Source organism: Hyperolius riggenbachi, chromosome 9 (assembly GCF_040937935.1).
Source record: "Hyperolius riggenbachi isolate aHypRig1 chromosome 9, aHypRig1.pri, whole genome shotgun sequence".
NCBI lineage: Eukaryota > Metazoa > Chordata > Amphibia > Anura > Hyperoliidae > Hyperolius > Hyperolius riggenbachi.
In genome coordinates this window covers 232,222,998-232,295,086 of record NC_090654.1, presented here as the reverse complement: position 1 = coordinate 232,295,086, position 72,089 = coordinate 232,222,998, and the positions used below count along the sequence as shown (strand labels likewise).

At 46.3% G+C, this 72,089-nt stretch overlaps 1 pseudogene; it reads right to left on the bottom strand.

The window, feature by feature from the left end:
- Window positions 1–18,822: 18,822 nt before the first annotated feature.
- LOC137533603 (uncharacterized) lies at window positions 18,823–66,028 on the bottom strand (annotated as a pseudogene).
- Between the last annotated feature and the right edge of the window lie 6,061 nt (window positions 66,029–72,089).

Sequence of the window (72,089 nt, the reverse complement as noted above, 5' to 3'; positions counted from 1 at the left end):
ACTGCAAGGTTTCCAGTATGTTGTAGTAAACTACGCCGGCACTATTTGGCCAGTCACAACGCTTTGTGCTGTAAGGTGATTGGAGAACTGTCCCCTATGATATTTCCTGCTGGAACCCCTAAAGAAAACTAGCACCAAATGGGGGACTGATCTAGGGCTGTTATGGGAACATTATTAACCACTTCCCTACCCTAGGGGTTTCCCCCTTAACCTCCTGAGCGTTACACTGCTCAGGTGGTTTTGCAGATTGAGTCCCCCACAAAGATTCTAAAAGATTTAATGTCCCCACAAGCTTTAGCTAGCACTAGGCTAGCTAGCATAAGTAGCTGGCACCCTCCGATCGCTGCCGATCCCGCACAATTATACTTTACCCAGCCTGGATCCAGCGATCAGTGCAGCCTCCCCGCACAGCTCCGGTCTCTCCATGGGGAGGATCGTACGTGACGTCACCGACGTCATGATATCATGCGCAGACCCGATCCTCCCCGTAGAGAGACCGGAGCTGTGCGGGGAGGCTGCGCTGATCGCTGGATCCAGGTGGGGTAATGTATCAAGTGACTGGATCGGGGTATTGGTGGCAATCGGAGGGTGCCAGCTACTTATTCTAGCTAGCCTAGTGCTAGCTAAAGCTTTTGGGGACATTAAATCTTTTAGAATCTTTGTGGGGGACTTGTAATTCTAGGCAGCGGTATGCCCGACACAGTGTCGGGCGTAACCGCTCAGGAGGTTAAAAACCAGAGCAGTTTTCAACATTTCACACTCCTCTCATTCATTAGCCAATAACTTTATCGCTACTTATCACATATAAATGATCTATACCTTGGTTTTTTTCGCCACCAATCAGGCTTTCTTTGCGTGGTACTTTTTGCTAAGAATTCTTTTATTTTGTATAGATTTTAAAGGTAATAAGGGGAAGAAATGAAAAAAAATTATTTCTCAGCTTTCAGCCATTATAGTTTGAAAATAAGTGCCACTGTAGATTATAACCACACATTTGATTTGCCCGTTTGTCCTGGCTATTACAGTGTTTAAAGTATGATCCTAGTACAATGTATGGCGACAATATATTACTTGGAAATAAAGGTGCATTTTTTTCCATTATGTCTTTAGTTTTTCCCTTAGTTAATGTGGCACTTTTTTAATCCTCCCCCGCCCCCTAGTTAGCCAGATGTGCCCCTCTATATCCCCCCTTCCCCAACAGATTTGCCTCTGTACCCCTCCCCAGCCCCAGATGTGCGTCTGTAAACCCCCCCCCTTTCCCCCCCAGTTAGCCAAACCTGCCTGTTTATCCCCTCACCCCATACCCCCCCCCCCCCCCCCCCATAGTTAGCCAGATGTGCTTGGTTTTTTTTTATTACCCCCCCCCCCCCCCCTTTCCCCATGAATAGCAGAATGTGTGCCCCTGTATCCCTCCTCCATTGATAGCAATTTGTGTGCCCCTTAATTCAAATGCCCCCCCCCCCCCCCCCCATGGATAGCCAGTTGTTAGTCCCTTTAAGACACCCTTCTCACCCCCAAATCCCAGGTGTGTCACTAACCCCCCCCCCCCCTGCAGAGTAGGGCGCAGGGAAGCGTTAAAGGTAACAAACTCTCACCTGACCTTATTCCACTGGCGATCGCGATCTCCTCCCTGCACTACCGCTGTCATCCTTAGTATGCTGAATGGATTGGGTCCCGGCTTGATGAGCCACTTGCAATGGCGTGAATAATACTGTATGCAGGATGTGAAGTGGTTAAAAGCTACATTGATTGTACATTCCTTTTTTTGGTACTTTTAAACTGCAGTATATAGAATCTGTGTGTTTCCATGTGTTCGCCACAGATACATTCAGATGGGCAACTGACAGGCAATGATTTCACCACCTGTCAGCTGCTCTCATGCATCGGCCGGGAGCTGGTTAGTGCTCGATACCTGCGCATATTCAAATGCGGCAGGGATCAGACTCAACATGATGTATTCCCACGCCATCCTGTGACATCGTTGTGTGTCAGGGCTTGACACGCGTGGTGTTACCACCGCTACAATTCAGCTGCATTTAAATTACCACTGAAATCGCACCTCCTGCCTGAAAGAGGCCTAAATCGCTAAATACTGAGCATCTGCCACATTTTTAAATCCATACATACCTGGAGCTTCCTCCAGCCCTCTTCGGCCTGATCACCTCTTTGGTGCCGTCCTCTGCCTCCTGGATTCTTCGCTATAGCTCCTGGTAACTTTGGGAGTCGGGGTTTACTGCGCATGCGTGGCCAAGCTGCACTCCAGTTGCCAGGAGCGTTCTGCGTTTGTGCAGTGCTACTGCGCAGGCGCAGAACACTCCTGGTTGTGGGAACTCAATAAGGGAGCGCGTTAGGCCACCCTGCGCTGATTGGCCAAAGTTACTGGGAGGATTGCGTAGATTCCGGTAGGCGGAAAATGGCGCAAAGGGAGCGATCAGGCCGAAGGGGGCTGGAGGAAGCCCTAAGTGTAAATTTTTACTTTCAATTCATTTCAGGTACATTTTTAACAGGTGATACAAAGTGAACTAAGGACACCAAAACTCTTAGATACAGTGATATGTAAATGTAATTTTACAGCATCAGCACCATTGACCAGTGAGTATCGAGAACTAGGGAAGGTCAATAATCCGAATCCTAACATTTGTATTGTGCTTTTCCCCTGTTGGACTTAAGAGCTGCAGCCACTGGGACGCGCTCAAGAGGCCACCCTGTAGTGTTAGGGAGTCTTGCCTTCAACTCTTTACTGAATAGGTACTGACCCTAGCCAGGATTTGAACCCTGGTCTCCCATGTCAAAGGCAGTGCCCTTAACCAGTACACTGTCCAGCCACTGCAATGCAAATAATTCTGACTTGATGCAGGATTATGCAAATTATGTATGCAAATATACGTGGCTTGAAAATGGGCCAATTAAGTTAAGTCTTGATGGTCCATTTTCAAGCTGCATAAATGTGCATGTAAAATTTACATAACCCTGGATCAAGTTGGAATTATTTGCACCTTATTGACCATCCCTACTGAGTACATTAAATGGCGCCTAATTTAACTACTTGATGCACGCCGTGCAGTATATTCACAGCCCTGCTGTAACGATCGGTGTAACACAGAGAGGGTCTGATTACCGGTGATCTGCAGTATCACCGAGAATACAGATATATCTCTAACCTCTGGACACCTGGGTGAGAAGTGAGTGTCTGATGTAACACTTTGAGGACTGTACCTCAGGAATAGGTACAGAAGCAGTAAGGAGTACTGCACAGGAGAAAGTTCCTTCCGATAGCCTAGACTCTCCCGGGGGAGGAGCTAGGCAGGACGTGGGAAGGACAGAGCATGAGTGACACCAGTGAGGGGGTGTCACTAACAGTTCTGGGAACTGCCTCTAACAGTAAGGCCAGTTCTCGAGGTCGGGCAAGCCAGGTCGTTAACACACAGACAGATAAGGTACAGATTCAGGAGACAGATACGGAATCCAATGAACAGGCAGGGTCTGGCAACGGAGTATCAGAATAGCAAGGTACAGAATCAGGAGACAGATGCAGAGTCCAGGAACGAGCAGAGTTTGGCAACAGGATATCAGAAATGGCAAGGTACAGAATCAGAGTTCAGAGGAATAGGCAGGCAGAAGGTCATAACAAATAATACAGTTCAATATTCCTAATGCTAAGGTGTGAGCTCCTTGATCATCAACACCTTTGGAAACTATGCTAGAACACAGATACTGGCAAGGTCTGAGTGCTACCACGTAGTGATCGCAACGCCAGACACCAGAGAAATGACCAGCACCCAGTATATATACTATAGCGCTCTCCAGCGCCACCCCTAAGTGCTGGACCAATGGAAGGTGGTGAAAATGTCAGCTGACCAGCTTGGTCAGCTGACCCTTCTCTGGCTGTCATATAAACTTTGCCTCTCAGCGCGCGCATCCCTCTGAACCTGTGTGGACTAGCAGTCCCAGCCACACCAGACATGTTTTGTAATGTATCCGCTGATTCAGGCGCGGGAGCCGCCGCACCGCTCTCCAAGCAAGCGGTGGCCTCCCCGCGTCCAACCACAGTGTCAGCAGCATTGCTATGCGTGTTATCCGCCGCATCCAACGCGGACTCCACCGCTCTGCCCATGCGGCGGTTTCTTCGCGTTGTGCCGCCATGTTGGACGCGGAAACAGCCGCCTCACTCAGAGCACTTGCGGCGGCTTTTTCTCATTTCCTCACACCTGCAAAGACGGGATGCACCAGGGCCGTGAATAGCCGTGCAGCCGACGCTCGCTCCCATTCGCCTGCGCGCACCGCCGTTACCACCGCTTAGAGGGGATAAATCTTAAGTCCCCGATTCAACGAGACGCCGGCATTCATTGTATCTTCCTGTTGTTACACTGCTATGTATTACTTCCGATTCACATGCTTACCTACGTGAATCGGAAATAATGACTGAGGACATCTTGTGGCCAAATAGTATATTACACCAAAATTCATTTTTGTTTAATTATAAAAGTCAGTGTGGGGATTTTTTATTAACTATTTCCCTCCCACACTTAGTACCCAAACGTGTGTGTGTGTGTGTGTGTGTGTGTGTGTGTGTGTGTGTGTGTGTGTGTGTGTGTGTGTGTGTGTGTGTGTGTGTGTGTGTGTGTGTAAAAAATGTATGTCAAGGTGGTATATTGCTATTCATTTTTAATTTATGGGCCTGGAATTAGTGATGGACGCAAAACTGAAAAAATGCACCTTTAATTCCAAATAAAATATTGACGCCATACATTGTACTAGGGAAATTTTTTTAAACGTTGCAATAACCGGGACGAACGGGCAAATGTGTGGCTTTTATCCACAGTAGAATGTTTTATTTTAACACTATAATGGCCAAAAACTGAAAAATAGTGCATTTTTTTCAAGTTTTTTTCTTATTATTCATGTTTAAATGCATTTAGGATAAAATCTTGGCATACTGTACCTCCCAAAGAAAGCCTAATTGGTGGCGAGAAAAACAAGATATAGATCATTACGCTGTGATTAGTAGTAATTAAGTTATTGATGAAAGAAAGGGAGGAGCGCTGACAGGTGAAAATTGCTCTGGTCCACAAGGGGGAAAAACCCTCAGTCATCAAGTGGTTAAAGAGACTCTGAACTCACCAAAAAAAATAGGTTTTTACTTTAAAAACTTCTTTAACATAATTGCCCCACCTGAATCGCTGCATACCCACGGCTGAAAACTCGATTAATGATCCCAAAATCCCTGGGGCTGATTTCAGGGCTCCTTCCATGTAGAGGCAGAGCTTTGGGCTGTAGCTCTGCCTTTACTTGCGTCAATCTGTGTGGATCCTCCGCCTCTCCCTGCCCCTCTGTCTGCTTTCACTGAGAGGGGCGGGGAAAGGTGGCGATCAGCGCAGATTGACGCGCATGGAGGCAGAGCTACAGCCCAAAACTCTGCCTCCCCTGGGCAGGAAAGTCATGGATTTTTTTCCCCGGGAGTTAGGGGTGATTCATTTTTTCATCCGCGGGGATGTGGCGTTTTAGGTGGGGCAATTATGTTAAAGAGGTTTTTAAAGTAAAAACCTCATTTATTGGAGGCTTCAGAGTCTCTTTAAACATCATGTATATCCATATCTCCAAACCCAGACAAGCAGCCTGTTGCTCCTACCTAGGAAATGGCCCAGGAGTAGGTCTGACCAGGGCTGTGGAGTCGGAGTTGGGGTTGGGGCAATTTTGGGCACCCGGAGTCGGAGTTGGAGTCGTTGATTTCATAAACTGAGGAGTCGGAGTCGGATGATTTTTGTACAAGTGTTAAGTATTAGACTAAGGAGTCGGAGCCATTTTGGGTACCCGGAGTCGGAGTTGGAGTCGTGGTTTCAGAAACTGAGGAGTCGGAGTTGGAAGATTTTTGTTCCGACTCCACAGCCCTGGGTCTGACCAGTGAAAGTGCAAATGTACAACAGTGAGCCTGCCTCCGTCATTACACAGTGAAGAAAGGATGGAATTAAGCAGGCATGAACCTTGCAGCAAGATTCAGATCACAACCACTTTTGTTACTTCATGTTTTATACTCATTCGTATTCCCTTTGTGTCGCGGTACTCTCCTTCGACGCTCCCACTCTGCAGCTATTCGAAGTGGCCATTAGTCTCTAGACTGGCCACACTACCCACAGTATGACGATACTGATTGTTGTGGTGCACATGTGCCAATCATTCAAAAATCAGTGACAAACTTCCTGTCCAGCAGGGAGCGCGTCACTGAGTGGGGACCAAAGCTATGCAAATCGCTTTGTCGGTGGACTCTGCTGCAGGGTGATTTACAGTAAATACTAAATGGTGCAGTGCGATTGTCCTGCGGCAGGCTCCTCTGCCACTGAACAGTCGCACCGCGACAGAGATCTGAAAATACAATAATGTCTTAGTAATCAGTGTTACATGTTTATGTGCAATAAAGCTTCTGCAACTAGGACGCTGGTACACAGATACAAGCTGCAACTGAGAGCCTACAGAAGACAAGGAGAACACTGGTGTCTGAAGAAGGTCTTTGAAGCACAGCTAAACCAATTAATCTACTAAATCAAGTCTAACCTGTTAAATAATTCTCTATATTGTTGAATAAAATACTTTTATTACAGTGTCTGGTAGCGAAATCTTATTTGAAGCAGAGATCTGCTGCAGTGACAGCTGCCTCCGCCTGACTAGGTCACATTCTGGCTCCTATTCTCTTTATGTTAAAGCATGCCCGAAGTGAGTGGAATATAGAGGCTGACATATTTATTTCCTTTTAAACAATGCATATTGCCTGGCTGTCCTGCTGATCCTCTGCCACCAATGCTTTTAGCCACAGACCCTGAACAAGCATGCAGATCAGTCTCTCAATTTGCCACATGCTTGTTTCAGGTATGTGATTCAGACGCCTGAAAGATCCGCAGGATATCAGGCTAGTGATATTGTTTACAAGGAAATAAATATGGCAGCTACAATGTGCTTTCACTTCAGGTGGGGGGGGGGAGTGATGATGATGTTATCAGACTCATGACGATTCTATGGGGTAGCTCTCTCCATGCAGTCCGATCTTGTACTATTTCTGCCAGTTACCTTAAAGGAATACTGTAGGGGGGGTCGGGGGAAAATGAGTTAAACTTACCCGGGGCTTCTAATGGTCCCCTGCAGACACCCTGTGCCCACGCTGCCACTCACCGATTCTCTGGCCCCGCCTCCGGTTAACTTCTGGAATTTCAGACTTTAAAGTCTGAAAACCACTGCACCTGCGTTGCCGTGTCCTCGCTCCCGCTGATGTCACCAAGAGCGTACTGCGCAGGCACAGACCATACTGGGCCTGCGCAGTACGCTCCTGATGACTGCAGCGGGAGTGAGGACATGGCAACGCAGGCATAGTAGTTTTCAGACTTTAAAGTCTGAAATTCCAGAAGTTAACCGGAGGCGGGGCCGGAGCATTGGTGAGTAGCTTCACGGGCACATGATGTCTGTGGGGGACCATTAGAAGCCCTATGTAAGTTCAACTCACTTTCCCCGACCCCCCCCCCCCCCCCTACAGTATTCCTTTAAAGGGAACCTAAACTGAGAGGGATATGGATGTTTTCTTTTAAGCGATACCAGTTGCCTGACCCTCCTGCTGATCAATTTGCTGTAGTAGTATCTGGCTCTCACACCTGAAACAGGCATGCAGCTAATCCAGTTCGACTTCAGTCAGAGCACCCGATCTGCATGCTTGTTGAGGGGCTGTGGCTAAAAGTATTAGAAACACAGTATTAGCAGGAGAGTCAGGCAACTGGTATTATTTTAAAAGGAAAAACCCATATCCATTATTAGTTTAGGTTCCCTTTAAGCTCAATCCTGTGTCAGCTTTGATGTCGTCAAGCCAACGCGTGACCAACACTGGGTTAAAGAAAAAAAGTAAATAATAAGGCTGTAGCCACACTGGGTGCTTTCTGGGTGCCTTTTTTTTGACTATCAGAGCTTTCGGACAGCTTTTAAAAATACGCTCCCATTCACTTGCAGTAAAAAAAATTTTGAAAAGCGCTCGGAAAGCTCTCACAGTGTGGCTACAGCCTAAAGCTGCATAATGCTTCTAGTATTGCGGTCTGTGTCCTCCTTTTTCTCCACATTGCATCCAGATGCTTTGCAAAGTTCCTGGACCAGGCCCCGATCCTCCCATGGGTTGGCATCCTCAACCCAGAAAGAGAATTCTGCCATAGCCACCCGCACAGTTTGCATTGCTGCTCAGGCATTCAGGATGTCATGGAGGCCGCCCGGAGCAAGGACTAAGCGGCAGAGAGCTTCCGACCTGTGCGAGCAACAATGTGAACTGCGCAGGTGGCTATGGCAGAATTCTCTTTCATGGGAGGGTCAGGGCCCAGTCCGGGCACTTTGCAAAGCATTTGGATGCAATGCGGGGGAAAGGGATGCAGGCCTCATCCTAGAAGGATTATGCAGCCTTACAGGTATTTACTGTTTTTTTTTTTTATTTTAACCCTGGTCACCTGGTATATACTTTAAGATGTATGCGCATTTTCATTCTGCCTTTTTTCACGTAAACCCAATCAGGTTCAAGAGAAAAAACAAGAGTTATAAACCTTTACCACAAAAGAATATACACTTCCTAATAAAGCTAGGACCGATGTCCTCTTGGTCTCAGTGAATTGGGCACCTGTGTGCCATGGCGACTGCAGTTCTTGTCACCAATTGCTGTGTGAACAGAGAGGCATGTGTTGGTCACTACTGCCATAAAGTAAATTCTAGCTGTGCAGCTTACTGTTAACAATTTAATGATGCAAGCACATCATTATACAGTGCTTGAAGATAATAATTTGTATACACAGGACATGCAAAGTATGGATCAGATGTTTTATTGCAAAAGAGAAACTCTTTAACCTCCCTGGCAGTATGATTCTTTCTGGATTTTTAGGCCCCTTTCTCACCAGGACGTTGCGTTTTAGGGGAAGTTATGGTCGCATAACGTGCCCTTAACGCAACGCATGGTGGTGTTGGAGGTGGACACCAGAGTGAGCCACGTTGTGCGGCTGTTGGTGCACCTTTTTTGTCTCATACCTTGCGGGGACCACGTGATCGGAACACTCCGCATCACGTGGTCCTGCCAGCCAATCAGGGGCAGCTCCAGGAAGAAAACGGCAGAAGTGATGGGAAGTCCGGCTCTTTTCAATTAATCGATTCATTGAAAAGAGCCAGACTTCCGATCTCTACCGTTCAGAATCGATTCAGAGCAGCAGGACTGAACCTAGTGATGGGAAGTCCGGCTCTTTTCAATGAATCGATTTAATGAATCGAGCCCAAATTCCCATCACTACACGGCAGTGCAGTGAAAATTAATTAATTAGCCATGTGGCTAACAATAGCGGACTCTCCCCTCCTCCTCAAAATAAAAAAAACAATACTGAGCATGTGCAAACAGTCTAACGCGGCTAAAGCCGTGTAGAACGCACAGCATGCTGCACTTTTAACGCAACGTGGGCACTGTGAAGAGCACATTGATTTTTCATTACTGTGAGTTGGGCTGCATTACAGGCTGCTCTAACGTGCTCCTGTAACATCTTACTGTGAAAGCAGCCTTAGGGTCTAAAAGTGGTACAACTTTTTTACTAGCTTTTAGTTCCTTAAATTCATATTGAAGAGAGATCTGCAGCAGCCCCTGCATCTTCCCAGGATCTAGTGCTGCAATTCTTCCTCCTGTCCACCAGGTGGCACTCTACTTCTATGGTGAGATTGTAGTCTGTTGTCATGTGACAAACGGTGACCTCACCTAAGAGATCAAGAGCCTCAGGACCGGAAGAGTTATAACCTCGCAGCACTGCATGCATATACCTCCCATGGTTACCCCGAGCTAGGCTCTGGATTACCGCTTACTGCAACCTTTGACATGTTTATTTCCTTTTAAAGAATACCAGAGGTCTGGTATCCTACTAACCTTTAATGCATCCATAAGTGTCGGAGTCACCCACCTGAAACAAGCATGCAGCAAATCCAGGCTGACCTCGGTCAAACATCCAATCTTCATGCTTGTTCAGGGTCTATGGCTAAGGCCATGTTTCCACAAGGATTATACATTTTGCATGAGTTTTTCTCTAGGCCAATTTTTGAGTCCTTTTATGCAAATTGTTGCATGCATCAAGCGTAATTGACAAGCATTACACAGGAGACTGCAGAGTGGTGTGCAAATCTGCAGCAAGCTATTTTTGTTCTCAGATTGGAACTGACAAGACAAATAACATTTATATTGCTCTTTTCTCCTGGCAAGCTCAAACTACCAGAGCTGCAGCCACGAGGGCGCGCTCAGTAGGCAGTAGCAGTGTTAGGGAGTCTTGCCCAAGGTCTCCTACTAAATAGGTGCAGGCTTACTGAACAGGAAGAGCCGAGATTCAAAATTGGTCTCCTGCGTCAGAGGCAGAGCCCTGAACCAGTACACTATCCAGCGAGAAAAAACGCATTCAGTGGAAACTATTCCATTAAAATTGCATTCCTTTTGGTACTAATTTTTGTATTTTCGCTATGCAAAATTCGCACTCAATGGAAATGGGCCATTGGTGTACTAAAGGAGGCAGAGGATCAGCAGGGCAGCCGTGCAATTTCCATTGTTTTAAAGGGGCACTATGGCGAAAAATTGTAAAATGTAAAATATGTGCAAACCTATACAAATAAGAAGTACGTTTTTTTCCAGAGTAAAATGAGCCATAAATTACTTTTCTCCTATGTTGCTGTCACTTACTGTAGGTAGTTGAAATCTAACAGAAGCGACAGGTTTTGGACTAGTCCATCTCTTCATGGGGGATTCTCAGGCATTTATTTATTTTCAAAAGCACTTAGTGAATGGCAGTTGCTCTGTCCAACTGCCAAAAAACTGTGTAGCGAGCAGGGAAGCTGGCCAGCATCATTGTTTAAATCCTTTTTAGGGAATATCTTTATAAAGAATAAAAGCCTTGCGGAGAATCCCCTGTGAAGAGATGGACTAGTCCAAAGCCTGTCACTTCTGTCAGATTTCTACTGCCTACTGTAAGTGACAGCAACATAGGAGAAAAGTAATTTATGGCTCCTTTTATTCTGGAAAAAATGTACTTCTTAGTTGTGTATGTTTGCACATATTTAAAATTTTACAATTTTTCGCCATAGTGCCCCTTTAAGCTTCTTTCACATTATCTAAATTGCATTGTAATGCCATGCAATCGGAACGTGGCTGAAAAATCACATCACACGGTACTTTTGCAGTAGGACCACACAGTGAGGCATACAGTACAATGAAAATGCACTGAATGCTCTGCGTTAATTCAACAGTACCCTACACACAGCAATCAATGTGATAGCCCCATAGGAATATGATTATGTTGTCCATTGCGACACAACAGAGACAGGGCCTAATCCAATTTACTTTTTCTCCCATGAGCGGAATGACCACATGGAAGTAAGCAAGTTCAGTGACTCGACTACTCAACTGTCTGTTTGAATTGCATGATCTTCACAGGCCTGGATAAGACCGAGGAAGAGAAAGTGTACCGGAAGTGAAAAGTCAAATGTACGGAATAGGGTAAGCAGAACCTGGACTTCGGTTCTTGTGTAAAGATGGTCAATGACCATGATGCAAATACTTCTGGCAAATTTGAATGCCAATATATGCAGAATGGAACTGGGCCAATTAAATGCACTTCTTCATTTTGGTTTAGTTTGACCCGATTTCAAGCTGCATACAGTCTGCATGCAAGCCAGCATTATTTGCATGTCCTTGACCATATCTATTTAGCCGTCATCTTAAAGGACAGCTGAAGGGAGAGTGATATGGAGGCTGACATGTATTTCCTTGTAAGCAATACCAGTTGCCTGGCATTCCTGCTGATCCTCTGCCTCTAATACTTTCAGCCATAGACCCTGAACAAGCATGCAGCAGATCAGGTGTTTCTGACATTATTAGCACCATGCTTGTTTCTGGTGTGATTCAAACACTACTGCAGCCAAATACAGTAGCAGGGCTGCCAGGCAACTGGTATTGCTTAAAAGGATATAAATATGGCAGCATCCATGCTCTTCTCACTTCAGTTGTCATTTAACATTAGATCCAGTGCAGTTTGAAGTCAGTTTGTCACAGGTATTCACAAACCTGAACTGAAACTTATGAGATAATCATGTGAAGTATTGATTTAAAATGGAACTAAATTCAGAACTTCCTCTCTGCTCTAAAAGATCAGCCATAGCAAGATAACCTTTAGGGGAAAATGTCTTCATTACAATTTGTAGAAATCCTACAAAAAAAAACCCTGATGTGTTCACTTCTTGCACATTCCTGGGAGCACAGAAAAGGTTAAGCTTCAGTGTTTAGTTATTGTCACAGAGCTATGGCACAGCTCACATTCACATTTGCTAATAATTGCTAGACAGGCTGGTCTAACTAAAAAACCCCACACATACATTTCTTAGCAATTATATGTGTTTTGTATTATGTGCTGTGCATGAGTTCAGGTCTGCTTTAAGATCAAAAAATAAATTCTAAACAGCAGCCATGACGGGCTGATCTAAAATCTGCTTCAATTTTTTGCAAAACAAACAGAAGAACCATTTGAACGTTCAATACTAAAACTTTACTGGCCAGATAAAGTGCTTTGCCTTCTATTTACTTTTAAGGACTTCAGGCTAAAATTGGCTCTCTGACTGCCTTATTTGCATAGATAACAGCTCTTGGAACAGGAAAAAAGGGCGCTGCCATAAGCACCCATTATAGCCGTGATTTGTGGCAAAGAAGGGAAATTGTGTGCACATAGGTGCCTGATTAAAAAAACGTGTGCGCTGAGGCTTTCTGATATGCAAATTGCGGCATTACACATCACATGCTCACATTTCCTTTCTTTGCTGCAAATTGAGTCTTTGTGGTGGAGGAGGGGGGTTAAGTGTTAAGCACCACTTGGGAGGGTTAAGGGTAAGGGCTTGTTTCCACAGCAATGCAGAGCCGTGTATCACTCCCGGGGGCGGAGCTTGCAATCCCATTCATTATACTGAATGGGATAGCAGGTGCAATCGCCCTGAAATGCAGGCAACCATGCACTGCGATTCAAAAGTAAAGCATGAGTGCAGTCTATGCGATCGCATTTTCATAAGCACGCCTGAAAGCGTGCTATATAGAAACGAGCCCTTAGGCACAGGTAGAGGAAGGGTTAAGATGGCCACACACCATACAATTTTTGAAGCATCTTTTCAATTCAAGAATTGCAATCAATTTTTCTGACTGATTGTAACATTTTAAAAAATCTGAATTATGTACCACATATGTTAGGTTATGTTTTCCCCACTTATGATAAAAATGATTGAAAACTCTGAAAAATTTGCTTGGGTCTGTACATCACAAAATCGTTAATCTTCCACGCACCATACAATTTTCATATCAATTGATCAGAAAAATCCAACACTACCGATCTTTTTTTATTGAATAAAAATGGAAAATTCGTTCAGATTTTGCAAATGAATAAAAAAAACCTTTCGATTTTTTTAGTACAACTAATTGTATTTATCGAATTGGTGTAAAATTGGATCTTTTAATTGTATGGTGTGTGGCCACCTTTAGGCATATAGGAAGGTCAAGAGAACCCGAGGTGGATCTTTTGGGGGCAGATAGGACACAGAGGCATGTCCTCTGCCTAATGACATGGCTCCAGTGTTGCCAACCTCAGAAATACATTTTTACTGACAAAGTATAAAAAATTTACTGACAGAACACTTTTTTTTACTGACATCTAATATTACTGAAATTAAATGAAAGATATCACACATGCACCCCACATGCAATACACCGGCAACCACGTGGGCTGTGAATGAGGAAGAAGAGTGCAGTGGCGGACACCGGACAGGTGAAGTATTAACCTCCTTAGCGGTAACCCCGTGTGTGACACGGGGTAAGCCGCCGGAGGGTGCCGCTCAGGCCCTGCTGGGCCGATTTTTATAATTTTTTTTTGCTGGACGCAGCTAGCACTTTGCTAGCTGCGCCAGCACCCCGATCGCCGCCGCCGAGCGCCCGATCGCCGCTATCCGGTGCGGCGCGCGGCCCCCCCCCCCCCAGACCCCTGCGCTGCCTGGCCAATCAGTGCCAGGCAGCGACAAGGGGTGGATCGGGTCTCCCAATGACGTCCCGACGTCGGTGACGTCATCCCGCCCCGTCGCCATTCTTTGAACGGGATTTCCTGATCGCCTATCGCCGAAGGCGATCGGGGGGGATGCCGCTGAGCAGCGGCTATCATGTAGCGAGCCCTGGGCTCGCTACATGATTTAAAAAAATAAAAAAAAAACTGCTGCGCTGCCCCCTGGCGGTATTTTTCATACCGCCAAGGGGGTTAATGCACTGCATCTATGGAAGGGGGGGAGCGAGGGACACTTTGATACATTTACATTTGGGGGATGCAACCGGGGGTTTCCATCATGTTTGTTCTCCATTATCACAGCCCTTGCCGTTGCATGCACCCGATCGAGCATGCTAACCTGAGATTTTCCAGCATGTCCGATTGATACATGCGATCGATACATGCAACCAATTTTGGTCCGAAATTGGTTTGATTGTATAGGCATGCTCTTGGTGGCACCAATTTTTATAATATCAGTAATAATTGTCTTATCTGACGGTCGACTGGCCACCAAGTCTACAGATGTATGGGCACCTTTAGCTAGAGCAGTGTACATTCCAGAGTGATGCGTGAACTGATAAGCAGTAAGTGCTGTGATCTTTTGGGAGAGAGAGGTTTTTTTACTGGCACCACAAAGTTTTTTATTGACTTTACTGACAGCCCAGATTTGTTGACTTTTTTACTGACTGTCAGTAAATTTACTGACGGTTGGCAACACTGCATGGCTCTGTGTACCCCCAACGGCCGTACTCTGCCCCCCCACCGTCGCACTATAGCCCCCCGAGTTTAGTGATAAGATGTGTTGCTAAATCGGAGGTAAACACAGGGAGAGGAATTCCCTGTTCAAAATACCTGCAAGGGGCGTTCCTGCACTGCCATTGGGCAGCTCTCTCTCCCTGGCCGCGCCTCCTGCCGGTCACCCGTCTCCCTGCACACTATGAGAGACACACAATCTCTCAGTGCAGCGTCATGACCCAGAGGTCACGAAAGTGAAAGTGGGCCATTGCAGCCCACGGGAGCAGCGGTTTTTGCGGCTAGCTGATCTGCTCAGCCCCACGGATCAAGTAACCTACTTTTTTTTTTTTTTCATTTTTTGATCCCATCTCGGGCTCTCTTGAAGCGTTAGGCATCAGTAAAGTTATGTGTGAGAGTAGGGTTAGGTTAAAGCAGAACTGTAGTGAGAGGTATATGGAGGCTGCCATATTTATTTCCTTTTAAGCAATACCAGTTGCCTGGCAGCCTTGCTGATCTATGTGGCTGAATCGCACCAGAAACAAGCATGCAGCTAATCTTGTCATATCTGTCAAAATTGTCAGAAAAACCTGATTTGCTGCATGCTAAAGTATTAGAGGCAGAGGATCAGCAGGATAGCCAGGCAACTGGTATTGCTTAAATGGAAATAAATATGGCAGCCTCCATACACCTCTCTCTACAGTTCTCCTTTAAAAGGAACCTGAACTGAGTAAAATGATTTAAAATAAACACATGATGTAGCTGCAAATGAATATTACATACTTACCTCACTGTCAGTTCCTCTCAGAAGCTCACCATTTTCTTCGTACAGTGATCCCTTCCAGTTCTGACAATATTTTGTCAAAAACTGAAATATACCAGCTGCTGTCAGTTACAACTGAATGTGCAAGGTAATATCCATGTTTCCCTATGGCTCAAGTGGGCCATATTACAGTTTAACAGTGTGCTGACCAGGAAGCTGTTATGGGGTAATGGCCATTTTCAAGATGGAGGACAGAATTCCATTGACCACAGTGGGCAAACAGGACTCAGGAGAGGAGATAACCACTGATGATTAGACTACACAGGAGGCAAATATGACGTGGGCATGTTTATTTTGACTATTAATTTTCAGTTCAGGTTCTCTTTAAAGAGAATCTGTATTGTTAAAATCGCACAAAGGTAAACATACCAGTGCGTTAGGGGACATCTCCTATTACCCTCTGTCACAATTTCGCCACTCCTCGCCGCATTAAAAGTGGTTAAAAACAGTTTTAAAAAGTTTGTTTATAAACAAACAAAATGGCCACCAAAACAGGAAGTAGGTTGATGTACAGTATGTCCACACATAGAAAATACATTCATACACTAGCAGGCTGTATACACCCTTCCTTTTGAATCTCAAGAGATCATTTGTGTGTTTCTTTCCCCCTGCAGCTATCTTCCACTGAAGTGTCAGGCTGTTTCTTCCTGCAGAGTGCAGACAGCTCTGCCTGTATGTAATTCCTCAGTATGTGAAAGCCCAGCCAGCTCAGAGGAGGATTTATCCAGCTTGTAAAAGATAAGAGAGAAGCTGCCCTAATCTAAATAATACACAGGCAGTGTGCAGAGAGGGGCCTGGAGGGGGGAGATGCATCACAGAACCACAACACTGAAGAACTTGGCAGCCTTCCAGACACAGGCCGACAAGTCTGACAAGAGAGAGATAAGTTGATTTATTACAGAGATGGTGATAGTAGAAAGTGCTGCAGTAAGCCAGAACACATTAGAATAGCTTTTGGAACTTGTAGGATGATAAAAAACAGGATGCAATTTTTGTTACGGAGTCTCTTTAAGGCATAGAAAAATACTGGTAAAGGTTACTGATATTTTATTAGAATTGAGTATTTGAATATCTGTAATTTTACAGATATTCTACTAGCGGCAATCCCACGCACCCTTTTTCCAGGTGCCTTTTTTACATGAATGCAACAGTTCTAGTTTAAGGCTACTTGCACACCAAGACGTTGCGTTAGGTGCTACGTTAAGGTCGCATAACGTGCACCTAACACAACGTATGGTGCTGCAAGTGAGGACGGTAGAGTGAGCCGCGTCAGGCGGCTCGATTCCTATAATGTCTCCCAGAGTGGCGCTGATTGGCCAGCGGGACCACGTGATGCGGAGCGAGACACTCCGCATCACGTGGTCCCGCCGGCCAATCAGCGGCCGCCAGTGCAGTGAATATTAAGTAGCCATGTGCGCGGCTACTGTAGCTGGCTCTCCCCGCCTCCTCTCCGCCCCCCACTGCGCATGTGCAAACAGTCTAACGCGGCTATAGCCGCTCCAACGCGGTAGCATGCTGCACTTTCCGGAGAACGTGCAGCGTTACATGTAACGCAACGTGGGCTGTGTGAACAGCCCACTTGTGTTACATTGCTGTGCGTTGGGGGAGCGTTACAGGCGCACTAAAGTGCGCCTGTAACGTCTTAGTGTGTAAGCAGCCTTAAGAGAATCGGAAGTAAAAATAAACTTATGAGATAATGATTTGTATGTGTAGTACAGCTAAGAAATAGAACATTAGTGGCACAGATAGGAGTCTCATATTGTTTCCAGTGCAGGAAGAGTTAAGAAACCAGTTATCTATGCAAAAGAGCTCCTCTGAGCTCTCCAACTAATTTAGTCAGAGAGCAATGCTATTTTCTGAAGCACTTATCTCAAGCTGTCTTTAACTGGTTCTTGTTTGTTTAAGGTTTTTCTACCAGGAAGTTCAAAGGATCATTAGCTCTGCTCTGTTTCATCATTTAAAATACAGAGTGTAATTTGTAAACTGCAAATATTAGAGAATGATGCAATGTTATAGAAAAACAGCTATACAGTATAACTAGTAATAAAGAAAAGAGTCTCATTTTTATTTTCAATGTTCTACTAATTATCCGTACTACACGTACAATTCTTATACGTTTTTTGTTGTTTTTTTTTTTGCCTTAGTGTCACTTTAACATTTGCTGTACAGGAAAACAGATAAACACTTCTAACAATTTCTTAGTAGGACTAGTACTAAATGTACTTCTGTTTATCTTATTATGTCATATGTCACGTCAGGTGTCCTTTAAAGAGAACCCGAGGTGGACTTGAAGAATATTATCTGCATACAGAGGCTGGACCTGCCTATACAGCCCAGCCTCTGTTGCTATCCCAAACCCCCCTAAGGTCCCCCTGCACTCTGCAATCCCTCATAAATCACAGCCACGCTGCTGACAAACAGCTTGTCAGAGCTGGCTGTGTTTATCTTTATAGTGTCAGTCTGCTGCTCTCCCCACCTCCTGCAGAACTCCGGTCCCCGCCTGCATCCCTTCCCTCCCTGCTGATTGGAGGGAAGGGACGGGGGCAGGGACCGGAGCAATGCAGGAGGCGGGGGAGCAGCTGAGACTGACACTACAGATGTAAACACAGCCTCACAGCACGGCTGTGATTTATGAGGGATTGCAGAGTGCAGGGGGACCTTAGTGGGGTTTGGGATAGCAATAGAGGCTGGGCTGTGTAGGCAGATCCAGCCTCTGTATGCAGATAACATTCTTTAAACACACCTCAGGTTCTCTTTAAGTCTGAGTAAAGGTTGAAGACAGTGACATATGACTCCATGCACAATAGCCCTAACCCTGGATCCAATACAGGGTTGCTTCAATTATATACCATATGGGGACGTGGTAATGGTAATATTTACGTACATCATTATAGTCAAAATATATAGCATCAACTAACAGGTTTTTTGGGCTACTTACAATATAGTGGAATTCAAAGATGTACAAAAGTAAAAAAAAAAAAAAGATAGGCACTTAACAACAGAAGAATTATCCCAGCATATACAGTTTGTAAGAATGCATTACTCAGAGGTATAATGTAAAAAAGTACAATTTCATTGAGAAGAAACAAGAAAGAGGATCAGTGAAAAAAGACAGGAGATTCTGTAACAACGGATTTAAGTCTTGTCAGACAATTATTGCTTGGAAAAAGAATCCAATATGTTCATAGCTAAATTTTATTCGTAAATTTCAAAGACTAAAGGCTAAGAAGAAAAATATTGAAGGTATCATTTTCTTCTCTTTGCAAAATACCATCACTCAAAAAGCTTGTAAAATAAATAAGAACTTTGAAAAATCAGCATTTTTTTTTTTTTTAATAAATAATATTTCCCAGGCGGTGTGAAGTGGTGCGGAATGTGTTAGGAAGCAACAGAGATCCTCAGCATTTATTTTAGATTGCAATTCACCAGCAGCAGTACTTCATGCTATCAATGGGCCGCTCGAGAATTAAGCCGATTCTGTTGGAGGTCATCTTTCTGAAGGCCAGGATAGTCTCGCTGGTCAGGTGCAGGTTGTTTGAAATATCCAAAACGCGCAAAGAGTACAAGTTGGCCAAGACAACCAGAGCTTCCTCGCTCAATCTGGTGTTACTGAAAGGGAAGAGACGTTTGTAAGAAAATCTGCTTTCATTAAAAACAAAACAAATTGTCAAAGTCATATTTTGATCCACGTCAAGTATTTGGAATTTAATACCTGCGTTTCCCTGAAAATAAAAGTGTTTTATATTCATTGTTGCTCTAAATGTTGTGCTAGGGCTTATTTTCAGGGGATGTCTTAGATTTTTATGAACACACAAGTTCCTGTGCTATTTGTCCTCCTGCCTTCCCCACTGCGCCACATCTTCCTCTGCTGGATCCACCTATTGTGTGCCTCTGCCCCCTTTGTACCTTTTAGTGTCCTCCTGGTGTCCCCCTCTGTATCCGTGTCCTCCTATATCCCCTAAACTAAAGTGTCCCATGTAACCCTATGGCCTCCTAGTGTCCCCTGTGTCCTCCTCTTACCCCTAGCTCCATATCGCGCTGCCCCCCATGTCCTGCAATATCCCCCTTCCCGATCTTCAGCCTATGGGGAAGAAGTACGGCAACTTGTGTCTCTATTGGAGCTGATGATCACGTAGGCTGGACCATGGCTCTGTTAATGGGCTGATCACTGCACTCGCTGAGTAGCAGTAAGTGCAGTGATTGGCCCAATGCGGGAGCCTTGGTCCTGCTTGTGAGACCATTGGCTCCAGACAGACAAGTTGCCATGCTTTTCCCCTTACTGCAGCTAGGGCTTACTTTCGGGGTAGGGCTTATATTTTGAGCATGCTCGGAATTCCTAGAGCTTACTTTCAGGGGATGTCTTAATTTCAGGGTAAGAGGGTATAAGTAGGAAGCATCTTTCCATCTCAATTAACTATAGTAAAACACAAAAGAACAAACAGGGACACCGGGAGCCCTTTTGGTGTATTATCATAAGATAATTCAACAGAATAGTAAGTGCGGCGCTCTACACCTGTCAGTTTAAAGTGTCTAAGACACTAATAACTATACCACAAGTCCCAGAAAATTGTCCATAAATCACATTTGAATTTTGAAAGTTCTCCGCTCCCCTTCAGCAGTGACAAGCAATTAGCATATCAATAGGTATCGCTCTCACCAAATCCATAGGCTGATTAATTACAGTCAGCAAGCTCGCATTATACAGTAGATATGGCCCACGTGTCCAGCTTCTTCCTCCTGGTTATGCTCAGATAGGAAAAAACAGCAAATAGCATAATATTGTTGGGACCATATTGAGAAAATCCTCCACCAAGAATAACAGCACCAATCTGTGCCAGGAAGCTACAAGGTCACCACCACTCCGTGCATCCACACATAGTAAGACTGAAGGCTTACCAGAGGGAATGGCTGACCACTACAGTTCAGCAGAAACGCATCTTGTCCAATCCTTCAGTAATTAATTCACAGCCTTCTCCCTTAATAAAGCTCAAAGGAGAAGTGACATAGCGTAACTCCGTTTATTTAAAACATTTAAAACGAGTAGTAGCACACTCACAATCAGTTATAAGAACATGCGCATATATGTATATAAAAACTTCAGGACGTCCTCACCACCGCCGCTTAGCGCGTCTCCACTCTTGCCACGAGGCCACGCCCTACCGGTTTCGTCATATGACTCATCAGGGGCTCGCCTACGTGGCTGCGTGGAGACGCTTTTAAGCTTCCGCATATGTCAAACTTCCGCATATGCAACATATCTATTGGTGACGGCGGCCATTTTTAGAGCAGCTCAGATTGATACGCATTAGCCTGATCTGACAATGCAGGCATGGCTGTGTGCGCATCTCCCCGCATCTTCATAGCTGCACATTGTAGACACAATACCATGAGTACAATTAAAACATACATCTAACGGTAAAAAAACAGAACAATGGGAATATTGCACATACTTAGAACATTAATACATTTCATAAAAAGCGCCGCAGCGTGACTTCCTCTAAGCCTCTTCGTATCTCATATTACATAAAGTGTACATTGTCAGGACCATATAAATCTATCCTGTCCCCCTGGATGCCCACCTATCCAAAACCATAATGGCACCTAACATATAGTGCTTCTGTAAATGTATGCACATATAGTGTAATTTCATCAGCACCCACAATTAGATCACCCCCCCATCACCCCTCACATAGATATCATGACAAATATATATGGGCTAGTCCCAGCACCCCAGTAGAGACCACCCGTATCACCCAACCTTAACACATGCGATCCCCCCTGTATCTGTGACACCCAGGGTCCTTACCCATTGATATTAGCTGGAATCCCTGTGTGTGACAGAAACAGAAACCTATAAGCCCCCTCATACATCCTAACATTTTAACTTGCCCTTCTTGGTGAGCTGTGATAAATTCATTAAACCACTCCTCCCAATTTTTTCCCCCGAACATTATATACATTGGATTGCCGCAATATAATGATACATTGACGAACCGAAACTCAACAATAAAACTGACATATGTGGCTTAAAAGGATTTTTTCCCTGTATGAAATGTAATCCCTGCATCGAGGCTAAGGCATGTAAAATGTTGTCAAATGTATCTCACAGCACTGGCGAGCAGTTCCCTATTAGGGAATTTATCACTTGCGCCAGTACACATGTGATTTATCTCATTTGGTGCCCGTGTGGCCTTCAATACATCGGACGTACAAAAAGGATGCTAAAATCAAGGGTTAATGAACATGTTAATAATATAAAAAAAGGGATTTCAAAATCATAGTCTGTCAAAACATTTCAAGGAGAAGCACAACTGTGATGCTTCACTTATGCAGTTTTCGGCACTGCAAAAGCTGACCACCAAATGGAGAGGTTGTAACAAAATAAGGGAGATTTCAAAATTAGAAACAAAGTGGATTTACCAGATGGGAACAATGAAACCAAGGGGGTTAACGTGGACCTGGATCTGAATTACTTCATTTCGGATGATTAGGTAGGGGGAGTAAGATTTGATATTTTTTCACTAATTAGGAGGGTTCTGGGTGTATTGGGAACTGTTGGGGCTAAATTTGAATGTATCATTATATTGCGGCAATCCAATGTATATAATGTTCGGGGGGAAAAAATGGGAGGAGTGGTTTAATGAATTTATCACAGCTCACCAAGAAGGGCAAGTTAAAATGTTAGGATGTATGAGGGGGCTTATAGGTTTCTGTTTCTGTCACACACAGGGATTCCAGCTAATATCAATGGGTAAGGACCCTGGGTGTCACAGATACAGGGGGGATCGCATGTGTTAAGGTTGGGTGATACGGGTGGTCTCTACTGGGGTGCTGGGACTAGCCCATATATATTTGTCATGATATCTATGTGAGGGGTGATGGGGGGGTGATCTAATTGTGGGTGCTGATGAAATTACACTATATGTGCATACATTTACAGAGGCACTATATGTTAGGTGCCATTATGGTTTTGGATAGGTGGGCATCCAGGGGGACAGGATAGATTTATATGGTCCTGACAATGTACACTTTATGTAATATGAGATACGAAGAGGCTTAGAGGAAGTCACGCTGCGGCGCTTTTTATGAAATGTATTAATGTTCTAAGTATGTGCAATATTCCCATTGTTCTGTTTTTTTACCGTTAGATGTATGTTTTAATTGTACTCATGGTATTGTGTCTACAATGTGCAGCTATGAAGATGCGGGGAGATGCGCACACAGCCATGCCTGCATTGTCAGATCAGGCTAATGCGTATCAATCTGAGCTGCTCTAAAAATGGCCGCCGTCACCAATAGATATGTTGCATATGCGGAAGTTTGACATATGCGGAAGCTTAAAAGCGTCTCCACGCAGCCACGTAGGCGAGCCCCTGATGAGTCATATGACGAAACCGGTAGGGCGTGGCCTCGTGGCAAGAGTGGAGACGCGCTGAGCGGCGGTGGTGAGGACGTCCTGAAGTTTTTATATACATATATGCGCATGTTCTTATAACTGATTGTGAGTGTGCTACTACTCGTTTTAAATGTTTTAAATAAACGGAGTTACGCTATGTCACTTCTCCTTTGAGCTTTATTAAGGGAGAAGGCTGTGAATTAATTACTGAAGGATTGGACAAGATGCGTTTCTGCTGAACTGTAGTGGTCAGCCATTCCCTCTGGTAAGCCTTCAGTCTTACTATGTGTGGATGCACGGAGTGGTGGTGACCTTGTAGCTTCCTGGCACAGATTGGTGCTGTTATTCTTGGTGGAGGATTTTCTCAATATGGTCCCAACAATATTATGCTATTTGCTGTTTTTTCCTATCTGAGCATAACCAGGAGGAAGAAGCTGGACACGTGGGCCATATCTACTGTATAATGCGAGCTTGCTGACTGTAATTAATCAGCCTATGGATTTGGTGAGAGCGATACCTTTTGATATGCTAATTGCTTGTCACTGCTGAAGGGGAGCGGAGAACTTTCAAAATTCAAATGTGATTTATGGACAATTTTCTGCGACTTGTGGTATAGTTATTAGTGTCTTAGACACTTTAAACTGACAGGTGTAGAGCGCCGCACTTACTATTCTGTTGCATTATTTAGGGTGGTCATACCCACCCAATTGTACGGCGATCCACGTGTCAGTGTGTAGGAGTATATTTTATACTGAATTCTGTCTAATTTATGAAAGGAGCGCACATACCACAGTTACTTATTGCAATTGTACAGTATTGGTGGTGGTGCTGCATACTTATTGGAGATGGATATGTTTAATATAAGGAGTAGGGGCCAGATTGATTTAGATAAGATTTTTGATAAACAGCTTAATACTGAGCATCAAAGTTTAGATACACTTTTCAGACAATTGCAAAACTTAATGATTAAAGAATCAAATGCTTGGTGGGATCTGGCGAGCCTGAATAAACATGCAAAGGAGGGCATTATACCGAGACGTTTCAGGTGGGACATATTGCCCACTGATGGAGAGGAAAGTGAAGAAAATGATAGGGAGCTTGGAGAGTTCCTAAATCAGTGTGGAATAAATCTCCTTAAGATTCTGGGGAGGAGGAAACAGGATAGATTGGAGAGATTGGGGAAAGAGATTGATGGGATTAAAAATAAGATGGAAGAGTTTAAGGATCAGGAAGAATTCACTGAAAATGCAAGTGTGTTAACTAAATGTGTCCAAAAAAATGAGAAAGAGATGAGTGAAATAAAAATCAGACGCTTTCAGAATGAGTGGCAGGAATACAAAGGCAAAGTAGCATACAAATGGCAGGTGGAACAGGCTAAGAGGATAAAAACAGAGGAGTTGGCCAAGCAGGCAGGTGCCAGCGGAGAACATGGGAATAACCAAGATCAAACTCCACTTGGTGAGATCACCCGAGCACAACCTACCCAAGGGGGATTAAGCGTAGTCAGAGCTGAGGAGGGGAGGTATAGACAGGAGATTAGGCCTTATGCAGGTGATCACTATCAAGCCCAACAGCCACCAAGAGGCTCGCACTATCCCAATAGGAAATCACAGGAGGAGGGTTGGCAACAACCTAGATATACTAAGAACAGGAATTTGCAAAGGAAAAATGGGGATGGAGGTTATGCCCCAGCACCCCATATTCGATATGAACCAAGGAAATATAATGAGAATTTTGGCCAACAACATCCAATAAGAGATCCGAGACAGGACTCTCTGCCTACGTTCAATCGTTATGAACCCTTGGACAGACAAGCAGCTGAGACCATTCACCATCATTTTTTGGGGGGAGGGTCACCCAGAGTAGACTGGGAAGAAATGGAGCACAATCACAGGTTTTTCAGGAAAAGAGGACTAGACGAGGACGAAGAGGAGGGAGAAGTAGTAAAAAGAAGGAGATAGAGAAGGGAAAGGGGATATTTAATATTAGTGGGGTTCCGTTATCCCAAAATGAATTGCACATTCTTGATAAAGGGTTGAAGTATGCCCCGAAGCAGGGCCTGGACAAATTTGGAGTATGCATTGACGTGAACAAATACGTTAGGAAATTGAATATTAAAAAGTATTTCCTTTCAAAAGAAGGACCCACAACCAGGGCTAATAATTTTGATAGCACAAAGGGGTTTGTACACACTACTTTGAGGAACAGGTCCACGTTTAACCCACCTGATGTATCCAAGGAAAGCACGGTGCAGGTATTTAAATCGATGGTCCTTAAAGACCTTGAAAAAATCCATACAATCAAAAATGGGGGGGAAATGAAGACAATTGGGGAGCTGAGCCGGAGAAAAGAAGTATTGATTAGGCCAGCTGACAAAGGGGGAGGAGTGGTAGTCATGCATGTAGACCAGTATCGGAGAGAAATGAAGCGGATTTTGGCGGATTCACAAACGTATGAAAAATTGAGAGGTGACCCTACAAGGCAATATATGAGTGAACTAAGGATCCTTTTAAAAGAAGGCCTTGATAGGGGAATTCTCAATGATGCAGAGTTTAAATACCTGCTATTAGATGCACGAAGGATCCCTGTAATGTATATAAATCCTAAAATACACAAAGATTTGGTGAATCCCCCTGGCAGACCCATTATCAGTGGCATCGAATCCCTCAATCAGAGGATTGGGGAATATATAGATACATTCCTACAACCCGTTGTTAAGAAATTAACGCTGCTATTAAAAGATACCAAACAGCTCTTGCAAGAATTGGGTGGCGTAGAGGTGGATGACAGACATTTTTTGGTAACGGCAGACGTCAGTGCATTATATACCATCATACCACATGACGAAGCTATTCGAACGGTAAGACAGGGCCTAAACATCTACACTGACCTGGATGCCGAACAAATTAAGTTCATTCTACAACTACTCCAGTTCTCGTTAACCCACAATTATTTCTGGTACGGAGATCAATTTTATTTACAAGTTCTAGGCTGTGCCATGGGTGCAAAATATGCACCAAGTGTGGCAAATATTTTTATGGATGATTGGGAGATGCAGGTTCTGGCACAGTCCGAAAGCAATAATGTAACCTCCTGGAAAAGATACATTGATGACTTAGTATGGGTCTGGAAGGGCACAGAGGAAGAATTAAAAACATATGTGGAATGGTTGAATTCCAACAGCAAAGGGATCAAACTGACAGCTGTTTGGAGTCAAGAATCCATTGAGTTTCTAGATGTGGTCATCTTTAAAAATGACCAAGGGGTGGGTACGAGAACTTTCTTTAAACAAACGGACTGCAACGCATATATACCCATTAAGAGTTGTCACCATCGAAACTGGCTTAATAGTATTCCTAGGAGCCAGTTCACAAGACTCGGAAGGAATTGCTCTGATTTGAAAGATTATGATGAACAGGCCGAAATGCTGTTGGGTAGATTCCTGGAAAAGGGCTATCAGGAGACCCCTCTAAGAAAGGAAATGGCAGCCATCAAACATCGGGATAGGAATGAGATGCTTATAGATAAAATTAAACCAATACAGGATGGAAAGTTTGACTATGCTATTATGTTGGACTACAATTCCCAGCATAAAGAGATTGAACGGATAATAAAAAGATACTGGGGTCTACTGTTAAACGACCCAGTGTTAAAAGTTCAGTTACCCAGGTGCCCTAAATTCTTTTATAGGAGGGCTAGAAATTTACAGAGATCACTGGTCAAAACATGCATTGACGAACCGAAACTCAACAATAAAACTGACATATGTGGCTTAAAAGGATTTTTTCCCTGTAAGAAATGTAATCCCTGCATCGAGGCTAAGGCATGTAAAATGTTGTCAAATGTATCTCACAGCACTGGCGAGCAGTTCCCTATTAGGGAATTTATCACTTGCGCCAGTACACATGTGATTTATCTCATTTGGTGCCCGTGTGGCCTTCAATACATCGGACGTACAAAAAGGATGCTAAAATCAAGGGTTAATGAACATGTTAATAATATAAAAAAGGGATTTCAAAATCATAGTCTGTCAAAACATTTCAAGGAGAAGCACAACTGTGATGCTTCACTTATGCAGTTTTCGGCACTGCAAAAGCTGACCACCAAATGGAGAGGTTGTAACAAAATAAGGGAGATTTCAAAATTAGAAACAAAGTGGATTTACCAGATGGGAACAATGAAACCAAGGGGGTTAACGTGGACCTGGATCTGAATTGCTTCATTTCGGATGATTAGGTAGGGGGAGTGAGAGGTGATAGTTATTTGATATTTTTTCACTAATTAGGAGGGTTCTGGGTGTATTGGGAACTGTTGGGGCTAAATTTGAATGTATCATTATATTGCGGCAATCCAATGTATATAATGTTCTGGGAAAAAAATGGGAGGAGTGGTTTAATGAATTTATCACAGCTCACCAATAAGGGCAAGTTAAAATGTTAGGATGTATGAGGGGGCTTATAGGTTTCTGTTTCTGTCACACACAGGGATTCCAGCTAATATCAATGGGTAAGGACCCTGGGTGTCACAGATACAGGGGGGATCGCATGTGTTAAGGTTGGGTGATACGGGTGGTCTCTACTGGGGTGCTGGGACTAGCCCATATATATTTGTCATGATATCTATGTGAGGGGTGATGGGGGGGGTGATCTAATTGTGGGTGCTGATGAAATTACACTATATGTGCATACATTTACAGAAGCACTATATGTTAGGTGCCATTATGGTTTTGGATAGGTGGGCATCCAGGGGGACAGGATAGATTTATATGGTCCTGACAATGTACACTTTATGTAATATGAGATACGAAGAGGCTTAGAGGAAGTCACGCTGCGGCGCTTTTTATGAAATGTATTAATGTTCTAAGTATGTGCAATATTCCCATTGTTCTGTTTTTTTACCGTTAGATGTATGTTTTAATTGTACTCATGTTATTGTGTCTACAATGTGCAGCTATGAAGATGCGGGGAGATGCGCACACAGCCATGCCTGCATTGTCAGATCAGGCTAATGCGTATCAATCTGAGCTGCTCTAAAAATGGCCGCCGTCACCAATAGATATGTTGCATATGCGGAAGTTTGACATATGCGGAAGCTTAAAAGCGTCTCCACGCAGCCACGTAGGCGAGCCCCTGATGAGTCATATGACGAAACCGGTAGGGCGTGGCCTCGTGGCAAGAGTGGAGACGCGCTGAGCGGCGGTGGTGAGGACGTCCTGAAGTTTTTATATACATATATGCGCATGTTCTTATAACTGATTGTGAGTGTGCTACTACTCGTTTTAAATGTTTTAAATAAACGGAGTTACGCTATGTCACTTCTCCTTTGAGCTTTATTAAGGGAGAAGGCTGTGAATTAATTACTGAAGGATTGGACAAGATGCGTTTCTGCTGAACTGTAGTGGTCAGCCATTCCCTCTGGTAAGCCTTCAGTCTTACTATGTGTGGATGCACGGAGTGGTGGTGACCTTGTAGCTTCCTGGCACAGATTGGTGCTGTTATTCTTGGTGGAGGATTTTCTCAATATGGTCCCAACAATATTATGCTATTTGCTGTTTTTTCCTATCTGAGCATAACCAGGAGGAAGAAGCTGGACACGTGGGCCATATCTACTGTATAATGTGAGCTTGCTGACTGTAATTAATCAGCCTATGGATTTGGTGAGAGCGATACCTTTTGATATGCTAATTGCTTGTCACTGCTGAAGGGGAGCGGAGAACTTTCAAAATTCAAATGTGATTTATGGACAATTTTCTGGGACTTGTGGTATAGTTATTAGTGTCTTAGACACTTTAAACTGACAGGTGTAGAGCGCCGCACTTACTATTCTGTTGCATTATTTAGGGTGGTCATACCCACCCAATTGTACGGCGATCCACGTGTCAGTGTGTAGGAGTATATTTTATACTGAATTCTGTCTAATTTATGAAAGGAGCGCACATACCACAGTTACTTATCATAAGATAATTAACCGAACGTAAGCGTATATAATACTCACAAGTCTGGGTTGCTATATGAGGCAACCACTCTGCTAGGCATGTGGGGAAATCCCGTCCCCACTTGGTCTTTCTAGGGATAGGTCACAGCTTCTTTGAAAACATCCTTCATTTCAAGGATGTCATGAAGACCCTACCTCTTTGGGTGGCGTAACAAGTTATAGAAATGTAGGAGGCGCATGGCTTATCTCAACACCATAGAAAATTCCCCAATCAAGACCCCAATACAGTGGATGTCTGTCCTATAGAACACATACCTCCCGACGTGGCTAACCGTAAAGATAGATTAAAAGCAAGAGAAATGTTCTGGGTCTTTAAACTCAGGACCCTCCAGCCAGAAGGCCTGAACATTTGCCTAGAGCATAACCCATGATGAGTCCCTTTCTACCATCGCCCACTCCGTGTCATCCTTTTACCCAGTCCTTTTTCCTCTCCCATCCTTGCCTTTACCTATGTTCTCCTCCCCCCCCCCCCCACACCTATCCCCTTCCCTGCCCCCTACCCTCCCTGCCTATCCCTTTTTCCCCACCTCAGCAAATCCTTTCTTACCCCTATATAGTTTTTGAATAACAGAAGGCCAACATATGTCTATATGAAGGGGATTCCAATACCGAAGCCCAAATTTTATAATGAGGGATTCATACAATATAAATTAGTATAAAATGTATGTATAATCTTTAACTACTCTGTCGTATACTTTGTTTTTAACTATTCTGCATTTTTTTAAATCTAGTTTTATACCTTATGTACATTTTTACAAATCAAGAACATATGTATTTAATCTAAACTTTATACGCTTATGCATCTTTGAAACTTTGAATTTTGTTTTACTAGGTCCCATAATCCTATGATTCATTAATCGCTACCCCATAGAAGTGGGAATAAAAGGCCCCCCACATCTCCCTTTTTTTGCACCTACAATCCCCTTTAACATATAGAATACTACGCTCTACATGCCCCTCCCCCTCTTATCCAGCATTCAGGCCTTTAATCCTCTCCCTACAATCAGTACCTGAAGGCTTGACTCCTACCATACTAAGACCGGCCCCCTTTTAACTGCCAGCAACTATTTCCACTAGTCACTAGGACGCATAGATTTAATCCATTCTTTATCATATACCGTACTTTCCCTAAAATTCCCCTTAACATATAACATCCATTTTTAATTTCTGCCAATTATGCCCCATTAGCGTTATTACCACTTCTTCCTACTATCATACAAAGAACAGCCCTTCCTCTTAGCATCTGGTTGCCCTGACTACAGGTCACATGGCACACAATCACGTGACCACATCGATCTCCCTAACTTAGGGCATACAAAGGTATTCCTCCCTCCGCTTACAGCGTCTCATCACCATGGATACCAGTCACATGACTTAAGGTCTCGTGACTTCCTCTCCTCGCGTTCCCGCTCTTGGAACGCATCGGGCGCATCACACGCGTCACCTCTCCCCCCATATTACGTCACTTCCGCCCTACTGGCTAGCCACCTAACCTAGGTTCATTTACATATTGCTACAGCAACCTATCCTACGTTCACTCCCCATGCCTCCTCCTTCCACCCTGCCCTCTGACGACGCAGCGCACAGTGCTTCTGAGCGCTGACGCCACTCTCCCACCTTTCCTCCATTCGTTTGACTGCAAAAAACTATATTAGACCTTCCCACCTAACGGCAGGTAATGGCGCCCAGTCTTTTCCTCCCTTGCACGCCTTCTACAGTATTCTAAATAGCCTACCCTCTGTGCCTCACTTATATGGGACACTGATACAGCAATACCATGCTTATATGGGATATGTATATGGATTTTTCAATACTACCATCTGTCTACAAATACCTCTGCTATCAATGCTGTTTTTTTATTGATTATTCTAAATGGTTTTTAATATACCTTGTGGCATTTTATAACTATGTAGTTCTGGATGCACTTTTACTGCTGTCAATACCTATATAGATCTGAAGAGACCCTATTACTATTCTTACCTAATCTATGTAAATTACTTGGCAATATGCTATAAACATATCTGGGTGTCTGTTTCATTTAAAAATTACCTAATATAGAATATGTAATGAATACAAACTACTAGGTTTTTACTATGTAGGTTCTATACAGTGCAGTGGTACATATACTGTATTTCTTTTATACATTTTTATACATTCTTATTGTATGTGAGTTCTGAGCGTCCATATTTGTTTATTTTTAAAGCGTATCCTAAGGGCGCCTCCTAAATCTCTATATCTCAATTAGGAGACTCAATTCAAAATTCAGAAAAACTAGACATGCGCTACTTTTGCAACTGTGGCAACTGTACGTTAGTGTCCTTATTGCCCAGAAATGCATCTCTCTGCAAACTGAACCAGTGGACAGAGCACACCAGCACTAACGAATGTTTAACCACTGTATTTGTGTATATGTGCAGTGTCAAGTCCTTCCCGATGTCTAATCCTAGTCATTAGTTCTATCCTCTACCAACCCCTAACATTAAAGGAAACCTGAAGTGAGAAATATGGAGGCTGCCATAGTTATTTCCCCTTAAACAATGCCAGTTGCCTGGAAGCCATAGACCCTGAAGAATCATGCAGATCAGGTGCTCTGACTGAAGTCTGACTGGATTAGCTACATGCTTATTTCAGGTGTGTGGTTCAGACACTACTGCAGCCGAAGAGTTCAGCAGGACTGCCAGGCAACTAGTATCGTTTAAAAGGAAATAATTTGGCAGCCTCATTATACCTCTCACTTTAGGTGTCCTTTAACTTTCCAAATCTAGCACTTGTCCTTAATTAATTCAAGTGTCATTGGGCCTGATGCACGAAAGCATGGTAATATTGACACTGCACTGCAATATTATCCTTACTACTGACACTGCAGTGTACCGCAAGTTATGCTATTAGAGCGACCTGCAGTACTGAACTACTGAGACTGTTGTTGGGTAATGTACAATACCAAGAAGTGTAATCGTTAGTATGCCAGCTTAAAGAGAGTCTGAAGCGAGAATAAATCTCGCTTCAGAGCTTATATTCAGCAGAGGCATGTGTGCCCCTGCTAAAACGCCGATATCCCGCGGCTAAACGGGAGTCCGTTACCTCCCAAATCCCCTCGTGGAGTCCCGGGGATCTCTTCCTGGTGAGGCAGGGCTAATGGCCGCAGCCCTACCTCCATGCGCGTCTTATCAGCGCGCATCTCCGCCTCTCCCCCGCCCCTCTCAGTCTTCCTTCGCTGAGAGGGGCGGGGGAAAGGCCGCGATGCGCCGCTGATAGACGGCGCTGAGAGGCAGGGCTGCAGCCGTTAGCCCTGCCTCAACAGCAGCAAAATCTACGACCAAGTTGGTCGCGGATTTTGCAGGGGGGATTTGTGAGGTAAGGGACCCCTGTTTAGCCGCGGGATAGCGGCGTTTTAGCAGGGGCACACATGCCCCTGCTGAATATAAGCTCTGAAGCGAGATTTATTCTCGCTTCAGTGTCTCTTTAAAAAGAACCCGAGGCGGCATCACAAGATTAAAAAAAAAAAAAAATACTACTTGGTCCACGCCACCTCCCGGATGCATCTGTGCCACTCTCCATGGCTCCACTCATCCTCCGCAGCCTCTGATCACTGGCAGACGAATCCAAGATGGCTGCAACCCGGAAGTACTTCCTTGGGTCATGGCTTAGCTCCCGATTGGAGGAGGCGGAGGAGTGAGGTGGGGGAGCAATGCGGGGGAAACAATTTGATTGAAGGTTGGCAGGGCAAAGGAGGATAGCGACCATTAGTTTGTCGCTAGTCTGTAGCTAGTTTGGGGGAGGGGAACACATTTCAGTCGGATGACCAGAGCCGCTAGCGGGACCAAGTAGGAGCCGAAGAGGATGTCGGGGAACCTTGCGGGCTATGGGGGGCTGGTGGAAGCCCCAGGTAAGTCCAGATTTCAAGTTTTTTTTTTATTTTTACTGCTCAAGTCCCTTTAGGAAACTCCAATTATCTATGCATAAGAGCCTTTCTGAGCCACCAGTTGCTGTTTTCTGGAGCACTTATACATCAAAGAAATAAAGACAGATTTAGATAAGATTTTTACTGCAGGGAAGTTGAAAGGGTCAGTAGCTCTGCATGTGTTATAGTTTAAAATACAGAGCGTGGCTTGTAAGTGCAAATATGACAGAATTATGCAATGTAATATAATATATATATACTTCTTGCCACTCTTCCATAAAGGCCAACTTTGTGCAGTGCATGACTAATAGTTGTCCTATGGACAGATCCCCCCACCTGAGCTGTAGATCTCTGCAGCTCGTCCAGAGTCACCATGGGCCTCTTGACTGCATTTCTGATCAGCGCTCTCCTTGTTCGGCCTGTGAGTTTAGGTGGATGGCCTTGTCTTGGTAGGTTTACAGTTGTGTCATACTCCTTCCATTTCTGAATGATCACTTGAACAGTGCTCCGTGGGATGTTCAAGGCTTTGGAAATCTTTTTGTAGCCTAAGCCTGCTTTAAATGTCTCAAAAACTTTATCCCTGACCTGTCTGGTGTGTCCCAGCCACATCAGCACGGCTCTGCGGTGCCTCTGCAAGGGGGACCTGCGCGCTAACCGCCGCGTCCAACGCGGCGGTTTTTCCACGCTCTGCCATGCCTTGCACGGGGACAGCCGCCTCAGACTGAGTGGAGGCGGCTGCCTCCCCGTGCTCTGCCCCGCTGTGCGCGGAAAGAGCCGCCTCCGCCTGGCTCATGGCGGCGGCTCTTCCGCGCATCTTCACAGTACCCCCCCCCCCGAGGAGTGGACTCCGGACAGCTCCTTCCAGGCTTTTCTGGATGTAAGGCATGAAACTCCTTCCTTAACTTGTCTGCATGCATGCGACTCCCCGGTACCCATTGTCTCTCCTCAATGCCATACCCTTTCCAATGCACCAGATACTGTACCGAGTTTTGTACTATGCGTGAGTCCAAAATCTTCTCTATTTCGAACTCAGTTTGACTATCCACTATGATCGGAGGAGGAGGAGTAGGACCCACATGGACTGCTGGTTTGAGCAGGGATACATGAAAGGACCTTACCCCACGCATGCTGGCGGGAAGGTCAACGGTATAAGTAACACTGTTGATCTTTTTCGCTACCGGGAACGGACCGACAAACCTGGGGCCCAATTTGTCTGAAGGTTGTTTTAGAGTCAAGTGACGTGTGGAAACCCAAACTAAGTCTCCCGGTTGGAATTTCCACTCCAAAGAGCGTCTCTTGTCCGCTTGACCCTTCTGACTTCGGAACGCCTTTTCCAAACCATCTCTTACCCTCCACCAAATGTCTTTAAAGGACCTTTGCCAGGCCTCCAGAGCTGGAAACGGAGTGGCGGCTACTGGCAATGGTGAGAATTTGGGCATTCTTCCAGACACTACCTGGAACGGAGAGAACCCGGTGGAAGAGCTTTTTAGATTATTTTGTGCAAATTCTGCGAAAGGCAAAAATTTTACCCAGTTATTCTGCGCTTCTGCGACGTAGCACCTCAAAAATTGTTCCAAAGACTGATTGATTCTCTCCGTTTGACCAATGGTCTGTGGGTGGTAGCCCGATAAAAATGACAGCTTCATGCCCATTTGGTGGCAGAATGCCCTCCAGAATTTAGAAACGAATTGGACTCCCCGATCCGACACTATGTTCTCCGGAATGCCGTGCAGCCGGAACACATGTGTGATAAACAAGTCGGCCAATTCCTGGGCCGAGGGGAGTCCTTTCAAGGGCACAAAATGGGCCATTTTACTGAAGCGGTCGACCACCACCCAAATGACCGACATGCCCTCTGACCTGGGAAGCTCACCCACAAAATCCATGGACAAATGGGTCCATGGCTCACTCAGGGTGGGTAAAGGCTGCAAGGTACCCACAGGTGCCAGCTGGGAGGGTTTATTTTTTGCACACACTGCACACTCCCTAACGAACTCCTTGCAGTCTGCTGCTAAAGAAGGCCACCAAGCACACCTGGATACAAGATCTTGTGTTCTAGACGCGCCAGGGTGTCCCGCATTTTTGTGAGAATGAAACATTTGCAAAATGCGGAGACGAAAGGGCAAAGGCACAAACATAACCCCTTCAGGTTTCCCTTCGGGGACATCCTGCTGAAAGGGGCTCAGGGTCTCTGTCCAGTCTTCCCAAGTCTCTGTCACAGCTAACACCAGTCTCTGTGGGATAATGAACTCTGGGGCATTGGGCTGGGCTGTCTCCGGCTCAAAGCATCTGGACAGAGCATCTGCCTTAATGTTCTTGCTGCCCGGGGTGTACGTAATAATGAACCTGAACCTCGAAAAGAATAATGACCATCGAGCCTGACGGGGACTTAACCTCTTAGCCCCCTCGATGTATTCCAGGTTTTTGTGATCAGTGTATACTGTAATCGTATGTTCAGCTCCTTCCAGCCAGTGACGCCACTCCTCAAAGGCGAGTTTAATGGCGAGGAGCTCTCTGTTGCCTATATCGTAGTTTCTCTCTGCCGGAGAGAACCTACGAGAGAAATAGGCACAGGGATGTAATCTTCCCTGCAACCCTGATCGCTGAGACAGCACAGCCCCTACCCCGACCTCTGAGGCGTCCACCTCAACAATAAAGGGGTAAGAAGTGTCAACGTGCCTCAGGATGGGTGCCGAGCAAAACAAGTTTTTCAGAGTGGAAAATGCTTGCAGGGCTTCTGGGGTCCAGTGGTTAGTATCTGCCCCTTTTTTCGTGAGATTGGTGAGGGGTGAAATAACCGTGGAGTACCCCTTTATGAACCTTCGATAATAATTAGCAAAGCCCAGGAATCTCTGCAGAGATTTTAACCCCACGGGTTGGGGCCACTCTAACACAGCAGAGACCTTGGCAGGGTCCATTGACAGGCCCGAGGTGGAAATGATGTACCCCAAAAAAGCGACGGATGTCACCTCGAATATACATTTCTCCATATTTCGCATATAGCATGTTCTGCCTCAGTTTGTCCAGTACAATTCAGACATGTGTTCTGTGCTCAGAGAGGTTGTTGGAAAAGATAAGTATATCGTCCAGGTATACTAACACGAACCTGCCCAACACCTCTCTGAAGACCTCATTAATCAATTCCTGGAAGACGGCCGGGGCGTTACACAGCCCTAGGAGCATCACCAAGTACTCGTAATGCCCGTCGGGCGTGTTAAAGGCCGTCTTCCATTCATCGCCCTTTCTGATCCTCACCAGGTTGTATGCGCCCCGTAAGTCTAATTTTGAAAAGACTTTAGCGTTGGTAACTTGTGTAAAAAGGTCATCTATCAGGGGCAAGGGGTAGCGATTCTTTATCGTGATTTTATTCAGGCCCCGGTAATCTATGCACGGCCGCAGACCTCCGTCTTTTTAACAAAAAAGAACCCTGCGCCGGCGGGCGACCGGGATGGTCGAATAAACCCCTTGGCTAAATTCTCACGAATATACTCTTGCATGGCCAGTTTCTCTGGCCTGGACAAATTGTAAAGATGACCCCTAGGGGGCGTACAACCAGATTGGAGATCAATGGGGCAATCAAATGGGCGATGTGGCGGTAACTTGTCAGCGGCTTTGGGACAGAACACATCGGCATACTCGGAATACTGTACTGGAACCTCTTCCAACTGAATCCTGGTCTGGGCCAATGTCACCTTCCCTAAGCACTGCTGGCGACAATGATCAGACCAGCTGGTTAACTGACCTGTGGCCCAATCAATCTGGGGGGAATGGAGGTGCAGCCATGGCATACCAAGTATAATGGTGGACGTAGACATGTGTAACACAAAAAACTGTAACCTCTCCCAATGTAAAACCCCTACCGTGATCTCTATCTCTGGAGTCTGGGACAGCGGATGATTCCTCTGCAGAGGAGAATCGTCCACTGCCGTAACCTGGATGTAACTGACCACCTACGAAATTCGGCCGCGTAATCTTCGACTGGACCCTTGCCTTGCCGTAAAAGCTTGAGCTTCCGCTCAGAGGTCGCAGCAAGGTCTGGGTCGTCGTAAATTACTGCCATGGCTTTAAAGAATTCCTCTACCGAGGTCAGAGCTGTGTCTCCAGGGGGCAGGTTATATGCCCAAGTCTGAGAGTCACCGGCCAATAAAGTTTTGATAAACGTGACTCTCTGGGCCTCAGTACCAGAGGATTGGGGTCTCAATTCAAAATAGGATAACACTCTACTCCTAAAATTGCGGAAGTCAGATCTGTGGCCTGAGAACCGTTCAGGAACGGGCATGCATATGTCCAGGCTAGGAGGGGATCGCACCTCATCTACTGACGTCTGGAGGGTTTGTACAAACCCTGACAAAGCTTCAATCAATGCTTTGTGTTCACCCAACACTCGATTGACATTCTCCACGGAAGTGGCAAGTTCCCCCAGAGGACCAGAGCGTGCGTCCATTTTGTTTTTGGTCTGGCGTTCTGTAACGATCGGTGAAGCACAGAGAGGATCTGATTACCGGTGATCTGCAGTATCACTGGGAATACAGATATATACCAGATTATAAGTGATCTGCAGTATCACCGATAATCCAATATACCAGCTAACCTCTGTTCACCTGAGTAGAGTGTAGTGTTTGGTGTAACAGTAACACTTGGAGGACTAGGCCTCAGTGCAGTGAGGAATACTGCACGGATTCCTTCCGAAGACCTGAACCCTCCAAGGCGGGAGGAGTCAGGCTGAGAGTAGGAAGGATAGTCTGCAAGTGACACTCTGGAGGAAGTGTCACTAGCAGGACGGGGAACCGCCTCCAATAGTAAGGTCGGTTCTCGAGGTCGGGCAAGTCAGGTCGTAACCACACAGACAGATAAAGTACAGTATCAGAAGGCAGATGCGGAGTCTAGTAACAGGCAGGGTTCGGCAACAGGGTATCAGAAATATCGAGGTACAAGATCAAGAGGCAGAAGCAGAGTCTAAGGACGAGCCGGGGTTCGGCAACAGGGTATCAGAAATATCGAGGTACAAGATCAGAGTTCAGGAGGATAGTCAGGCAGGCAAAAGGTCATAACAGATAATCACAATCAAACTAGTACTTTAAAGAGTAACTGTCAGGCTGCAGAAGCTAATTTAAACCTCTATTCTCCTGTGTTAAACAGTTTAGAAGGAAGCCCAAAAGCCATTAGGGAAGATAAAAATCTCAGTTACCTTTGATGTGTGCTTATCAGCAAGGCTGTTAAAACCCAAGAGGACGCAAGCCGCATACTATACTGCAAAGCATTCTGGGGCCCTCCCCTCGGCTGCTAATGAGACGTTACAGCAGCTTGTAATCAGTCCAGCGCGTAGCACTGATAAATCTCCGGGCAGAGTACACTGCAGGAGTCAGCTATTGTTCCTAGCCACATGGCTCATTAATATTCACTGCACACTGTGTTGTTCAAGTAGGAGCTTTTCTGTGATCAGGAAGCAGGCAGGACATGACGACACATTTGACAGAAAAACATGGAGCCTGCCATGAGCTGTCAGGAGCATCTATCTCTGCATATACTTTATACAAATTCTGTGAAATCCAAACGTGGACAGTGAAATGCATATGTAATGTAAGTACAGCCAATCTTTAGCTACTGATATATGTGTTTATTTTCTCTGAGACCTTATACCTAACAGCTCCTCTTTAAGCTATCAACAGAATCTAGCTAAGTGTAGGATTACAGCTCCAGCTGGTCCCGGCACACTTAAGGATCTGACTGCAGGTCTGAGTGCTCCCACGTATGTGATCGCAACGCCAGACACCAGAGAAATGACCAGCTAGCAGTATATATACACAGGCATCTTTCCAGCACCTCCCTAAGTGCTGGACCAATGAGGAGTGGAGCCAGAGTCAGCTGGCTGTCATATTTTCCCTGCCTGAGTGCGCGCGCGCGTCACTCTAAACCTGGAGGGACTATGTGTCCCAGCCACACCAGCACCGCTCTGCGGTGCCTCTGCAAGGGGGACCTGCGCGCTAACCGCCGCGTCCAACGCGGCGGTTTTTCCGCGCTCCGCCATGCCTTGCACGGGGACAGCCGCCTCAGACTGAGTGGAGGCGGCTGCCTCCCCGTGCTCTGCCCCGCTGTGCGCGGAAAGAGCCGCCTCCGCCTGGCTCATGGCGGCGGCTCTTCCGCGCATCTTCACAGCACCACTTTGTGAATCGAGCCCAATGTGCTTTGCATAACATTACTAGAGCAGACTTCAGCTCCCTGTGCTAGTTTTCCACTACCTGCAGATTCGTAGAGCATCCCCGCACGCCAGTTGGGAAACGCTGCCCATCTCCTTACATTGCATGCCAGCCAAATCGTACTTCGGTGTGAATATGGACAGCATGGTGCAGTTTTATGCAGCTCACAGCTGAATCACTATAGTCATGGCTTAGCGATTTGGGCTGCGGGTGCTCCGCAGAACGAGAGCTGTGGCTGAATAGGGAATGGCCACAGCTCCCAATGGAAACCAGCCCTAATTGCAACTGGTAGACAGATCAGTCAGAGATGACACTCAAAGTAGGAAGAATAGAGACTAGTTGAATTTGCCAGAATTAGGGATGGTCAATGAGACGAAAAACAAAATTCATGCAAATGTATGAAGCTTTGAATAGAACCAGCAGTAATGTAGCAGTTGCATTTTTCGGTCCATTTCCAATCTACCTATATAAAAATTCCTCCAGCTTTGCATCATTAGCATCTCACTGCGAGCGCTGTAATAACAGCGCAGGAGATGTGGGTGCAGCCGGTGCCACCATAGACAGCGCACTGTGAGTAACTTCAGCGCCGTCAGAAGTCGGAGCTGAAGTTGCTCTTAAAACACTATAATTCGGCCTCCAGCAATAGCTGGAAGCCGAATTATATCATTCCGACTATCCACGTGGAGAGGGAATAGTATTTATGGCGCCGGGAACTTGTGCAGTAGCAGGATAAGCCATATACCGGCAAAGTCTCCCGGCGGCCAATTCATATGTACACAGCTCACTGACCATCCCTCGCTAGGGTCACTGCGGCGGCGATCAGAGTGCACACGCAGCTAGCAAAGTGCTAACTGCGTGTTGCAAAGAAAAAATTATGCTAATCGGCCCAGCAGGGCCTGAGAAATCCTCCTGCGCGACATAGACCGTGCTCAGCACGGGCTTACCGCCAGGGAGGTTAAAGGGGTTCTGTGGAGTGCTGCAAAAACAAACACTGACACTTACCGGGGGCTTCTATCAGCTCCCTGTAGCTGTCATGTCCCACACCGTCCTCCTCCGATCACTCTCTCTCCACCGCCGGTCCAATTATGCGTCTAATGCTACTGCGGCTGTGCATGCTCGCTCCCGTTTGCGTCTTCGGGAGCTTATTGTGCAGTACAAGAAAACTTGGACTGCGTCTGCACACTAAGCTCCCGAAGACGCGAGCGTGCATTATTCATCTTGTTAGGCGAATAATTGATCGGTGCTGGCGGCGGGGAACGGGTGATTGGAGGAGGACAGCGCAGCATATGACAGCTACAGGGGGGTTGATAGAACGCTGCATCCCTGCGGCTGACATCGCCATAAATCACCCCTAATTACCCCCGGCAAGATCCACGACTTTCTTGGAGAAGGCAGAGCTTTCAGCTGCAGCTCTGCCTCCATGCACGTCTATCAGCGCGCATCTCCAACCTCTCCCCTCTCAGTGAAAGAAGACTGAGAGGGGCGGGGGAGAGGCGTCGATCCGCGCTGATAGACGCATGTAGAGGCAGAGCTGCAGATGTTCCCCAGCTAATTTGGGGTGGTTTATGGCATTGCTGCGTTTTAGGAGGGGCAATTAGGTTAAAGAGGTTTTTAAAGTAAAAACCTTGTTTTTAGGAGATTTCAGAGTCTCTTTAAAGAGTTACTTAAGCCTAGATGAAAAAAAAATCAGGTTTTACTCACCTGGTGCTTCTAACAGCCCCCTGCAGCCGTCCCGTGCCCTCGCAGTCACTTGCGGATCTTCTTGTCCCCCGCCGCCAGCTAGTTTCGCTTTCGGTCACCAGGCTCACTGGGCCTGCGCAGGCCTGGCCATGCATCTCCTTCTTTGTGTTCCTGTCCACAATAGCGTCCTGCACAGGATGCTATTGACAGGAACGCAAAGACAACGCAAAACTAGCTGGCGGCGGGAGACAGGAGGATCCGTGAGCGAGTGCGAGGGCATGGGATGGCTGCAGGGGGCTGGTAGAAGCCCCAGGTAAGTAAAACCGATTTTTTTATCTAGGCTTAAGTATCCGTTTAAGCAGGACTGTGAATAAAAGTCTAAACAAAACTTAAAATCTAAAATGCTGTCCACATTGACGAATGTCTTTTTTTTATAGTGTTTTATTTATAAAGCATGATCATATTACACAGGCCTGAACAATAAATAGGGATTTTTCTGCATTTAACTGTGTTGTTAATGACAGTTTGCAGTAGCAGGATAACCCCACCTCATTCCCAGCCTGAGGCAGATACAGAGCCAGCTGCACACACAGCCCCTTCTTCTACATGACATCATTTAAAGGTAACCTGAAGTGAGAGGAAGTTGGAGGCTGCCATCTTCATTCTCTTATAAACAATGCCAGTTGCCTGGCTGTCATCGCACCACATTATACCACGGTAATAAAAAATGCTTTGTGTTTTTTCTTCCTAATGCAGAAGTTTCACTGTAACTGCTCGAACAGGAAATTTAAAGAAGTTTCCCCAGAAACAGCCTAAACACCAGTAAAAGAAAACAACAAAACAAACATAAACCTAAATAGGCACTATAGCCCAATAATAGCAACTAAATCATATGGATTAAAAATAGATCTTCATATAAAAAATATAAGTGAAGACAAGCCCAAGTACAGGATTTCAATAACAGTCCACAATGTAACAGACCCCATTAAAGATTGTAGCTTTATAACCAAGAGGACAAGAGGAGGCCTGACAGATTTTCCATCCTCTCCCAGCTACACAAGAGTAGAACATAAATTGTTCCCTGGAAGGCTCTCCTGTTTTTTTCTTCCCCACTCCCATCAATAGAAATGACCGTCTATGCTAAGCCAAGAGTCATTTGCACATCTTCAACAAAAGTGGAGTGGTCTTTGGTTCCATGTCTTGGTTTGGGCAGCATAGTGGCAATGTGGAAAGCACTCTTGCCTTGCAGCGATGGGTCCCTGGTTTGAACCTCAGGCAAGGCACCGTCTGCATGGAGTTTGTATGTGCTCTTTGTGTCTGCGTGGGTTTCCTCTAGGTGCTCCGGTTTCCTCACACATCCCAAAAACAAACTGAAGTTATTTAGATTCCTCCTAAAGACTAGAATGGACATATGACTTTGGTTGGGATTAGATTGTGAGCTCCTCTAAGGGACAATTCGTGACAAGACTATATACTTTGTAAAGCGCTGCATAAAATGTTCTTGCTATATAAATACTGAATAATAATAATGTCCAACAATCAACTTACGTTTATACTTTCCTTATTGTGGCATTCTGGGCATTAGATGAAATGTATTTGCAGTCTCAAAACCTGCTCATTTCATCTTGAAAGCCTAACCAGAAAAGCAATCCCATCAGTACAGCTCTTCATACAGCTAGAAGTGCCAATTCCAGGATAAAATATTTGGGCTTACAGCTACAGCCAGTTCTGGAAGTTTACACTGGTTACACACTGAGGTGGAAATTTATTGTTAAGTACCATTAAATTAACCACTTTAGTACCAGTGGTCTCTGGCGCCTTAAGGCGCCAGAACCGCTTTGAGTCCTATGGGAGAAAAGCGCTATAGAAATGTTATTGTATTGTATTGTATAAGGCCTAGATCACAAGAAAGATACAGAAAACATCCGGCACTGTAGCAATAGAGACTTCATTTATTCCGGGCTGTGCTCAAACAATGGAATGCATACAGCAAACAGTTCAGTGACAAGAACAATACAGTCCTACCATGGGTGTAGAGTTGGCAGTGGGCGCAGGGTGTAGTAGGGCAGCCTGACGGCCGTTTCGCACGGCGGTGCTTCTTCTAAGGCTTGACCACGCCGGCACACAGTGTAAACCAGGTTTATATTTCCTGGTTGCAGTGGGCGGTAGGCGGATAAAAGTCCGCGTCACGTGTCCCCGCCTACTTGTGCTCAGCTAGGCCTATGGTTCACGCAGACGCAACTAGGGGCGTGAACAGGAGGTCGCATTAGCAGGACGCTCTACGCATCGACTGTGGCCAATGGGATTCCTGGCCGTGCAGAGTCACGCTGTTCGTCCACTGGCTACCGCCGAATGACGTCGGCGTGACGCACAATGTAAACAAAGGCTGGTGTATTCCCCAGCCAACCAGCGTGACATCTGATGCGCTAAGCGTCATGATAGGCTTGCCAAAAGGTAAAGTGATGAAACGTGAATAGTGATAGGTGCCAAGATTAAGTGTTGAATTAAATAGAGAAAAATGAAAGGAAAATAGTAAATAAAGTAAAAGATGCAAGAAAAAGAAGCAAGTCTTGCAACATGGATTGGGAGACGTGTCGTCTTCAGCAAAGCCTCTCCATGGAGCCTGGAGGCCTTGCATCTGACGACACTCGGTGGATCTAGAGAGAGAGGGAAACATATATAAGTATGGCCAAACATCATATGGGTACCACTATTGAAAATCACTTGTTGTTAGATTCATTAGAATGAATTAAGACATATTACATTGCGCTATCAATTTCAAGTGAAATAAACAATCTAGTACCAGGCGCGGAGCTAGGGGGGGTCGGGGTAGGACGGGTGCCCCCGGGCGCTAGGTCCCCAAGGGCGCCCCCAGCTCAGCTGCAGTGTTTTTTTTTTTTTAATATTCAATTATTTTAATCAATACGCGCTGCTATGCAGCACTCACCGCCAGCCGGCCCGGGCCGGAATCCGGATCTCCCCATTCGCAGTCAGAGGGTGACGTCACTGACGTCACACGTCATGGTCGCCCGCCGCACCGCCGCGCAGCGTCCATATAGAAGTGGAACGCTGCGCAGAGCGGCAAGTCAGAAGAAGAGGCGCCGCCAGCCAGCGAGCCAGCCCGGCCCCTGCCCTGAGCCCCAGCCAGCACCATCCCTCTGGAGGCTAAACAGGGCCAGGCAGGCCGCAGACAGCGTGGAGCCCCCAGGTGAGCCAGCCAGCCACCCGGACATTACTTCTGGAGGGGAGAGCGAGCGAGGGAGAGCCCCCTAAGGTGCTCACAGCTCTCCCTACACTGCGCTGCTCCCCTCCTGCTGGGGGGCACACCTGACTACCTATTCTGGGCACATATACCCCCTGGCTACCTATATACTGGGCACATATACCCCCTGGCTACCTATATACTGGGCACATATACCCCCTGGCTACACATATACTGGGCACATATACCCCCTGGCTACATATACTGGGCACATATACCCCCTGACTACATATACTGGGCACATATACCCCCTGACTACATATACTGGGCACATATACCCCCTGACTACATATACTGGGCACATATACCCCCTGACTACATATACTGGGCACATATACCCCTGGTTACATATACTGGGCACATATACCCCTGGCTACCTGTTCTGTGGACATCTCTACCCCTGGCTATCTGTTCTGGGGACATCTATACCGCTGGCCACCTATTCTGGGGACATCTATACCGCTGGCCACATATTCTGGGAACATCTATACCGCTGGCCACATATTCTGGGGACATCTATACCGCTGGCCACCTATTCTGGGGACATCTATACTGCTGGCCACCTATTCTGGGGACACCTATAGACCTGGGGCTACCTATTTTTGGGGAACCACTGCTGTCAGATTGAGTGTATTTTGGGGAACTGCTGCCAGGTGAGAGGTGTCTACCATATTAAGGGTCTGCCTATTGATGTGAAATGCTGTCTATTTATGTGCCTCATGACTGCTGAATTTGTCTTGTTGGGGGCCTCATGGTTACTGAATTTGTCTTGTTGGGGGCCTCATGATTTGTTGGGGGCCACAAGATCGCTGAATTTGTCTTGTTGGGGGCCTCATGGTTGCTGAATTTGTCTTGTTGGGGGCCTCATGATTGCTCAATTTTTCTTGATGGGGGGGGGGGGGGGGGCTCATGATTGCTCAATTTGTCTTGGAACATGCTGGAAGGTACATACTGAGGGAGAGTGGGTGAGCGGGAGCCTGCTAACTTCCTGTACATTTGGCTCCACCCATAACCACGCCCACATTTAATATGTGGACACGCCCCCTTATTTGGCGCGGCGCACCCTTCACCTTAGGGGCGCATTAATAGTCTTTGTCCCCGGGCGCTGAAAGCCCTAGCTACGCCTCTGTCTAGTACTATTCACATCATGAAGTAGCCTAACTTAAAAGCTGCCAGAACCTGTAAATATGACAATTTCCAAGTAAGTATCTCCGTTCGGGAGTTGATTCAAGATGATCCTTTTTCACCTATAGTCCTCATCCAGTTAGGGTTCTAGAAAGCATGCAAGGTCATTGTGGTCATTAAATCCCAGAGGTCCCATTGCTTCACTTCTTATTATGATTAGCGATTCCCTCTGCAGAAGGAGACGTGCCCGGTCCCCACCCCTTGAAGGGACATTAACCTGAGTGAGCCCACAAAATTTAAGGACTGCAGGGTCACTGGCATGCTCGTTGCGTACATGCTCGATTAGCCTTGGGGCACCCTTCCCATTATCAATGGAGCGCCAGTGCTCCTGGATTATTTCTTTTAAAGGACGGGTGGTTTTACCCACATAGAAGCGGCCGCAGGGACACCACAGAGCGTAGACTACATAAGGGGTAATCAGACCCCATTAAAGATTGTAGCTTTATAACCAAGAGGACAAGAGGAGGCCTGACAGATTTTCCGTCCTCTCCCAGCTACACGAGAGTAGAACATAAATTGTTCCCTGGAAGGCTCTCCTGTTTTTTTCTTCCCCACTCCCATCAATAGAAATGACCGTCTATGCTAAGCCAAGAGTCATTTGCACATCTTCAACAAAAGTGGAGTGATCTTTGGTTCCATGTCTTGGTTTGGGCAGCACAGTGGCAATGTGGAAAGCACTCTTGCCTTGCAGCGATGGGTCCCTGGTTTGAACCTCAGGCAAGGCACCGTCTGCATGGAGTTTGTATGTGCTCTTTGTGTCTGCGTGGGTTTCCTCTAGGTGCTCCGGTTTCCTCCCACATCCCAAAAACAAACTGAAGTTATTTAGATTCCTCCTAAAGACTAGAATGGACATATGACTTTGGTTGGGATTAGATTGTGAGCTCCTCTAAGGGACAGTTCGTGACAAGACTACATACTTTGTAAAGCGCTGCATAAAATGTTCTTGCTATATAAATACTGAATAATAATAATGTCCAACAATCAACTTACGTTTATACTTTACTTATTGTGGCATTCTGGGCATTAGATGAAATGTATTTGCAGTCTCAAAACCTGCTCATTTCATCTTGAAAGCCTAACCAGAAAAGCAATCCCTTCAGTACAGCTCTTCATACAGCTAGAAGTGCCAATTCCAGGATAAAATATTTGGGCTTACAGCTACAGCCAGTTCTGGAAGTTTACACTGGTTACACACTGAGGTGGAAATTTATTGTTAAGTACCATTAAATTAACCACTTTAGTACCAGTGGTCTCTGGCTCCTTAAGGCCTAGAGACTGCTGCACCAAAAACCGGGACTCGCCGACGGCACACCGATACCGACGCTAACACCGCTCAACCGTCACCCCAGTCCACTCGCTCTGCTGTCACTATGACGGCAGAGCTCTGTGAGCAGGTCAGGAGCCGACTTCACTGGTTCCTGACCCTGTCATCAAGGTGAGCCGATGTGATTGGCTCACAGTGAACATGGGGTCAGGAGCCAATTAAACTAGCTCCTGACCGGCTCACAGAGCTCTGCCTTCAGAGCGAGTGGGCTGCGAGGGAGATCGGCGGTAGCGCTGAGAGCTCATAGTGGCGGTGAGTGAAACCTACACCCTGGCAGGAATAACAGCTCCCAAACAGTGCATAGATTTCATCTCTTCATAAGAAAGCGGTTTAGTTATAAAACAATTTGTGCAGCACTGATCCATATTTGTAGGGAAAAAAAATGAATACAAGAAGAATTTAATTTTAATTCTGATCTATGTCAAAAGAAATTACAAATTGGTATACCAAAATTACAGCAGTGCTGAACTTCAGTGTGTTGTTGCACAGGCCTGTCTAGACTTTCCAACATTCCCAAAGGTGCTACTGATCTAGCTGCAGTTTGAAACCCATTAACAGATATCAAATGGAGAAAAGTAAATAAACAGTAGATCTACTTCCTTTTCATTGTGCCGGTCAACGAGTCCAAGAGGATCTTAAAGAAGAACTTAAATAACACTAGACAAAAAAAAACACAAAGAACTAAAAAACAACAACATACGTTGTTCCTGCATATGTAAAAAGCCACAAGATGTGCCTGTACTGTACAACTGTAACCTTCTGCAGAAACTGCTTAGAAAAACAGATTAACATGACCATTCTTCCTGTGCTGGTCACTGCGTGTCCACTCTCCACTATCCTTCAATGGTTACTGATGTCCTCCTCTGTTCTCAAACTTCAGCAAATCAATCTAAAGATTATCTCTTCTCTAAAGATACCTAAGTTGAAAAGAAAGTGTCCCCTTTTACTTACCTGGGGCTTCCTCCAGCCCCCCTAGTTTTGTAGGTCCCTCTCTGTCCTCCTGGTCCTCTTCCTTGATCCGCTGCGCAGCCCAGTAAATTTCACACTTCTGCGCATGAGTGGACAGGCAGCATGCCTCCTTGATTGTGATCCCGTAGCTGGGAGCATTCGGTGCATATGCTGGGCCAGTGGCACATGCTTGATCGGGCTCCCATGGCTGGGAGGATTCTACGCATGCGCGGTTACGAGTCTTAATGTACTGCGCATGTGCAGATGCTCCCGGCTACAGGAGTGTGATCAAAGATGTTCCGCTGGACCAGCATAGGCGCAGAATTACCCCCCCTAGGAGAGCTTGATCAAGGATGCGCTACTGCGCCAGCATATGTACAGTAGCCTTAGCCAAGTTGCGCACTTTACCGGGCTGCACAGTGGAACAAGTAAGAGGACCAGGAGGACAGCAAGGGACCTACAAGACTATGGGAGCTGGAAGAAGTCCCAGGTAAGTAAAAGGAACACTTTCTTTTCAACTCAGGTATCCTTTAACAACTTTCACTGCCTCTTATTTGTCTGTGATAAGTTATTTGAACTTACAGAAAGAAGAAAGTGGCAGCAGTCATTTCGCAGGAAAATGGAAAGTGTACTCTCCTGAGCCTCTCGGGAGCGAATGAACACTGCAGTAAGTGACTGCAACAATGCTCTCACCTATTTATGGTTTTCCGCCTTGGCAGCGGCGTAGCAATAGGGGATGCAGAGGCTGTGACTGCACCGGGGCCCCTGGACCAGGGGGGCCCTTGTTCATCCATCTTATTAGCTTTTTCAGTGTTCTCCCCAGAATTTTTTCCATCCGGGTGGCATGAAATAGTAGCCGTGTGGGGCAATATGAGAGAATGCAGGGCTGGTGCTTCTGTGCACAACTCTGCTTACATCATAGGAGGAGGTGAGCCGATGACAGCCGGGTGCTTGCCAAAACTAGCCGGGTGGAGTACCCGGCTAAAAGAGCATTGGGAGAACACTGGCTTATTATTGATGCTGTGATGGTAATAAACACCTCTATATGTGCCCTGAATAGTGGTAATCCTAACCAAACTGTTTCCTTACCCTGATTACACTGAAACTGTCCTTGGTAGGTTTTGGGGCTTCAAACCAATAGAGTGCTTGGGGCCCCATGTGAAACTTGCACTGGGGCCCCAAACTCCTCAGCTACGCAACTGCGCCTTGGTATTCCTTTAATCAATCTATCTCTAGGGTGACAGTTTCAGGAGTGAGCGCTGCACAGACATGCTGTTCCACTATAACTGAACAGAGGGTACCCTTCTCTAGAGAGTAGAGTGAGCAGTAGAAAAGGACACAATGGTCTAATTCATCATTTCACAATTTACAAACAGTGGGCTGCAAAATGACAGCGCCAAGGATTACTGGTACCCTAGCATGTTTAAGAGGTCTCAGAATTACATAGGATGTGGATTTTCTGACAAAAATAAGACACAATAAAACAATAGAGATGAAATTGCCTTAATTTCTAAAGTCCTGAACATTCGTTTAAGGCCCCTCAGCCATCTTCTTGCAGAGTGCTGGTTTCCCACCATCCAGCACTATGAATGACACATATGGCTATTGTTGGTGTTCGAACTCAGCATACTGAATTTGGAACATCCAAATACTCTCGAATAGAACACTTCTGCCCTAGTGGCTGGATAGTGTACTGGTTAAGAGCTCTGCCTCTGACACAGGAGACCTGGGTTTGAATCTCAGCTTTTCCTGTTCAGTAAGCCAGCACCTATTCAGTAAGAAGTCCTTAGGCAAAACTCCCTAACACTGCTACCACCTATAAAGCGCGTCCTGGTGGCTGCAGCTCTGGCGCTTTGAGTACACCAGGAGAAAAGCGCGGTATAAATGTTCTGTGTATTGTCTTGTCAATGCAAAGAAGTGGACAGAATCAGGGAAGTTAACATAGCTTGTGTTTCACGTGACTTCTAAAGCTGGAAGGAGAAAGCACCAGTCACATGAAGCGCGTTGTGAAGCACAAGTAAGTGAAACTCCCCCTGACCCTGTCCACTTTTCGTACTGAAATGGCACCAAGATGTGGTGTTCGGAAATATTCAGGTGTTCCAAATTCAATATGCCAAATTCAAAAACCAACACTTTCAACTAAATCAGAGTTCCCCAACCCTGTCCTCAAGCACCACCAACAGTACATGTTTTGCAGAAAACCACAAACATGCACAGGTGAGGCAATTAGTGTCTCAGCAGAGCTGATTAACTACCTCTGTGGATTTCCACAAAACATGCACTGTTGGTGGGCCTTGAGGACAGGGTTGGCAGAACGCTGCACTAAATAACACAGATAGTACCATAAATATACAGGTCATAGACACTCACCTTCAGCGGTGGATACAAAATTATCTGGAACATTAAAGCACAGGGACAGCTTCCATTTATTCATGCTACCGACAGCTAAGGAGAGCTCACAAAGCTTTGGTAGTCTAAACAGGATGTACTGGAGAGCCCTCTCTGGTATATTGCCTTCCTTTGAATGAAGAGATAGAGAGTACAAAGTTCTGCAACAAGACTATGCTAGTTAACGGGAGGACACCTGAGAAAGTCACCAGACATAAAGACAAATGGGTCAGTTGTTGGAAAAGTGCGATCTCTGAAAAGATATCTTGGTCCGTCACACTGGAACAGTCTGTCAAATGCAGTTGCTGCAGGTTCACCAGTGGTCTTAATCCTTGGAGGATTTCTCCTTTTAGGCAAGAGTCCATGGTGACGCTGGTCAAGTCCGGCAAGGAGCTCGTCATTTTCTTGAACTGTTTCAATGTTACACGGGTCACCTCTACAGATGAGATTTTCCGGCTCTGAAGAGTGTCCCAGAAGCGAGCATTAAAACCACCTATACTCTTGAAGATTATGGTGCTGTGTTTCCACAGGGATGGGTGGTCCACCTGCATCCGTAAATATGTGCACGTGGCCCGAACATTTGCCTTTTCCGTCGGGGAAAGGTATGCAAATATGTGAAGGAGGACTTCCTGTGGCAGCTGGAGCCACTGTATTTCTGGCATCGCAACACAACGTGGAATGTTCTCAATTTATACCTGATCCACAAAAACAAGAGTTAAAAAGAAAGCCAGAGAAAGATCATCTTTAGGACTAGCGCATGTGAAATGTTGACTTTGGTTTGCATCCAGTTTAAGTGAAAAGTTAACATAGAAACTTGCAGGGTAATATAATACAGACTTAACCCTCCCCTGTGCCCTGCACACGCCTTCCCCTAAGACCAGCACCAAGCCACAGCCTTCCCCTATGCTCAACGCCAAGTCACAGCCTTCCCCTATAGCCAGCGCCAAATCAGAGTCTTCTCTTATACTAGGCCTGAAAGATAAATCGAATTTAAACCGAAATCGCAATCACCAAGATCACAATTTGCGAATCGTCAAAGTGGTAATTATCACGATCACGTCATTTCCACATGGGGAAGTGTGAAGAAGCAGCTTCAATTTTCCCCAAAGTCCCAGTGTGTGCGGCCCGCAGCATTGGACATACCTTTCGCACGAGTCCAACACTGTCCGGCCTCCATCGCCATCTGCTGACTCTTGTGCTTGGCAAAACTTCCGAGTTCCTGTATGTCACATGACATACAGGAAGTATTCTGTGCATTAGAGCCTGCAGGAGGCGAAGTGGATAGACAGGCATCGCCGGACTCTTGCTGGAAGCTATGTCCAGCACTGCTGCAGCTTAGGGGACAGTCGAGGAGGCACAGAGAGACACAGAGTGGGCACAGAGACACAAAGGGTACAAGAGAGAGACTCAGAGGAAGCATAAAGAGGCAAAGGGGGCACAAAGAGAGTCAGGGGGACAGAGGAGAAATGAGCAGGCACAGAGGGGGAACAAAGCTTGATTTGAAGGAAATCGTGAATCGAAATCTCAATTTCTTCACCTGCATTTACAGTGGTTACCTTAGCGGTGACCCGTGTTTGTGAGTATAATTGTCTCACTTTTTCATTATACCTACTTACCCTCCGCATACTACACTATATTGGGCTCTTGGTGTCTCCTTTGTTTTTCCTAAAATCGTTCAGACCTACCCTATACCCAGCACCAAGCCACAGCCTTCCCCTATGACCAGCACCAAGCTACAGCTCTCCCCATCCCCAGGGCCAAACCACAGTCTTCCCCTATACCCAGCACCAAGCTAAAGTCTTCCCCTATGCCCAGAGTCAAGCCACAGTGTTCTCCAATGACCAGCGCCAAGCTACAGCCTACCCCTATGCCTAGCGCCAAGCTACAGCTTTGCCCTATCCCCAGTGCCAACCTCAAGCCTTCCCCTATTCCCAGTGCAAAGTCACAGCCTTCCCCTATGCCCGGCGCCGAGCCACAGCCTTCCCCGTGCCTAGTGCCAAACCACAGCCATCTGCTATGACCAATGCCAAGCCACTTCTGTCCACTATGTCCAACACCAAGCCACAGCCATCGGCTATGCCCAACGCCAAGACACAGCCTTCCCCTGTGCCCAGTCACAGCCTACCCCTGTCCCCAGTGCCAAGCCACAGTCTTCCCCTATGCCCAGTGCATGGCTACAGCCTTCCCCTATCCCCAGTGCAAGGCTACAGCCTTCCCCTGTCCCCAGTGCCAAGCCACAGTCTTCCCCTATGCCCAGCGCAAGGCTACAGCCTTCCCCTATCCCCAGTGTAAGGCTACAGCCTTCCCCTGTCCCCAGTGCAAAGCCACAGTCTTCCCCTATGCCCAGCGCCAAGCCCCAGTCTTCCCCTATGCCCAGCGCCAAGCCACAGTCTTCCCCTATGCCCAGCGCCAAGCCCCAGTCTTCCCCTATGCCCAGCGCCAAGCCACAGTCTTCCCCTATGCCCAGCGCCAAGCCACAGTCTTCCCCTATGCCCAGCGCCAAGCCACAGTCTTCCCCTATGCCCAGCGCCAAGCCACAGTCTTCCCCTATGCCCAGCGCCAAGCCACAGTCTTCCCTTATCCCCAGCTCCAAGCCATAGCCTTCCCCTATGCTCAGGACCAAGCTACAGCCTTCCCCTGTGCCCAGTCACAGCCGAGCATAAATTGTAACCCTTTCCCTATGCCTTATACCAACTTTAACCCTTCCACTATCCCCAGTGCCAACTGTAACACTGAAACTGATCCACTGTGCCCAACAAAAATAAATCCTTACATCTAAAGATTCTGTTGCAGGAAAACAGGAGGACTTACAACTGAACACTGCATTCTAGGAAGTCAGATGTCTGAGTGCAATAGTTCCAGAGATGAGAGAGACGGAAAGATAGACAGACGCACTCGAAGGAAAGTTCACATATAGGATAGTTACAGCTGTCATTCCAGTAAGCCTTTAATAAGCTTTTACTGGAAGGAACACATGCTCCGCTTCATGTATAACTGCTACAAAGATCAAAACAAAAGGAGAAGTTGCATGTCTTAACATGATGTTTACAATATACAATGAGCAAACATGAAGTGTGTTTCATCTCAAGAAAGGTATTAGAACTGCACTGAACATGCTTCATGGTCTTATTCAATAAGCAACGGAAATAAAGAAAAAAAAAACCTGAATTACAATGGCTCCTTTGTGTCAGGAGAGAATTTCACCCATTCTGCATCTGCAGGCAAAATGCTGGAGTGACACACCTTAAACACCAGACAAAAAGTCAGGGTACAGCTAGTAAAACATCTAAACAAATATATAATTTCATTACTAGGCTAGCATAAGACGCACAATATTTCATTAAAAGGAGTACTGTACTTTTAAAATGTACCGCGAGCGACATGTGACATAATGAGATAACCGTGCATGCACAGTACAAAACATCTTAATAACCAGGCTGTTTTACTTGCTTTATTTTGCTGCCTGAAATAGTTTATTTCTAGGCATGGAAGTGACAGCTTCTGTCTTGTCATACCTTGTCAGGAATATAGTAAACATAACTGATAAGCAAATTACAGCCATACAAGTTTTCCTGGCAGAATACAACTTCTGAGGGCAGGAGAGAGATAGAAAAAGGTCAATAGTTCATGTATTTTAAGTCTGGGACACTTAAAAAAAGCGGTCACTGATAAGAGACAGTAAAACATTCAACCTACTTTGTAATTGTTTAAAAATAAAAGAAAACCATGGGATACTTTTTTTAAAAAAAGGCATTTTAGGAGTAGGATAAATATAATTGTTGATCTCATCCGTGTATTTTCACCTCAAGTTCACTTTAATACCTCTTCATAGCTTTAAAAAGAACCCGAGGTGAGAGACCCATGGAAGCTGCCATATTTCCTTTTAAACAATACCAGTTGCCTGGCAGTGCTGCTCTTCCTGGTCAGTAGCAGCTAAATCACACACCTGAAACAAGCATGCAGCTAATCTTGTTAGATTTGTCAAAGACATCTGATCTGCATGCTTGTTCAGGGTCTATGGCTTAACATTTTAGGGGCAGAGGATCAGCAGGACAGCCAGGCAATGTGCATCATTTAAAAGGAAATAAACATGTCATCCTCCATATCCCTCTCACCTCAGGTTCCCTTTAAAGTGTTAGGCAGGGTTCACACTGGCTGTAAAAACCTTCCTCTTATTGGAATGGATCAGCAGACATGCAAATAGATTCTATACAAAGCAATAGGTCTGTTCACATAGGTCTGTTTGTTCCTTTCCGATAAGCTGAACTCAAGGTTCTGCAAGAGACGATAATTCAAGATGGATGCCGATGGACTCAGTGGAAGCTTATGAGAACTTGCTTGTCTTGTGTCACCTCAGGTCCACCAGCCGCGCTCACTACACTGCAGGGGAGAAGCAGCGGTATACAAATCTGAGGCCTGGCAGAAGTATGGGGCTCCCCAGGAAGGATACTCATTGGTTCACTGAGTGGTGGACCAATAAGAATACTCCTTGATGGAGGGAGGATTCCTATTGGTTTGTTGCAATCCAATAGGAAGCGCCATATGCATCTGGTGGGGCTTTGATCTGTATACCGAATCTGCTTCTCTGCAATTCCGGCAGTGGATCAAGCTGTGGGGGATCCAGCGGCAGGTGAACTGGATGGATGGCCGCAGAAGCAGACTGAATGCAGAATGGAAGGCAATGTGAAGGAACAGAACACAGCATATCCCGAGCAGGTCCACTGTTAACGTGCCACTGTACATCCAGCACAGTGTGAATCCAGCCTTAGTGTACTAATGTGCTGCAAATTACCAAACAAAAGTGCTACATGTTGGGGTCTCTGGTTACCCATTTTAAAATACAAGCGTGTTCCTGCTACTATTTATACTACAAAATTGCTGGAAATCCTCAACTGTGCTAAGAAACCTTTCTTCCAATATGCTACACATGTACTGTCTGTTATTTTCAGTCCAAACTACAACATACAATATACCACAGTCAAAACTGAAACAGATTACACAAAATGTGATTTGTAGGTTATGTTTTATTCCACTATAGTCCTTGAAGAGGAACTGAAGTGAAAATAACAATTAATAAAACTGCTTTTTTTTTTTTACATTATTCACTTATTAGTCAGCGTTTGTCCATTGTAAAATCTTTCCTATCTCAAATTAACATTCTGAAATGTATCACTGGTGGAGACATCTTTAGCTCTGCCAGGTGATTGTGCGGAATGTTCTATGCACAGACTTAGATACCGGTTGCTTGGCAGTTGGAAAAAGCCATTATTTCCCACAATGCAACGAGGTTCACAGACAGCAAACTGTCAGGACCATGGTCATGGCATCACACTGTGGGAGGGGTTTCACCACAATATCAGTCATACAGACCCCCCTGATGATCTAAAGATTTCTTTAAAGGAAAGGGGGTATCAGCTACTGATTGGAATAAAGTTCAATCCTTGGTTAAAGTTCCAACCACTTAAGGACCGTCTAACGCCCATAGGCGGCGGCGGGTTTAAGTGGTTACTACATGGAAACGGCCGCTCGTACGAGCGGCCTTTCCATGTCAGTTCATGGAGACTGTCTCCGTGAACAGTGTGCGAGCCGCCGATCGCGGCTCGCACGCCTAATGTAAACACATCATACGGCGCTGCTGCGCAGCAGCGCCGTAAGGCAGATCGGCGATCCCCGGCCTCTGATTGGCCGGGGATCGCCGTCATTTGATAGGCTGAAGCCTATCCCACAATGCGCAGGACGGATATCCGTCCTGCGCCGCTGAATGAGGGAGAGGGAGGTAAGGGGATGAAGGGAGCACGGAAAACGCTGCGGAGGGGGCTTTGAAGAGCCCCCCCCCCCCGCTCGGCCACACGGAGCGGCGGCGATCAGACCCCCCCAGCAGGTCATCCCCCTAGTGGGGAAAAAAGGGGGGGAAGTCTGATCGCCCTGCCATAAACACGATCTGCGCTGCGGGCTGGAGAGCCCACGCAGCGCAGATCTGCAATAACAGCCCCGGTCCTTAAGTGGGGAACATAAACTGAGAGGGATATGGACATTTCCTTTTAAACAAAGCCAATTGCTTGGCAGCCCTGCTGATCTCTTTGGCTGCAGTAGTGACAGAATCATAGACCTGAAAAAACATGCAGCTAATCCAGTCTGACTTCAGTCAGAGCACCTGATCTGCATGCTTGTTCAGGGGCTGTGGCTGAAGGTATTAGATTGTATTAATTTAAAAGGAAAAATCCATCTTCTTCTCAGTTTAGGTTCCCTTTAAAGAGACACTGAAGCGATAATAAAAAAAAATTAAAAGATAGAATGAATTGGTTGTGTAGTACGGATAATTACTAGAACATTGGTAGCAAAAAAAATTCTCATAGTTTTATTTACAGTTTTACAGCTTTTTTTTTATAACACTGCATCATTCTTTAATACTTGCAATTTACACACTACTCAGCATTCTAAGGGCTTGATTCACAAAGCGGTGCTAACCTACTTAGCACGTCTAAAGTCTTTAGATGCGCTAACCAGGGTGTTAAGTAGGTTAGCACCGGATTTCTCAATCAGATCGCGCGCTAACTTTGCGCGCGCAAAGTTTTACGCACGCAAAGTTTCACGCGCACTAAGTCCCATAGGCTTTAATGGGTACTTCGCGCGGAGCGCCCTGTGCTCTGTGCAGTACGCGCGTAAAATTTTATGCGCATAAAGTTTTGCGCGCGTAAAGTTTTATGCGCGAAAAGCTTGTTTAGACGTGCTAAGGGGGTTTTCACAGGCGTGCTAACAGTTAGCACCGCTTTGTGAATCAAGCCCTAAATGTTTTTACAGAACAGGCAGTGAACTTTTGACCTGTCCTGAACTGTTCTCTGCAAAAGAAAAAACAATACAGTTGAGATAAAAACCATCAGAAGTCAGAGCTCTCTGCGACTTTGAAAGTCCTAGAGATCAATGGCTATTTGCATAGATGACAACTGGAGTTTCTTAACTCTTCCTGTACTGGAAACAAATATTAGACTTATGTCTCTGCTCCTAATGATTTATTTCTTAGCTGTACTACACAACCAATTCGTTATATCAATTTTTTTTCGTTTCAGTGTCTCTTTAAAGCGACTCTGAAGCGAACAAAAATTGCTGTTTTTACTTTCTAGTTCGCTTCAGTAGTCTCATTAGATGTAAACCGCTGCATCCCCGGCACAAAACGAGGGCTTTAGACCCCCCAAATCCCTGGGCTAACATCCACAACCATCTTGGTCGTGGATTGTGCTGCCCTGAGAGGCAGAGCTGTCAGCTGCAGCTCTGCCTCTCCTGATGTCAATCGCCGTGCGGATCTCCGCCTCTCCCCGCTCCTCTCTGTGAAGGAAAAGTGAGAGGGGCAGGGAGAGGCGGCGATCCACAGCTATTGCCATCAGTAGAGGCAGAGCTGCAGCTGAAAGCTCTGCCTCTTTCAGGAAGCGCCGGCCGAATCCCCCCAGATCCACCCCCCCCCCCCCCCCCCCCCCCGGGATTTGGGGGGTCAAAAGCCCTCGTTTTGCAGCGGGGATGCAGCGGTTTACATCTAATGAGAGTAGTGAAGCGAACTAGAAGGTAAAAATAGTAATTTTTGTTCGCTTCAGTCTCTCTTTAAAGGACAACTGTAGTGAGAAGAATATGGTGGCTGCCATATTGTTTTACCTTTTAAACAATACCAGTTGCCTGGCAGCTCAGCTGATCTACAATTTGGGTGAAATAGTGTCTGAACAACACCAGAAACAAGCATGCAGCTAATCTTGTCAGATGTAACAATAATGTTAGAAACATCTGACCTGCTGCATGCTTGTTCAGGGTCTATGGCTAAAAGTATTAGAGGCAGAGTTCAGCAAGCTTGGTGTACAGAGGCGCCAGAGTAGAATAAAAACGTTTAAAAAACGTCTAAAAGAGGAGGATGTTCAGGTGGACTTACTTCCCTCAAAAATATAAAACTCAATTGAGTCACAATATATCAATACAAAAAAATGTTTTATTCAACTCCACTTAGTGCAACGCGTTTCGCGGGTGTGGTCTCGCTTCATCAGGCAAACAGGAGTATAACTCAATGTGTCTAAATGCAGAAGTGAGCGCCTCTCGACGTCTTGCCTCTCGATGTCTTGTCTCTTGATGTCTTGTCTCTCGATGTCTTGTCTTGCGATGTCTTGCCCCCGATGTCTTGTCTCTCGATGTCTTGTCTTGCGATGTCTTGCCTCGCGATATCTTGTCTTACCTCGCGATGTCTTGCCTCTCGATGTCTTGCCTCGGGATGTCTTGCCTCTCGATGTCTTGAACGCGATGTCTTGCCTCGCAATGTCTTCCCTCGCGATGTCTTGCCTCTCGATGTCTTGCCTCACGATGTCTTGCCTCTCGATGTCTTGTCTTGCCTCTCGATGTCTTGTCTCTCGATGTCTTGTCTTGCCTCTCGATGTATTGCCTCTCTATGTCTTGTCTTGCCTCGCGATGTCTTGCCTTGCGATGTCTTGCCTCGCGATGTCTTGCCTCGCGATGTCTTGCCTCTCGATGTCTTGTCTTGCCTCTCGATGTCTTGCCTCTCGATGTCTTGTCTTGCCTCTCGATGTCTTGCCTCTCGATGTCTTGTCTTGCTTCTCGATGTCTTGTCTCGCGATGTCTTGCCTCTCGATGTCTTGTCTTGCTTCTCGATGTCTTGCCTCTCGATGTCTTGCCTTGCGATGTCTTGCCTCTCTATGTATTGCCTCTCGACGTCTTGCCTCTCGACGTCTTGCCTCTCGATGTCTTGTCTCTCGATGTCTTGTCTTGCGATGTCTTGCCTCTCGAAGTCTTGTCTCTCGATGTCTTGTCTCTCGATGTCTTCTCTTGCGATGTCTTGCCTCTCGATGTCTTGTCTCTCTATGTTTTGTCTTGCGACGTCTTGCCTCTCGATGTCTTGCCTCTCGATGTTTTGTTTCTCGATGTCTTGCCTCTCGACGTCTTGCCTCTCGATGTCTTGCCTCGCGATGTCTTGCCTCTTGAAGTCTTGCCTCTCGATGTCTTGCCTCTCGATGTCTTGTCTTGCATCTCGATGTCTTGCCTCTCAATGTCTTGTCTTGCCTCTCGATGTCTTGCCTCTCGATGTCTTGTCTTGCCTCTCGATGTCTTGCCCCTCGAAGTCTTGCTTCTCGATGTCTTGTCTTGCGATGTCTTGCCTTTTGATGTCTTAACTCTCGATGTCTTGTCTCTCGATGTCTTGTCTCTCGATGTCTTGTCTTGTGATGTCTTGCCTCTCTATGTCTTGTCTCTCTATGTCTTGTCTTGCGATGTCTTGCCTCTCGATGTCTTGCTTCTCGATGTCTTGCCTCTCGCTGTCTTACCTCTCGATTTCTTGTCTCTTGATGTCTTGTCTCTCGATGTCTTGTCTTGCGATGTCTTGCCTCTCGATGACTTGTCTTGCGATGTCTTGCCTCTCGATGTCTTGCCTCTCGATGTCTTGTCTTGCCTCTCGATGTCTTGTCTTGCGATGTGTTGCCTCTCGATGTCTTGCCTCTCGATGTCTTGCCTCGCGATATCTTGTCTTACCTCGCGATGTCTTGCCTCTCGATATCTTGCCTCTCGATGTCTTGTTTCTCGATGTCTTTCCTCTCTATGTCTTGCCTCTCGATGTCTTGTGTTGCCTCTCGATGTCTTGTCTTGCGATGTCTTGCCTCTCGATGTCTTGCCTCTCGATGTCTTGTTTCTCGATGTCTTACCTCTCGATGTCTTGCCTCTTGATGTCTGGCCTCTCGATGTCTTGTCTTGCGATGTCTTGCCTCTCGATGTCTTGCCTATCGATGTCTTGTCTCTTGATGTCTTGTCTCTTGATGTCTTGTCTTGCGATATCTTGCCTTTTGATGTCTTAACTCTCAATGTCTTGTCTCTCGATGTCTTGTCTCTCGGTGTCTTGTCTTGCGATGTCTTGCCTCTCTATGTCTTGTCTCTCTAAGTCTTGTCTTGCGATGTCTTGCCTCTCGATGTCTTGCCTCTCGCTGTCTTACCTCTCGCTGTCTTACCTCTCGATGTCTTGTCTCTCGATGTCTTGTCTCTCGATGTCTTGTCTTGCGATGTCTTGCCTCTCGATGTCTTATCTCTCGATGACTTGTCTTGCGATGTCTTGCCTCTCGATGTCTTGCCTCTCGATGTCTTGTCTTGCCTCTCGATGTCTTGTCTTGCGATGTGTTGCCTCTCGATGTCTTGCCTCGCGATATCTTGTCTTACCTCGCGATGTCTTGCCTCTCTATATCTTGCCTCTCGATGTCTTGTTTCTCGATGTCTTGCATTGTCTTGCCTCTCGATGTCTTGTCTTGCGATGTGTTGCCTCTCGATGTCTTGCCTCGCGATATCTTGTCTTACCTCTCGATGTCTTGCCTCGCAACGTCTTGCCTCGCGACGTCTTGCCTCTCGATGTCTTGCCTCCCGATGTCTTGCCTCTCGATGTCTTGTCTTGCGATGTCTCGCCTCTCGATGTCTCGTCTCTTGATGTCTCATCTCTCGATGTCTTGTTTTGCGATGTCTTCCCTCTCGATGTCTTCCCTCTCGATGTCTTGCCTCGTGATGTCTTGCCTCGCGAAGTCTTGCCTCTCGATGTCTTGCCTCTCGATGTCTTGTCTTGCCTCTCGATGTCTTGCCCCTCGATGTCTTGCCTCTCCATGTCTTGCGACGTCTTGTCTCGCGATGTCTCTCCTCGTGACATCTTGCCTCGTGACGTCTTGCAATGTCTTGTCTTGCGATGTCTTGCCTCTCAATGTCTTGCCTCTTGATGTCTTGTCTCTCGATGTCTTGTCTTGCGATGTCTTGCCTCTCGATGTCTTGTATCTCTATGTTTTGTCTTGCGATGTCTTGCCTCTCGATGTCTTACCTCTCGATGTCTTGCCTCTCGATGTCTTGTCTTGCGATGTCTTGCCTCTCGATGTCTTGCCTCGCGATGTCTTGTCTTACCTCGCGATGTCTTGCCTCGCGATGTCTTGCCTCTCGACGTCTTGCCTCTCGACGTCTTGCCTCTCGATGTCTTGCCTCGCGATGTCTTGCCTCGCGATATCTTGTCTTACCTCGCGACGTCTTGCCTCGCAATGTCTTGCCTCTCGACGTCTTGCCTCGCGACGTCTTGCCTCTCGATGTCTTGCCTCGCGATGTCTTGCCTCGCGATATCTTGTCTTACCTCGCGACGTCTTGCCTCGCAATGTCTTGCCTCGCGACATCTTGCCTCGCGATGTCTTGCCTCTCGACGTCTTGTCTTGCGATGTCTTGCCTCTCGATGTCTTGCCTCTAGATGTCTTGCCTCTCGATGTCTTGTCTTACCTCGCAATGTCTTGCCTCTCGATGTCTTGCCTCTCGATGTCTTGCCTCGCGATGTCTTGCCTCGCGATGTGTTGTCTCTCTATGTCTTGCCTCTCTATGTCTTGCCTCGCGATGTCTTGCCTCGCGATGTCTTGCCACTCGAAGTCTTGCCTCTTGATGTCTTGTCTTGCCTCTCGATGTCTTGCCTCTCGATGTCTTGTCTTGCCTCTCGATGTCTTGCCTCTCTATGTCTTGTCTTGCCTCTTGATGACTTGTCGCTCGATGTCTTGCCTCGCGATGTCTTGCCTCGCGATGTCTTGCCTCTCGATGTCTTGCCTCTCGATGTCTTGCCTCTCTACGTCTTGCCTCTCGACGTCTTGCCTCTCGACGTCTTGCCTCGCTATGTCTTGTCTTACCTCGCGATGTCTTGCCTCTCAATGTCTTGCCTCGCGATGTCTTGCCTCGCGATGTCTTGTCTCTCTATGTCAAGGGTCCCCAAACGTTTTGGGTCGAGGGCCGGGTCAACATACTTCAGACTGCTGGGGGGCCGGAACATATATAAAATAATGTACAAGTCTTTACGGGCCAGACAGGGAAGCATACCCAGGTGACAACCTGCAGTCCAATTGAACAACAGTGTCACCTGATGTGGAATTTGATTGGAAACCAGCAAATTACTGCTTTCTGGCTTCATTCTATATGCGGACCACCAATATTTAAAGATGTAGCTGACTGCATCTATAATACATTTTGTGTGTGGGGGGCTGGTAAAAAAGCCCCAGGGGGCCACATTCGGCCCGCGGGCCTTAGTTTGAGGACCACTGCAGTGCGACTTTCTGCAGTACAATGTATATGTAAAGTCGCACTGCAACACCCCACTGTGAATGTAGCTTAAGGAGATTCAGGCCTTTTGCACACTATATGCGATTCCAATTTGCAATTTTACATGCTTTTTAACCGGTACAGCATGCTGCGTTTTTCTTCTTGTTTTGATAGTATCCAGGGAAAATCGGAATTGCAAATCGAAATTGAGAATCGGATTTGTAGTGTGTAGGGGGCCTCAGGGATATTTGAGGAAGAGGCATCAGAGGGGTGTTCTTTGGGACACCAAACGGTCAGAAAAGACTGGGGCCGGCCTTCACAACACCCTGACCGAAACTTGAATTTGGTCCCCCTCCTCCACACACACATGCACTGGGCCATTAAACGATATCGACATATAAGCAACAAGTGAGCACATTGGGGCATATTCACTAAACAGAGGTAAAAAAGCCATGTGTATAAAGCACATGGGAATTCTATCATTACTATGAGCCCTGTCACACCACAGAGAGTTTTGCGGTTTATTTTGCTTTAAAAAAAAAAATGCTTCAATTGACTTGCATACAAATTTCTGTAAAATAGCTGAGACTGTGATTTTTTGAATAATTTTGATCACAGCAATTTTGCAGCGACTTAAGTTAAAGTCAAAGGAAGCATTTTTTTTTTTAAACAAAACAAAACAACCCATAAAATGATCACTGGTGTAACAGGGTCCTTACACCAGTTGCGTAACAGCGCATGTCACACTAGCAGCATTCACTTTACTTAGATAACGCAGGCTACGCTAATATGCAATTGGCATAAGTAGCGCTGCCTGAGCACAGCTACTACTTCTTTTTTAAACCTCCCACCGCTTATCTTAGTCACCCCACCCCCTGATGGCTAATCTTAACCATTTAACAAATTGCAGGAAAAAAAACATTATTCAGGAGCCCACAGTGGCATTGCAGGCAGCCCCAGTGCCTGATATTTTTCCTCAATGCCGGTATTTGAATGGATGTCTATGGCGTTGCCCAAATTCCTCATCCAAGCACCCCATATAGGTCACCAACAAGCCCTGTATAATGTATATGTGATAGAGCCCCCTCCCCCATTACAGAGCAAAGCAGAGGGGTGAATTAAATAACCTCTCCAGCTTCCCAGGCAGCCGCACACAAGCATATGACTGTGGAGGCGGGGCTTAGTGCGCGTAGGGGAGGGGCTTTTCGCGGTAGCCTCTGAGCCCTTTTGGAGGGGAACATTATAGTGCCCTAAGAAGCAGTTCAGGGCAGGGGCGTAGCAATAGGCCCTGCAGCGCCTGCGCCCGCGGGCCCGCTCGGGCCGGTTTTTGGGGGCTGGAGGGGTGGCAGCATGAGGGGAAAGCCTTGCCCACAGTCGGTGGGGAGAGGGGAAGTTCCCCCCTCTCCCTCACCTCGGGGGTCTCCCCTCTGCGCTCCCCTCCAGCTAGTCAATGTGTGTGGGCAGCGGCGGCGGGATACATACCTTCTTCCTTGCGTTCCATCGCCGCCTTCTCGCTTTAGCGGCTGACGTCACTTCCGGAAGCGGAAGTGACGTCAGCCGCTAGAGCGAGAAGGCGGCGATGGAACGCAAGGAAGAAGGTATGTATCCCGCTGCTGCCCGCTGCCCACACACATTGACTAGCTGGAGGGGGATTTTCAGGTGTCTGCTGCCCACATTACGATTTTCAGGTGTCTGCTGCCCACATTACGATTTTCAGGTGTCTGCTGCCCACATTACGCTTTTCATGTGTCTGCTGCCCACATTACGATTTTCAGGTGTCTGCTGCCCACATTGTGATTTTCAGGTGCCTGCTGCCCACATTACGATTTTCAGGTGTCTGCTGCCCACATTACGATTTTCTGGTGACTGCTGCCCACATTACGATTTTCAGGTGCCTGCTGCCCACATTACGATTTTCAGGTGTCTGCTGCCCACATTACGATTTTCAGGTGTCTGCTGCCCACAATACGATTTTCTGGTGACTGCTGCCCACATTACGATTTTCTGGTCACTGCTGCCCACATTGCGATTTTCTGGTCACTGCTGCCCACATTACGATTTTCAGGTGTCTGCTGCCCACATTGCGATTTTCAGGTGCCTGCTGCCCACATTACGATTTTAAGGTGTCTGCTGCCCACATTACGATTTTCTGGTGACTGCTGCCCACATTACGATTTTCAGGTGCCTGCTGCCCACATTACGATTTTCAGGTGTCTGCTGCCCACATTACGATTTTCTGGTCACTGCTGCCCACATTGCGATTTTCTGGTCACTGCTGCCCACATTGCGATTTTCAGGTGCCTGCTGCCCACATTACGATTTTCAGGTGTCTGCTGCCCACATTACGATTTTCAGGTGTCTGCTGCCCACATTACGATTTTCAGGTGTCTGCTGCCCACATTACGATTTTCAGGTGTCTGCTGCCCATATTACGATTTTCAGGTGTCTGCTGCCCACATTGTGATTTTCAGGTGCCTGCTGCCCACATTACGATTTTCAGGTGTCTGCTGCCCACATTACGATTTTCTGGTGACTGCTGCCCACATTACGATTTTCAGGTGCCTGCTGCCCACATTACCATTTTCAGGTGTCTGCTGCCCACATTACGATTTTCAGGTGTCTGCTGCCCACATTACGATTTTCTGGTGACTGCTGCCCACATTACGATTTTCTGGTCACTGCTGCCCACATTGCGATTTTCTGGTCACTGCTGCCCACATTACGATTTTCAGGTGTCTGCTGCCCACATTGCGATTTTCAGGTGCCTGCTGCCCACATTACGATTTTCAGGTGTCTGCTGCCCACATTACGATTTTCTGGTGACTGCTGCCCACATTACGATTTTCAGGTGCCTGCTGCCCACATTACGATTTTCAGGTGTCTGCTGCCCACATTACGATTTTCTGGTCACTGCTGCCCACATTGCGATTTTCTGGTCACTGCTGCCCACATTGCGATTTTCAGGTGCCTGCTGCCCACATGACGATTTTCAGGTGTCTGCTGCCCACATTACGATTTTCTGGTGACTGCTGCCCACATTACGATTTTCAGGTGCCTGCTGCCCACATTACGATTTTCAGGTGTCTGCTGCCCACATTACGATTTTCTGGTGTATGCTGCCCACATTAGGATTTTCTGGTGACTGCTGCCCACATTGCGATTTTCTGGTGACTGCTGCCCACATTAGGATTTTCTGGTGACTGATGCCCACATTGCGATTTTCTGGTGACTGCTGCCCACATGGCGATTTTCTGGTGACTGCTGCCCACATTGCGATTTTCTGGTGAACTCTGCCCACATTACGATTTTCTGTCCCACATTACGATATTCTGGTGAACGCTGCCCACATTACGATTGTCTGGTGAATGCTGTCCACGTTACAATTTTCTGGTGACTGCTGCTCACGTTACGATTTTCTGGTGAACTCTGCCCACATTATGATTTTCTGGTGAACGCTGCCCACATTACGATTGTCTGGTGAATGCTGTCCACGTTACAATTTTCTGGTGACTGGTGCCCACATTACGATTTTCTGGTGAACTCTGCCCACATTATGATTTTCTAAAGGCCCACATTACGATTTTCTGGTGAACTCTGCCCACATTACGATTTTCTGGCCCACATTACGATTGTCTGGTAAAATGCTGCCCACTTTACAATTAATTTACAGTGAAACGCTGCCCCATTACGATTATTTGGCACCTATGGGGGTGGGGGGGGGGCATCCAAATATTCGCAGGGGGGCCCAGTGATTTCTAGTTACGCCCCTGGTTCAGGGCAAAGATCCCCTTACAAAAGACGCGATTGGTTAATGTATAATTGCTACCGAGTGGCAGTCACGGCAGGTTTTTTCTTTTTTTTTTACAGTCTACATCATTTATCAGCCCAGTATAAGCATCAGAACTCTACGACTTCCGAATCTCATAATTCTGTATACATCCCATCTATTTATTTACCGTACGGTGTCATTTCTACTACCGGCCGCTAGGGGGAGCTCTGGGTCTTCACTATCAAGACAGCCGCTCTCTAGCCTGCTTGTTCCTGCCTGGAGCTTCTGCCGGTGCATGTCGGGCTATCGGGGATGCAGAGAGAGCTCACACGTCCGTCTCCGCCGCTGCCGCCGCTCGGTCTGCAGAACGAATGTATGCCAGGATGACGTCATGGCAGCTATTGTGACGCACGCGGGCCTCGTGTACCGCTGAGGATGGTACCAGCAGTGACACACGTGACCAATGCCCTCTGCTTTTGCTGAGTCATGCTAGAAGGTAAATTAAGCCCTAGTCCCAGCCTGTCACCACCACTAGACTGCACGGCCTTTATTATTGCTGAAGACACAGGTACCTGGACAATGGAGGTGACCTGTAATTGGGAAATGTTAGGGAGCGTGTGCTGCAATGATGTGATGTGTATGTTGTGTGTGTGCTCCAACATTTCACCATATATTGTAAAAAAAAAACAAAACAAAAAAAGCATACGTTGCTGATGCAGAAGAAAAGTTAAACTTACCTGGGGCTTCTACCAGCCCCCTGCAGTCGCCCTGTACCCTCGCCGGTATGCAAGGATTCTCTGGTTCCCCTCCACGGCTCAGTTTCGACTCTGCCAACAGAGCCATTTGATGGCCACTGCACCTGCGCAGCCCTAGCCACACGCATCCTCGCCGCTCCCGTCACCGGAAGCATTCTATATAGGCGCAGTACGAGAAAATCTCTATTGCGCCTGCGCAGGACGCTCCCGGCAATGAGAGCACGTACAAGGATGAGTGGCTATCCAGCGGGAGGATCGAAACTCAGCCGCGGCAGGGAACCGTTAAAAACCGGGGCGGGCACATGGCGACTTCAGGGTGGCGCGGTAGAAGCCCCAGGTAAGTCAATCTCATTTTTTTTCTTCATCAGTTTAGGTTTCTGTTAAAGTGAAATCAATAGAATGATTGTCCCCTTGCCAGCTCGCTGGGCTGCAGGCTCTGGCATTGCTCAGATTGGATTCAGTTGGGGGGGCACTTGTCTAACGCCGGTTCTGAGCACTAACTAGCACCCGGCCGTTGCAGGAGAGCAGCCGACAGGTGGTGAATTCACCGCCTGTTAGCTGCCGGTCTGAAAGAGGCTTGTTGCGCACAGACTGGCTCAGTCTCCACCGCTCCACACTTGATTGGCACCTTCACGATTCTGGTTTGCGGGGATACCAACACTGCCTCGAGTGTGTCACACAGCTCTCAATTCCGCATCCACACTCCACTCTAGTGTGGAAATGAGAGCTGTGTGACACACTCGAGGCAGTGTTGATATCCCCGCACACGTCAATTGTAAGTGCGCCAATCAAGGGTGGAGATGGAACCAGCACACGGGGGAGAGCCCGTATAAAAAAGCTTGAAGTGCGGATTCTGCGGGAAACTTGTGAGTGCAATATCATGTTATTGATTTAAATTTAAATAGTTTTACACTGTAGTGCTCTTTCTCAAGGTTTCTTTTCATTCTTTCTTGAGGTTTCATAATGATTGATGGAGTAGAAGTGCTCTGCTATATTGAAGAGGCTATCGCATATGATCTGATCGACATCTCGGCCAGTGTGGTGGGGGATGGCCATAAGCATCCTCCCAGTGTGCGATTAGACCTGCTTTATAGGTCTTCCCATCCGGTGAGTCTGATCACATCGGGTGTGGTGGTGGGTTTATGGATGAATATTGTGGCCTGAGGATCATTTAAACATGTTTGGAACAGTATTGATACACGATCCACGTGGACTTCATTATGTCTGTTGACAACGTTGGTTTCTTTCTGTATGTTGTGTAGCGCTATCTTTCTAGTGGTACATGTGTGATTTGAAGGAAGCAATAGAACTGAAACCACTACATTGTAAAGGACGTAACTGAGCAGCGCTAGTCTTCTAGCATTTTAACTACACCTTCTATGTTACGCCACCCGTCACACGTACGGAGACGTGAGGCTTGAAGCTGGCGGATACACCACTGATTGGGTCACACAAGGTTCTGCTGAGCCCTCCTGTGTAGCTCCACCTTCATATTACAATAATGCCATAGCACATATACAGTGCTAGCGGTGACATAAAGAACACACAGACTCTGGGAAGCGGTCACACTAATAGCAGCGCAAGTTAAATTAGGCGTGGCTATTCCGATAATGCAATTATCCACTATGCCTTCTTTTCATGGCGCAGACTGCATAATATGGGCGCAGGTCACAGATATGCCTGTAATCGGCATGTCATCTGCGGCTATTTGTTATATTTTTCATAGCGTGGCTAACAAAGAAAGTATGGTGAGCGACACATCGAGGACATTGATAACGTAGTGTGCGCCCACAGAAGGGATCAGGCATAGCACCTGTGATTAGGCATGGTGTTCTGTATGAGAGGATTGTTAAATATAAAGAAATCTGTATTAAAGACCAATATTGTACGGTCAGGAATAATGGGCGTATTTTTTTTTTTTTACCAAACGCTTTTTTGAATATCCCTACCAATTACAATTCAACATGCTCCCGATGGTATCTTATTTATCGCTTTATGATGCCTCATAGCTGATAGACTGCGCTCACAGTAATTGCACTTATTTTTCAACGATTAACACCTGTATGTTATGATTTAATGTTGTATTTATATATACAACATTAAGGCTGTTTTCACAGTGGGACGTCAAAGTCCCACGTTACAGCAGCCAGTAACGCAGCCTAAATCACAGCACTGTAAAATCAATTGTGCTGTTCACAGTACACACGTTGCGTTACATAGTAACGCAGCACGTTTAAACAAAGTGATGCATACTGTACGTTATACTTGGCTAAGCAGCGTTAGACTGCTTGCACATGCTCAGTAATGTTGGAGGAGGAGGTCTCCCCTCCTCCTCCACCGCCAGCCACATGGCTAATTAATATTCACTGCAGAGACTCATGGTAGGACTGTAGTGTTGTCCGGATCATGAATGAATCGTTCATTTGACCTGGATCTTTTTTGTGAGTCGAATCATCCGGATCATCACAATGAAAGATTCAGTTCACAGTGGATGTCTGTCTGGAAAAAACAGGAACATACAGAATGTACAATGCAGGGAAAGTGCTGTCCTGCTAGTCATTTCACCCAGTCTGCTTCCTTAGTAAAATGATTCAAATGATTCGGTTCAAAGATCCAGATCTTTTCAATGATCCGATTCAAATGATCCAATTCTTAAAGAGAACCCGAGGTGGGATTTACTTCTCCCCCGCCTCCTCCGTATCAGCGCTACCCGCCTGCGTCCCTTCCCTCCCGCTGATTGCAGGGAAGTGACGCGGGCAGGTAGCGCCGATACGGAGGAGGCGGGGGAGCAGCGCTAACAGACAGGCAAGAGGTAAACATTGTGCTGGCGACACGCTGCGTGTCGCCAGCACTGCGGGGGGTATAGCGGCGCGCAGGGGGGTCTCGGAGGCACACCATGGGGCAACAGAGGCTGGTGTTAGTGTGCACAACCAGCCTCTGTGCCCCACTAGCATAAGTAAATCCCACCTCGGGTTCTCTTTAAAAAGATCCGGACTTCCTATCACTAACCTGGAGCGGCTGCTTTGAGAGCTGCATAACGCATCTCAATCTGACGTCCAACTTCAACACCACCACACGTTGCGTTAGGGGCACGTCTTAGTGTGTAAGTAGCCTCAATAATGATAGATTGGTAATATAGGTTGAAAAGTAAGGGCTGTTAATGCGAGCACAGTCTGAGCTAGGAGACAACTTAAACCGGTAAATAACCAGGGCTGTGGAGTCGGGCAATTTTGGGTGCCTGGAGTCGGAGTCGGGAAAAAATGCACCGACTCCGACTCCTAATGAATTTGTAACTGTAATTAAACTAGAAAATATGATAAAATGTTCTATTTCTCAGATAATAGTCATTAAAAATAATGTATATATACAGTAATAGCTGTGCTTAGTCCACAAAAATGAAATAAACCAATCAAAATTAGTTACTTGTGCTGCTTCAATAAAGCAGTCCCCGTATTTTTAAGGTCAGATATACATATCTGATTGTGACTGTATATATGATGTGTACACAGGAATCTCTTATAATATACTAAATAACATCTATGCTGTAAGAATAAAGCCTGATGTGTAGCTGTGTCACTAATAGAGATGGTCAACGAGATGGAAATAATTCTGCATTGATGCTGATTTATGCAAATGTATGCACTCCCTTTGCTGATGAAATCAAATAATTTGATATGTTGTTAAAATTTGGTTTGGTGACTACAAATTAAAGGGTACCTGAGACGGATGAAAAGTAAAGTTTTATACATACCTGGGGCTTCCTCCAGCCCCCTTCAGGCTAATCAGTCCCTCGCTGTCCTTCACCACCTGGATCTTCTGCTAGGAGTCCTGGTAATTCAGCCAGTCAGCGCTGTCCGGCCGCATGCCGCTCCCACAGCCAGGAACATTCTGCACCTGCGCAATAGTGCTGCACAGGTGTAGTATGCTCCTGGCGGCGGAGTGTGTGCATGCGCACTACGCCTGACTGGCTCAAGTACCTGGACTAATAGCAGAAGATCCAGGTGGCGGAGGAGGACAACGAGGGACTGATTATCCTGAAGGCGGCTGGAGGAAGCCCCAGGTATGTATAAAACTTTAATTTCATCTGTCTCAGGTTTACTTTGTTACACAGTAGTACTATACTCTACATATGCACTCCCCACAGAGCTGCAGGGAATCCACTGAGAATGCTGTGCACATTGAACACAGAGGTGTTGTCTGTTTACAATCTCCTCATTCCCCTGCAGAGTACCTGCACATCATTCTTACATGTACCCACACTTACATTGCCTAGGGCCTGATAGATGTTCTTTGTTCCGGTTTGTACCTTTTACAAGTACTCTTACCAAGGACTAGTTTTAGTCTAAAGGGAATAAATATAGTAGTCTACATATCCTTCTCACTTCAGTTGTCTTGTAAAATTCCTAAGCGTTGGCAGTTAAGAGACGAATTTCATGTTACATACTTTTAATCAACAAAATTGTAATATGCAAATTAGAGGAGTCGGAGTCGTGGAGTCGGAGTCGGTGGAATCCTAAACTGAGGAGTCGGAGTCGGTGGATTTTTGGACCGACTCCACAGCCCTGTAAATAACTAGATAACATGGAGCGCATGCAGAATTGTAGTGTTACAATATACAGTAAGCTAATACGTGCGAGTGTATAATGAAGCCGTATGCAATACTGCTCACATTCAAAGCACTTATTTTTTAACGACTAATATCTGTGTGCATCACTAACGTTGTATTTAGATGATAGACTGGTAATATCCGTTGAAAAATAAGGGATATTAATGTGAGCCCAGTCTATAAAACGGTAAAGAAAGCGAGATTACATTGGGCAAATGCCGATTTGTAGAGTTTTACAATTTACCGTAATATCTTTTGAAAAATAAGGGCTTTTACTGTGAGCGCAGTCTATAAAACGGTAAATAACTAGATTACATCGGGCACATGCTGATTTGTAGTGTTACAATTTACCGCAAGTGAATACGGGACAGAGTATCGGTTTAATGAAGCCGCGTGCAATACTGATTTGCTTAGTTTGCTGAAAGCTGCGCCTATTTTAACTTGCGGCTTTATTAAACGTATGCCCGGGAGCCAAGACAAAGTACCATCCCCACTTGGCCTTCAGGAAGGATATACCAACCGTTGCTTCAAAAAAGAGGATTTATGCCACAGCCAGGTTGTGGGCTGAGTCCCCTACCGAAGTAGGGTAACTGAGGGAAACAGGATAGACTAGCAGGAGGTGCCCAAAACATGGAAAGTACTGCAAAGCTCAGTGTGGAACTGTGAAGTAATAAATCATAAAAGTGCATAAAAAGGACTAATCCTACCTTAACCACTTCAGGACTCAGCCTTTAACCCCCCTTAAGGACCAGCGCTGATTTCTAAGATCTGTGCTGGGTGGGCTCTACAGCCCCCAGCACAGATCAAATAACAGGCAGAGCGACCAGATCGCCCCCCCTTTTTTCCCCACTAGGGGGATGATGTGCTGGGGGGGGGGGTCTGATCACTCTTGCATGCGTGTGGGTGGCGGGGGGGGGGGGGGGGGGGCACCTCAAAGCACCCTCCACCGCAGGATTCCCCCTCTGCCCCG